The 54,309-nt window shown below is 34.1% G+C and overlaps 6 protein-coding genes and 1 pseudogene across 8 annotated transcripts; 5 read left to right on the top strand and 2 right to left on the bottom strand.

Annotated features, from left to right (window-relative positions):
- Positions 1 to 1,237: 1,237 nt before the first annotated feature.
- Positions 1,238 to 3,193, bottom strand: LOC118030306 (uncharacterized). The gene is made up of 5 exons (XM_035034369.1): positions 3,154 to 3,193; positions 2,779 to 3,037; positions 2,582 to 2,686; positions 2,290 to 2,464; positions 1,238 to 1,453 (listed from the first exon to the last, which is right to left on the bottom strand). Exons 1-5 carry the CDS (start codon positions 3,191 to 3,193, stop codon positions 1,238 to 1,240), a joined length of 795 nt encoding a protein of 264 aa, XP_034890260.1.
- Positions 3,124 to 8,726, bottom strand: LOC118030247 (uncharacterized). 3 transcript variants are annotated; one of them, XM_035034286.2, is made up of 6 exons: positions 8,552 to 8,726; positions 7,164 to 7,194; positions 6,668 to 6,793; positions 6,528 to 6,571; positions 6,075 to 6,173; positions 3,124 to 5,792 (listed from the first exon to the last, which is right to left on the bottom strand). In XM_035034286.2, exon 6 carries the CDS (start codon positions 5,677 to 5,679, stop codon positions 3,265 to 3,267), a length of 2,415 nt encoding a protein of 804 aa, XP_034890177.1. In that variant the 5' UTR covers positions 5,680 to 5,792; positions 6,075 to 6,173; positions 6,528 to 6,571; positions 6,668 to 6,793; positions 7,164 to 7,194; positions 8,552 to 8,726; the 3' UTR covers positions 3,124 to 3,264. The 3 variants fall into 3 exon arrangements, with proteins under 3 accessions (XP_034890177.1, XP_034890176.1, XP_034890178.1); XM_035034285.2 differs by lacking the exon at positions 7,164 to 7,194; XM_035034287.2 differs by lacking the exons at positions 6,075 to 6,173; positions 7,164 to 7,194.
- A 1,759-nt stretch (positions 8,727 to 10,485) lies between these two features.
- LOC118030326 (uncharacterized) lies at positions 10,486 to 11,582 on the top strand. Its single transcript, XM_035034384.2, has 2 exons — positions 10,486 to 10,879; positions 10,985 to 11,582. The coding sequence occupies exons 1-2, from the start codon at positions 10,530 to 10,532 to the stop codon at positions 11,169 to 11,171; spliced, it is 537 nt and encodes a 178-aa protein (XP_034890275.1). The 5' UTR covers positions 10,486 to 10,529; the 3' UTR covers positions 11,172 to 11,582.
- Positions 11,583 to 19,437: 7,855 nt separating this feature from the next.
- On the top strand, positions 19,438 to 21,724 carry LOC118030386 (protein NRT1/ PTR FAMILY 5.9). The gene is made up of 4 exons (XM_035034469.2): positions 19,438 to 19,597; positions 19,729 to 19,940; positions 20,242 to 20,750; positions 20,831 to 21,724. The coding sequence occupies exons 1-4, from the start codon at positions 19,543 to 19,545 to the stop codon at positions 21,672 to 21,674; spliced, it is 1,620 nt and encodes a 539-aa protein (XP_034890360.1). The 5' UTR covers positions 19,438 to 19,542; the 3' UTR covers positions 21,675 to 21,724.
- A 3,752-nt stretch (positions 21,725 to 25,476) lies between these two features.
- On the top strand, positions 25,477 to 27,921 carry LOC118030363 (uncharacterized). Its single transcript, XM_035034439.2, has 2 exons — positions 25,477 to 25,882; positions 27,500 to 27,921. Exon 1 carries the CDS (start codon positions 25,549 to 25,551, stop codon positions 25,879 to 25,881), a length of 333 nt encoding a protein of 110 aa, XP_034890330.1. The 5' UTR covers positions 25,477 to 25,548; the 3' UTR covers position 25,882; positions 27,500 to 27,921.
- Positions 27,922 to 30,994: 3,073 nt separating this feature from the next.
- On the top strand, positions 30,995 to 32,656 carry LOC118030368 (putative GEM-like protein 8). Its single transcript, XM_035034443.2, has 4 exons — positions 30,995 to 31,200; positions 31,297 to 31,356; positions 31,493 to 31,752; positions 32,090 to 32,656. The coding sequence occupies exons 1-4, from the start codon at positions 31,128 to 31,130 to the stop codon at positions 32,270 to 32,272; spliced, it is 576 nt and encodes a 191-aa protein (XP_034890334.1). The 5' UTR covers positions 30,995 to 31,127; the 3' UTR covers positions 32,273 to 32,656.
- Positions 32,657 to 51,992: 19,336 nt separating this feature from the next.
- Positions 51,993 to 52,634, top strand: LOC118030305 (kunitz trypsin inhibitor 5-like; annotated as a pseudogene).
- The last annotated feature ends 1,675 nt before the right edge of the window (positions 52,635 to 54,309 follow it).

Raw genomic sequence — 54,309 nt, 5'->3', positions numbered from 1 at the left:
ATGTGAGATGGTGCAAAATAAAAACATCACTTTTTTTAATGTTTTGTTAACAAGATCAGTGATTCATGTAATGTCGTGGGTCAGTCCAATCTTTTTTAAAGTAGAAAAGAAATGCTTATGTTATGCTAGTATTTTTAAAGAAACAAGATAAACCCAATGTTTGGGTCATTAACTTAACTAGATTCAATAAAATTAGGTAATCTAATAATTTGATTTAAATTGTAGGCAATGATAGCAGACATACCGTAAAAAAAATATTTGTCAACAATTAACTAAAACAAATGAGCCAATGATATATCATACCTAGAAAGAGAAGAAAGAATTGTTGGAGACTCACCATCACTCCACTGTAGACATTGTCCACCACCAAAAAAGTTTGTTGAGACATTTTAAACCCCACTAAATAAGACTACACGATGACATCAAAAGAAGCCGTATAGGCTATTGAAGCAACACCTTGTAAAAGAAAACCAAACAAAACAATCAAAAGTGAGCATCCACCTATATTCAATAAATCAATTTTATTTAATTCAAGAACAAATTTATTTTTAAAAAATAATTTAATCAAGAAAAACAAATAAAAAGACCCAAACAACAAATAAAAGATCTTAGATAACCCAATTAGATAAAATAAAAATGATAAAACAAAGAATATAGAAAGCAAGAAAAAAGGGGTCAATCTCTAATTAAATAAATATTAAAGAATGAAATTGAAAAAAATATTAGTTTAAAAAATGATATAAAAAATTTGGATTTATGTGTTGCCTTTCTAATGCTTTTTCATTTTCTATCTTGGAAAACATTTAGGAATGAATGACAGTTTGAAATTAGTAAGACCACAACCTGTCTTGATCATAAATCAGTGATTGCTTTCTGAAAAAGAGTCCTGACGTTTACATTGATATTCTCAAAAGGATCTGCTAATGTTATAAATCCATCCAGGACTGGGATGCGAGTCCATTCACACTGGGCAGGCACAAAACATTCAACTTTTAACTAAAACTGAAATGAATATTTGCAGCAGTTTAACAAATAACTAGATCAGTACTCATCGCTACATCATTTCCTAAAACGAAGCTGCTGTTCATGCCAAGAGGCTTATGCTAAACGGATGGAACTAGATCAGGAGCTTTATCTCATATGCTACATGGATGGAACTAGTCAGCTACTTTATCTCCCTAGATGAAATAGTTCTTATCTGACAGCCAAATATCATTGGCAAATATGAGTGACCTAGCTATAGAAGTGAATAGCCTCGCCTAGAAAGAAAGAACTCATAATCAGGATGTCTGTTTATGGATGTCTGATCTCCCTTGTTTACTACAGCTCTGGCCATAAGAGATGCCGTCTCTGCAAGTGTTCTCAGCCGCTCCTTCATGATCACAGAAGGGTCTAAGCTTGGAGTTCCTGTTGTCTGGTTTACACTGTGCCGTGGCTGGAACCAGCATTCACCCTGGTCATGTAACACAGTTCAAGGGTACAAATGGAATATGAGTACAAGAACAGCCACGACTCAAAATTGAAAAGCAAAGTTAAATGGCAGTTTCGAAATAGCTTTTCTATTATTTAAGATTATTGCAATCGATACTGAGTAGTGTTAATGAATCAAAAACAACACAAGGGCATTTTCGAAGTGCCGAAATATTCAAATCTTTCTGATATTTTGTTGCCTATAACATGGTTATTCAAAATCAGATAATAGTTGGATAAATATAGACAGCACCATGGAGATCTTTAGTTGGAAAGGTAAGAAATTTTACATGCATTTTCCACATAGAGAGACATCAAACATAGTAATGTCTAAGAAGCCTATCACTAGACCATCATAAATGAGAGGACTGAACATAAATGAGAGGAATGAACATGCAAGGAGATTCCATCTCATCAGCAGCCATTATAAATGAATCAAGACCCTCATCAGTCAGTGAGTTGCTTCTACGTCAGTGAAACATCAATCATAATTAAAGAACAAATTCTTTAAGGTTTATCATATTTAGGTAGACAACATAACAAGCATAACATCTGAAAGTTTACTCACAGAACAAATAGGGCTCCAACTCAATAAATAACAAGCTTGTCTAGGTAATAAAATATTAATTAAATTTAACGTTGATAAATTAGTCATTTTAACATTGGTGGACTAGGAAGTTGCATGTGGAGAAATAGACTAGATCCGCCAAACATCTCAACATACACACTTCCGCGATCAATTCACTGAAATTTACTTGCATTATAACACTATCACTATAATGCAATGAAGTCTGTACAAGAATAGTATTTATAAACTACCTGAGCATTGTAACTCTGAAGGCCCACAACTGGAGAAACTACGCATACATTTTTACTCGGGGAATCAAATTTTGCACTTCTATGAACCAAGTGGCCAAGTGAATGGTAAGTCAAAAATGCAGTTCGAAAGTTGCCATCTGGTATCCTATAGATAGGATACCATGCCACTGAATACCTGAAACAGATCCAATGACGAGTCTATCAGATTTCTCTTGGCATAATTCAGTTATATAACAAGCTTCAATCCTAATTAGTGCTCTGAAAGACATTCAAGCTAGTTTTTTCAACCAACCAGGATCTGGGGTGCAAGTCATGTAGATTCAGAGAGGCCAAATTAGTGGGGTCCCCATACATTTTGCAACGTGAAGATGTGTTACTTCTAACAAGCTCTTGTATCCTGTAATTAGCAGAATCAGTAATGAGATCCATCAGAAAACTGCAGTTACACATTTAATACAACTTCCAATGGGAGGTAAAAAGAGCCCTTACTTCTCATATAATGGTTGTCTTTGCTGAGGTTGTTCTGGTTCAAAGTATTCAAAGAGTAGCTCTGCATCATCAGACCATGCGATATCAACTGATTGAGCTGCAGCTGTGGTACGAGGCTTAGGAATCAGTACAGAAAATATTGGAAGGCGGCCAACTTTAGAATCCTCCGATGATTCACTAGCCTCATGTGTACCAAAAATCCCATGATCAGGAGCCTTGTTTATGGGTTGGCTTGTATGGTTTTTGAATAGTTGAACTGCTGATAAGAAGGGAACAAAATAGCCATGAAACGAAACACAATCCAAACCCAAGCTCTTAGAATTCTCAAAATCTTCTGCCCTTACTTCTAAACCATAATTCCCATGCTCTTCATACCACTTCCAGAGGCATCCCAATGGGATATATGGTATCTCATGTCTGCATAGTTGTGCACCAACAAGCTGGTCACACGGACAAGTTTGGCAGCATGATAAACCTGGCAGTTGGCTAATAACTGGAGAAGAAAAATGAAAGAAATCTTTCAAACTCTGCAACTGGACTGCCAGTGGACATCTGAATAGCTTCACATTCCATCTGTACCCTACATGCATCCTTCACTGCTTGTATTATCTTTATTGAATTATCTTCAAAAGCTGAAAATTGTTGATCAGAGGATTCACTAGTTGAACTGTCAGCTTCAACATGCTTCTTGTTGAGCTCAAACATCCAACCAGTAGAATTATTCAACTTTTTACTGTGGTCGTCTTCCTTGGGAGAACAACTTGCATTTCCAGAACCTTGGCATGTGCCCAAAAAGGGTAAAGAAACTAGGTCTTGAGAATCAAAACTGGCATTTTCTTCAACATTTCTCAAAGTGAAATATTCACGAGCTGGTCTATCAGAAGGATCTGGTAATGAATTACCAAATCTAGTAGAGGTGGCCAATTCAGAATCTCTTACCCCAATGGGTATCCATTTCTGCATAACTGACCCTGAACTATGGTTTTGCTTACAGTGCTCAGCAAGTGTAATTTCTTTTTCCATTTGGGGACCTTTATTAAAAAAAAGATGAGGAAGGCAAACTGGAGGTGGCACCTTGAGCGCATTTTGGTCCAACAAATTGCTCAGCTTTGCTGGTGAGTTACCTTGATTTTCTGTATGGTGGTGTCTTGGGCTGGAAACAGTATCATAAGTACTTTGAAGTGGCTGTAACGATTCTGGGAAAACTTGCAAGCTGTTAACTGATTCTGAATTCGCACATTCAACTCTGCTGGGCTGGAACCCAACCATCAAACAAGTATTCACAGAATGAGTTCTTGAAATAGATTTCCCTCCTTTTTGATCATCCACTTGAGCTGTGAGACCAAATGTTTCATTCTGTCGCATGCCAGTCTTTGCCCGAGTATTAAAGCTGGCCTTGTTGGAACTGCAGCCCCTACCATGACAGCTGTAATCTAATTTGGAACCTAGACTATTTTTTCTTTTCAACTTCTTAGAAACCTTGTCTTTCAGCAGTTTTTTATTCTCAGTTCTTGATAATGTATTTACCTCAGCAACAATACAGTTCCTTTTAAGTGAAGGAGTTTCTTTCAAACTCATGTCCGACTGGAAGCTTACAGGAGATATCTTAATTTCAGTATCCACATCATTCCTCTGAACCTTTTTCCAGACAGAATGGTTGATTTCCTTCCCTGCCCGGACATGCAAATTTCCAAAACCTCCATATTTGTGAGCACCAGCACTCCTGGGTAATGCTTTTATTTGCTTGCCTTTCTTGCCTGATGTAAGTAATTGAGTGTCACTGCTGCTAAAATTCTGACTGCCATGCTTTGAGCCCTCAGTGTGGTGGTAGGTATCTACAACACCATTAAATGAATTTTTATAAGATAAAGACCCCTTTCTGGAATTGCAACCTGGAGCTTCTAAAACGCTACCTCTGCTGCTAGCTTCAAGAAATGGTTTTGAACGATAACTATCATTAGGGTCATCATCACTGTTTGAACCAATAGATACATAGTCCAACACTAGGGAGGAATCATTTGCATATGAGAAGTCTTTGGATTGCATATCATCACAACAGCTGATCTGACTGGAGCCCTTTCCTTTTGTCTGTATAATGATTTCAGAATTAATCATTTGACACTCCCCAGGAAAATTATGAGCTATACAAGGTATAATGTCTTCCACTGTAGCAACTTCATCAATTTTGGATGAGCAGATCATAGATGTTTCAGAATTGCTAAATCTAGGATCTCCTTCAAAATCAATCTGGTTACTGCTACCAACTGCTGATGAAACGTCCAGTGCTTCAAAAGTTTCCACAGCAACCACTTCACCAATGTTGGATGTGCATATCACCTGTGCTTCAGAATTGCTGAATCTAATGTCACCTTCAAAGACAATCTGGTTACTGCTACCATCTGGCAATGAAACTTCTGGTGAAGTTGCAGAATATATTAGTTCATCTCCATGATCATTATAGCTACCAGCTTCAGAAGTTGAACTTTCATGAGCATACTCGGACAAAACTTCTGGTTCAGCTGATCCAGTATCACTTGAAACTCTCTTGTTCAGTTTTCCCCTCCTGGTTTTTTGTCGAGATTTTTTATTTGCAGACTTGTCTACATTAGAACTATTAGCTTCAAGTGAACTAACAGCATTACATTCTTTTGGGGTCGAAACATAGAAATCAGGGCAAGTGACAGAACTCTGGCATGAAGAATAGTCAGGGAATACATTTGATCTTGTCTCTTTATTGGGAACCTTATTTTGAGACTGATGACATGCACCAGTTTCAAGAAAATTTCTGGTGCATGACTTAGTGGCATAAGGTGGATCAGGTTGAAGCCCTCTCATTGCCTTTGGTTGATCGGCCCTGAATGCATTTCTAGGTGGCATCGAAACCAGTTGCAAACCATCCATATTCACCTGAATTACAGATCCAAACCAATTGTGTTGATCATAATGTCTCACTAGCAGTGCAACAATCCTCCACTATTCATCTGATTTGAGCGTAAGCAATGTCAAGATTGCACCTACAGTAAATAAATAGACATAAACCAGAGTCAAATTATAATTGCACTAGAAGCCTATGCCAAATTAGAACAAGATAGAAAACCCAAGACCCAAGTGATACAAGCAATCAAAGAAAAATGAGCAATTTGATCCGACAAAACCTTCCACGATTAATGTAAATTAACCATTTAAGGGAAAAAAGAATTGTCAGAACTGGCAACAAATTTTCTAGTTATTATTTATATATCCTAGGAATCTAACTCGAAATCTAGGCTAAGGAGTCAGAATTGAGGTATGTCTACCTTTAAGCTACTCGCAAACTTGAAGAACCTATTGCCCTCTTGATGGAAAGGAAGTTGGCACCACTTGTCCGCAAGACTGTTTTTGTCTCTTTGTTTTACCTGAGTTATCAGAAATCTAAAATGAGCAATAGGCATAGGGAAAGTTATTGGCTCTAGAACAAATTATATGGCACCATACTGGCAGAGAGCATCTCTTTAACAAATAAAAGCAACAGTATAACTCAATTGATGTATCAAAACAGCAAGCATCATAAACTCTAACCACAATGTCCAAATAATGAGTTGTAAAATAGCCATCAGTGGTATATGGTGAGGTACAAAGAAGAAAAACCAGAAGTGAGTAACAAATGAGCTGTTATAAACAAATCAAAAAAAATTGAATATAGTAGTTAATCAGTTTTTACCATGCAATTGTCAGACAAGCAACATGCATGTAACAACCAAAACCATTACCTTTGATGAGTGCTCCTCCAATCAACAGAAGACACTTTACAGATCTGAAAGTAGCCACGCATAAAAAGAAAGACATAAAATTTATGAAAGTTCTAAGAGAAAGAAGCATATGTTAAATGCAAATGGTGAAATGAAAATACATGTCCTGGGGGAAGTAGTTCTGATTATTTTCTTCTGTAAATGGCCTCGATGAGTAAACCTCTCCTCTGACTGCAACCTCTGATTGCTACTGTGGGTTCTTTGAAGCTCAGAATCTTTTGATGTGCCTGTCCAAGTTATAGAATAAAAGAGGGATCAATTCCTCAATAAGCATGAAATAAGTATCTCAATACAGTTTCAACAACAGAAAAGGCACACAGGTCAAATTATTACTTAAAAGTCTACATGAGAGGCCTTGCAGCATTTTCTAACTCAGAACCATGCAAAAAAACGGAACTATGCAGCATTATCCTGATTGAAATCCCCTCAGAGGTTCCTTATTAATTATGTAACTCAATTCAGATTTACTAACTCTCAACCATGCTTTGAGAATGCAATAACTAGAAGATTGCACGATATCCAAGAATGCATTAACTAGGAGCAGAATCTAATGATTGTAACTTGCCAACAAATATCCAAGGGTAAAAGTTCACCTACCAAACATGCCAAAAAATTATCACCGCAAAACCTAAAATTAAGAAGTTAATCAATTACATATGACAAACAAAAAGAAAAGAAACGATTCAATGATATACGACAAGTAGGGACTGCACGAGCTAATTTGGTTGTATAAAACAAATAGTATGTTCATGACAATAAACAAGATATTGTATACATATCAAGTTAATCAATTGCAAACACCAACATAAGAAAATTTCTCCACAGAAACAGCAACCAAATAACTCATTGTACTAGAAAGCAGTCAATTCTTAGAAACAACAGAAATACGACAATATTAATGATCGAACACAACATTAAGCTTATCCAAAACTATTTAAAACTGTGCCCATACAATGATTTCTTCGCATTGATAACAAAAGAAAGAGCCCCTTGTGACGAAATCAACATAAGATACACCATTTATATCGTCCAACTCCATTTGTCTCAATCTAGCTCCATAAAGGAAAATACAAGAGAATCCCGAAAAAAAATAAAGAGCTTGTATGTGTTTATTGAGTTCCAATCCAAACAAATTGAAAATTAATTATGAGACCAAAAAACTTCACAAACAAGACAATAATTCTTTTAACTACCAAACCTAATTTTTCTTGTCTTAAAACCAACAACATAAGATATACCGTTTATATTGTCCAAATCCATTCATTTCAATCTACCTTAAACAATAAATTTTTATTGAGTTCCAATCCAAACAAATTAAAAATTAATTATGAGACCAAAAGACCTCACAAACTATTCAATAATTCTGTTAACGACCAAACATCATTTTTCTTGTCTTAAAACAAAAATTACATATGATCATCTTACACAAAACAAAAAAAGATCATGAACATCAAAACCACCTAGAAGAACAAAGAAACCTTTGAATAACAAGAAGGAATTGAAAAGACAGTAAAGAAGATTAAAACTCACCAGAAAAAAAAAGGTTTTGAAACCCAATTCAATCAAAACAAAGCCAATGAGCAAATTTAAAGAAACCCCACCAAGAAAGATGTAAAAAAAAAAAAAAAAAAAAACAGAGAGAGTATCTGAGAATTGAAGGCTTGATACCAAATTTGACTAAAAGAGTCCCCAAAAAAATCTGTCTAAAAGTGAAAAAGAAACAAAAGGATGTTCTCCAAATATAGCAGTGAGATATAAAAAACAATGAAGATGAAGTAAGCAAGCAACCACCACAATCCAGGCCATACCAGCTATACTTGTCGAGGAAATTTACCATTTTTAGACCTTCATGTCTAAAAACAAAGCAGACCCACTAATCCATGCTCTAATGAATTAATATCTTTCCACATATTGATTATTACATGCATTCATTAATCTCTAAAAAAATCCAATCTAAAAAAAGGAATTAAAGACGGAAAACAAACCAGACAAAGTTGCTTGCTGCTACTGCTGCCACTTCTCTCTCTTCTCTCTTGCTTTCAACGGCTCTTTTTCTTTTGTTGTTTGCTTCCTTGAATTTAAAATTGCCTGTGAAAAAAAAAATGAGAGGAGCATAAAAAAAGGCAAGAATGCTTTTCGTACCTGGAATTTGTAAAGATTATTATACCATTTTTTTATTTAAAAAACTAAAATGGGTTATGGATACACTTATTCATAACACGTGGATTGGGATGTAGTGATAAATTTACCAACATCAATGACGTGGCTGTTCGGATAATATATTTTTGCAAATTTCATTAATTATTATTAGAATGACCGCAACAAATTGTTATTTTTATATTTTTAAAATATAGTAAAATTATTAAATTGAAAAAATTATTTTATGTTGTTGTCTACTTTTATAATATTATTAAATCAAATCTAGTTAATTAAATTTGATTCAAGTCTTAATTTTTTTTTTTTAGAATATTATCATGATCTAGATATTTTTGTATATTAAAAAAATTAGATCGGTTCGCGATAAAATGCTAGACACCAATCTAGTTATATTTATAAACAATGTTGAGATAATTTATAACAAAAAAAATTATAACATATTGATTTTAAAATATATTTAAATCATAAATTTTATGATGATTAAGAAGTAATTGATAATATTATATTAATTCCTGTCTTAGATCCATTTAAAAATAAATAAATTAGTCTCCATATATTAAAGTTATTTCCCTCCTCTTCTTAATATGATACTTCTAAAATGATTGCTATCTCTATGTTTTTATTTTATTTTGATATTTAAAATATTAAATGCTAAGATTGAATTTTTTTATGTCATGTTTCATTATCATAACTTCACAACTTTAAATAATCCCAAAATAAGTTATTTCAATCTTGCAAACAATATATCATAAACAATCATTTTCAAACTCAAATGAAAATACAAGAATCTTAATCCTAATAACATGATTCAAATGATTTAAGATTAGAATACTTTTATACAAATTAATATGATATTGTATAATTATATAAATGGAGAAATCCTTTTAAGAATTGGAGTATATATGCTCAACTCTATTCTTCTAAAACCTATTTATAATATTAAAATATTATATGGTGGTCATCAACATAACTTATGCTGAGTTATTGAAAGAAAAGTTTAAAGATTGTACTGAGAGTATAATTACGGTTGTATTTTAAAGTATTTTTCATATTAAAATACATTAAAATGATATTTTTTTTATTTTTAAAATTAGCACATCAAAACAATCCAAAACATGCAAAAAAAAAATTAAATTTTGGTGGAACATGGTTTGCATCGCGTTCCCACACACTCTCCCCTCATCTTTTCTCCATTTTGCGAATTCATGGCACAAATGGAAATCATAATTTATAATATTGAAATATTATATGATTGCTTCTTCTTCTTCTTCTTTTTTTTAAAATAAGTGGTGCTTGCATGCTTTCTAAATTCCAAGTGACAACATTATTTATTTCAAATAATTAATTTGTGCTTGGAGTGCAAGTGTGGGGTATCTGTCTTAGAATTTGTGGTCTAAACTTTGTTGTTCTTCCTCTTTGAAAATTTATCTGACCATTAAAATAAGAATTTTCTAAAACTATATGTATTTCTGCATCTTTTGATCTTTACGATGAAAAAGGAAAAGGTCTCCTCCCTCCTCAAGTGTTTTGAGTTTTATCTGTCTTAGAAAATTTATCTTGTAAATAATTAAAAATATAAAAAAATTGAAGAGAAAACTTAGTTCCAAATGAATATTAGAATTATTAGAAAAAAATAAAGTTCAGGGACCGAATTTTTCGTGTATTAAAAAGGATCCAGATCATTTTCAAATTTCAAACTCAATTTATCTCCATATATATATATATATTGAATAGAGAGATTGCCTAGAAAATTTAGGGCCACGACTAATGTACACGAGATAAGATTTCCTTGCAAAATTTAGAACCATGACAAATGGACACGAGACCAGGGACCGAATTGTTTTCTCTCGAGATAAGGTTGCTCAGACACTGAAGCGAAGAGCATTCTCCTGCACAAATTTGGACACCGAATTTATCACCATGAACTGCAGCATTCCATTTCGCTCTTCACCACTCCTTCCCTTACTTTCAAGCTCCATACAGAAACCTCAATGGAAGGCACAGAGACTACTTTGGTCTTCTAGCAAAGAGCCTGCTAGAATTGCTAAGCATAACCAAAAAATGACAGCAAGAACAAGGGCCATTGCTGAATCCCTCATTCTTGGAGTCGCTTCTGAACCTAGACCTCGCGATGTATCAGTTCTCCTACAAACAGGGTTAGTTATATATGCGCACACATTGCAAGATTGATTCAAGAAATTAAGTTATGTTTTATATGGTACCCTCACTCCTGTTAATTATCTTGTACGTACGTATGACAGTGCTGTGCTTCTGCTAGCGTATGGGATAGCCAATTTCATCTTTCCAGCTTTCATCTCCGATTACTATGAATTTGACAAGGTGAGTGAAGAAGACATAAAGCCTAATGATGCTGCTGATCCCTCGGATGAAGCGTCTGATCCCTCGGACGACGCGGCTGATCCCTCGGACGACGAGGCTGATCCCTAGGATGATGGTGAAGCACAGCCGCAGCAAGTATAAGCAAAACCCAGAGAACTCAAAGATCATTGTGTTTCCATCATATATTACTGGGGTACAGGCGTGGGCAATCTAGCTTCGGCTATGTTCCAATTTCCCATTATCTTTGCTCAGTTTTGACACACAAAAAAAAAAAAAATCATGCCAACATTTGTTTTGTATACCCCCAAACTATTTCTTCTGACAGAGTTCAATCCCTAACAAGAAAAAATTTCAATTGAGTTTGTATCTAATTAGTAGTAGTTGCCCAATCACTCATCCTCAGACTAAATTTTGGGGACAAAAATGGGACTGAATGGAAAAGAATATTTTGTTTGCGGACTTAATTGATAAATGATTACTAGTTGGGGAGCATATTTGTTCTTCTGTCTATTTGTTCTATTATGCATTTCTGGGCAACTCTTTCCTTTTAATTTTTTTTTAAATGCATTTTCTACAAATAGAACGAAACAAGAAATGGAGAGCTTTTTTTATGCTATTAAAACACAAATGCGCTATTTACATGATACGTTGTTTAGAAGAAGAAAAAAAAGGCAATTGAATTAAATTTATTATCTATATTATTTTTATTATCTTCATTTTATTTTTTCAAAGGTTTATAAAAAAGTTAGATATATGGGTATTTTAGAAAATAAATTTTAATATTAAATTTTTAATCTTTAAAATTATAAATTAAAAAGGTTTACCTCTTATTTAATTTTGTATAGAATTTCTTTTATTTTTTTTACTATTTGAAATTCAATTCAAGTCCCTCAAAATAATTTTATAAATATGAGGGTTTTCAAATATGCTATGAAAGATTTGATCGGGACTACAAATAGATCAAAAAGCTTGATCATGGAACTCAATATTGTCAAAAGAATGGCTTCCTTACAAATTGAACAAAACACATTTGAGTTTGAAAGGTTCAAAAAGGAAAATTCTTATATTAGCATGCATGATCTAATTAATGTGTTAATCCAAACTAAAAGTTGCAAGTAACATATAGTGTCATAAATTAACTCTTCTAAAAAAGCAGAAAATTTATAGTTAAATTCGTGTTAAATTAATTAAGGTATTGTTTGTTTTTTCATTTTAAAAATATTTTATTTTTTTTCTTCAAATTAATATTTTTTTGATGTTTTTAGATTATTTTAATATACTGATATCAAAAATAATTTTTTTAAAAATAAAAAAAATATTATTTTAATAAATTTCTGAATGAAAAATATTTTAAAATATAATCGCAATAATACTTTCAAATACGTTTTAAAAAAACAACATGTGATGAATATGAATAAGAAAAACTAGTATTTTTATTGTCATGATATGCTAATTCTATGTATTGTAAGATCTGGAGGTCTCAGAGTACAATTGATATTATATTTGTTGGGATTAGTTATCCTTTCATCACCATAAGAAATCAAACATCCTTAAATTTAAAACCATTACATGTTAGGATCTTTCATTAATGTTTTCCAGACACAACACAACACTTAAGATCTAACATGGTTCAGCGATTTGTCGACATCAATGAAATTGTTGTTTATAATTAACCAAAAGTGAAAACACACATTGTAATGAGGAGGAGAAAAACCTCTCTATTCAACTCAAACTCCTCTCACACTCACAGCACTCATACTCTTTTTGGTGTCTATCGGCTCTCATAACCCCCTCTATTTATAGCTGAAATGGAAGAGCAAACCTCCCTATTAATTCAGTCAATAATGGCAGGCAGCCACTTCTTGCCACCGTTTTCAGCATTTAGGTCACCTAATTTGTTGTCATTTTGACCTTCACCATGCAGCCATATGTTGGACGTGGCAAGCTGCTGCCATTTGTGTCCACACATAACACCACTTGCAAATTTGTGATAGCTTCAAAATAAACTCAAGCAGCAGGTATTCAAATTCAGCATATATCATTGTACATCTCTAGCCCATGTATAATATGATGTATGCATAAGGTGATAGAATTCACCGTTGAAAAAAAATATGAATTCAAATGTAAGATATTTATCGCCTGTTTGTATCTGTGTTTCAAAAATATTTTTAAAAAAATTTAAATTTTTTTATTAACTTCAAATTAATATATTTTTAATGTTTTCAAATGATTTTGATGTGATGATGTCAAAAATAATTTTTAAAAAATAAAAAAATTATTGGTATGTATTTTGACACGACAAGCTATTTGAAAAGCAACCGCAACCACACTCACTTTTGGGAACACAGTGCAAACCGCGTTCCCATAAAATTCAATTTTTTTTTACTAAAATTTAATTCGGTTTGTATATTTTGGATCGTTTTGATGTGCTGATATTAAAAATAATTTTAAAAAAATAAAAAAAAAATTATTAGTATGTATTTCAGCATGAAAAATTATTTAAAAAATAATTGTTACTACGTTATTGAATACGCCTTAAGATGATCAGAGTGGCAAATGAGTGAAAAGACAGGACCTAGGAAGCTTCAAAATATTAAGGAAGCGTTTGTTGCATAAAATATTTGATAGAGATGCTAGCCATGTTTGTTTCCCGGAAAGTAGTTTCCGGGAAACCATTTTTCAAACTTTCCTGTGTTTGTTTGTCATTAGAAAAGTTGGTCAACGGAAAACATTTTCCGGTCAACGAAAAACACTTTCTAGTCAACGGAAAACACTTTCCGGTCAATTTCAGTCAAAGAAAAATTTGACTTAGTTTTCAGGAAAGTGTTTTCCCTTTAGCTGTGTTTGTTTTCCGGAAAGTGGTTTCCAGGAAATCACTTTCCAAACTTTCTTGTGTTTGTTTGCCAGTAGGAAAATTGGTCAATGGAAAACACTTTCCAGTAAAAGGAAAATTTGGTTTGGTTTTCAGGAAAGTGTTTTCCTGAAAAATTTGGGGGGAAAACACTTTCCGGAAGTTGTGAAAAATTTAGAAATGTCATTATTTGCTGATTATATTAAATTTAATCCTCAAACTTTTGATTGGTATATATATTTTGTTTTGAATATTTATTTTTCAATTTCATCTCTTAAAATTTTATTTTTATATTAACTTTGGTCCTTATTTTTATAATTGTTATTTGCTTTTTCCTTATCATATTTTTATTAAAAAAATTATCTATCAAATTTGGTCCTCATTCTTTTGATTGTTACTTATTTTATTTGAAATAATTTATGAAATGTTGATTATTATTATTTTAATTTCTTCATCTTTCATTTTTTTTAAAATTTTTTAGATTTGATCTCTATTATTTTGATTATTATTTATTTTTATTTAAGATAATTTATAAAATTATATATTTTTTTTCAATTTCATTCTCATTCAACTTTTTAATTTGTAAGATTTGTTCCTCATTATTTTAATAAGCTATGTATGAATATAGGATATAATAAAAAAAATTCATCATTATAAATAATTTTTTATTTCATTTTTTTTATTGTAAGTGATTAAATATTTTATATATATTAGATAAACTTGAAAAAAAAAAATTAATTCATTAATAAATTATTTTCCAGTTCATTTTCCATAACACAACCAAACACTGGAAAGTGTTTTCCAGTTCATTTTCCATGACACTGTCAAACATCGAAAAATACTTTCCCGGAATTCACTTTCCCCGGAATTTACTTTCCAAAAAAAAACCACTTTCCTGCAAACAAACAGAGACAAACTTGAGGATGTCCAAGATATGGAAAGGCTGATATTCCTATCACAATAACACACCATTACGGTGTTGAACTCCAGCTCTTTCCGATCAACAAAATAATAGAATAGCTCCTCATTTTACTGTAGCTTCTCCCACAATTTACTGTGGATTCGTCCAATGTATTTACTAAATTGTCCTTGGAAGAGAAAGACATGAAGGCTAGCTTTACGGGTATTTTTGGATTTTTACATGGAATGTAATTGGTATTGTAGAATTGGTGAGGAGTTTGAATATCTTTTGCTTTGGGAGAAGGGCTTTTTTGGTTTTTTCTTTTTTATTTTGAGCATGGTGAAATTACCAAAATACAACATACGTTGATACTCATACATCAACTTCATCAGCATTCTTCACTTCAGATAAAAATAAAATAAAATTGGATAGTCATGATCGTCACTGGATTTAGCAAAGAAGCTGGCATGAAACCAAGAAATCCGGTTTTTGTTAAACCACGGTTTGGACCGAATCGTAACAAGCCTGAAATCAGCACCCTAAGAAGTTAAGTTAATGGATTAATTTGTTTTCACAAGAGAAAAAAATTCCATCTCTATAAAATATCTGGGCAAGATAGACTATGAACTGGCGCAAGGCCTTTCCGACAGGTGGAGGAACATGATAAGACGGCGAGCAAGGGCTATAACTCACAGAAGTAGAGTCTACTAGAGTTTTGTTGCCGTGCTACACAGCGAATGGATTAATTTTTTTTAATATAAAATAATATTTAAAAATAAATCTAAATTAACTTGAGTTAATCAGATAATTTAATATATATATATATATAAAATTCTTAATCATCAAAAAATTAAAAAAAAAAGGTAATTAAAACCAAATCTGTTAAACTAATAAAAAAATAATTAGGGTTTAATAAAAAAAATAAAAATAAAGAAAAAAAACAATTAAAAAAAAAAAATCAAAATTGAATAAGCCGACAAATGAAGTAAAAATCCATTAATTTTATCAAAGGCTATTTGATAATTAAATTGGACAAAAAATAAAAAAAACAAAAAAAACCCCCTCATTTATAAGCTATGTTTTTTTATTCAAGGACATGGTAGTAATTATATCATAAAATAAATTATGAAAATATTATTATAGCCCAAGTGTGTTCAATCCTTTGATTTTTGAAGAGTAAAATAGTGATTTTATCATGTGCAATTTACCCCGTACAATAATGAGTTTTACCTTTAGGTAAAAATAATAATAATATCCACATGAAGGCATCATTATAAAAAATAAAAAGATAAAACCCTAAAGACATATCATTTCTCCAATAGCAACTTTATTGAAAAGAGACAAATTCATGAACATGAAAAAAAAGCTACGTGCATTATCCAACTTCTTATGGTTTTTTAAATGGTGTGTGGTGATAAGAAACTGTAAAGCCTACGATAGCAATTAAATAATTGCAAGGATGATCTTTAGCAATTAAATATTGCAATGAAAAAGAAAAAAGAAAAAAAGAGAGGCATGGATAACAATGTTGGTATCCACTGGGGCAACTTGCAATGACATCACAATTAATTGACATTGTTTAAGTTTTAATATTATAATTTGTGTGTACATTAATAGTTTTAAAATTTATAATACTCAAATTAGTAATTTTTAAAAAACAAATTTAAAACTTTACTAATTAAATTAAACTTCTTTAGGTTATTTTAGTCCCCTCATTATTGTTTAATTAGTTGGGCAAGAAAGAGCTTTGGGAGAGCATATTTTGGTCACGTTTATAAGCTCTAATATATCTACACTCTTCAACTCTTTCTTTACACTCTTCAACTCTTTGCTTGTGTAGCATTTAAAAGAAAAGGAAAAAAAAAAGAGAGCATATAAATAGGTGTTTACTGACAATAATATTCTAAAATAAATAAACAGAAAACAATATCATATTAATTAGTAAAATTAATTGAAGTTTCGCAATCAAAAAATTAAAAAAAAGAGAAACCCTAACACGTCAAGAAGATTCAGATAAACAATTATCCTCACTAGCTAGTGCGTTCTTTCTAATACAATCCCACCTCTTCTGGCACTTTGTATGGCTTCCTCCTACGGCATGGAAACAATTTTTATGACGATTTATTTTTTTATTTTTAAATTATTCTTTTTTTTAATATTTTTAGATTATTTTGATATGCTAATATTAAAAATAATTTTTAAAAAATAAAAAATATATATAATTTTAATATATATGTCCTCTCAAGATTGGAGTGATTGTCCCGTGTATATATGATAATTTAATCATTTTAAAAACAGTATAAAATATTACAGATAATATAGAAAAGATTATAGATAACATGGTAAGAAAAGTATCATAATTAATCTGATAGAATTACTGGAATTCTACTGGTGGCTGCTGGCTGTCAATATCTAAACCTTTTCATATATATTACAATATCAATATAATTTAGAGATGAACATTGAGACGTCGAATACAAGTAGCAATTCGCCATGGCGCCTGGAACTTGACTGATCAGCAATAGTTAAAGACTGAAGAGAGATGAGCTGACAAGATTCATCACTCGTGTCATCCATCAATATATATATATATATATATATATATATATATATATATAGTCATCCGCCAGTGCATGCATTCTGCTACTACACGCATGCTTTCTTGGAAAACCACTAAAAGCCATGCACTCGCGTGTTTGTGCTCTCCAGATGATTTCTTCATCACAAGTGCCAGAAGAACAAGGGTTTTGGTCCCTTGGATAGAGCATCGATCTTGGCATCAGTAACGTCGAGAGATTCTGGAAATCATCAGTACCCTAGAAGAGATTCATACATGTAAAGAAATCACTATATATACTCAAATTATGATTGGAAGACACGAAGGGACATCGATCGTACGATCATAAAGTAATGCTGGGTCCTTCAAATTTGTTTTTGCTGTGGCCTACAGCCTTACATCTCTTGGTTTCTTTTCCTTTCTTTTCTTCTTCTTATGGAAGACTGAGAATTCCTTGTCATGCATGTTGGCCATCTAGTGGAAAACCAGCAAATGAAGTACAATCCAAATCAATAAAGGAACTAAAAATAAGGCAACAAGTCTGATAGTTAATCCACAGTTCAATAGATTAAGGCACCGATTTTCTTCCTTTTTGGAGTAAGAATGCAAAAGCATCTTCTCAACAAGTTATCATAGGAAAATAATCCTTGAAAACAACAACCCGATTCTCTTTGCACGCGTCCAGATCAGGTATTGGGGACTTCATTATGGAAGGAATCCACTTCCCGCACAGCATGCATCTCCTCAACAACTGCTTTTTTCTTTCCTATCATGTTTTGTTCTGTCCTGTTTAGGTTAGCTTTTTTATTCTGTAGGAAGTGGCAGGTCCTGTTGAGTCCAGGAGCTCCACAATATGTTCTTGTTCCCCAAACCATTTATTTTCCACCGTCAAAATCTGAAATTAAAAATATAAAAATATTCAAAGGAAACATTACGTGGCAACAGCACCCAGCATCAAGTGTCGAAACTGCCACGTATTGTGTACGGGGAACCATTGGAGTACCCGGAATGTTAAAGGCTTGGGTGGGCTATAGCCTCGATAAAGATTTTATTAATATTTTTTGACTAATTTTATTTAAAATAAATTTGCTTGATTGAGTTATCAAAAAAAATTGCCATTAAAAATAAAACAAATAAGCTTTTCCTTTCTTTTATATGTTGCTGAATGGACACAAGCAGAATAAGAAAAGAAAAAGCAAGAGAGAAAAAGAGAAAAGTAAGGGAAAAACATAAAAAAAAATCCATGAAAAAAAATAAGAAAATAATCTTATAAACTTAGAAAGTCTAACTTATAAAACACTAATATAAGGAAGAATCAAGTGGAGGAAAGAGGAATTGAGAGAAAAAATTAATTACTTTATTTTATAGTTGACATAAGATAATTATTTTATCACAGTTGAGGGGCTATTACAATATTGATTTAGATTTGATTATAGATGAATTATATTCCCATAAAACATCGAAGAATGTAACTTCAATAGTAAGTTTATTTTTACTTTCGCTTCAATTTTATGTATTTTTAAATTTATTTTTAATATTTTAGATAGTGTATTTAAATTAAAACTTTACTGTTGAATTTAAAAATTCATATATATGAGTTAATAATTGATCTTAAAAAATAATTATATATTTATTTAATAGTCTATGACAAGAAAAATTCTTAGCGCCGCACTTGCAGTAATATTCATCTCGAAACAACAGGCATCCATTATCAATGGACGCACGTCAACATTTTCCAGACATTGGTAATGCCTCTATGTCAGCATTCACGAACTGAAAGTGGATTTCAACCTTTGCTTGTTGGAAGTGATTACATTATGAGAACAGAAACGCTCGGAGTTGCTTTAGTGTTTGTCGTGTCATAAAACAAAGCCCACCTGATTTTATTTTTTTGTTGGAAAAAGGTTTTCAATAATTCTAAGAGCCTCGGAATTTTTGTCAATAGTTTGGGTTCTTTGCACCTGAAAGAATCTATTTTGTTTAGTGGAGGGTCATGCAATGCTGTTGTCCTTGATTCATTCATATTCTTTTTAAAGGATCAAAGTCTTTATGGAATCTTAGAGGGATTGATAGAATCCTAATAGGATTCCATTATCTCATATTTAATCAATTTGCATGATAGTATTAATCCTACTGATCGTACAGTTTCATCATATCCATCTTTCTCATAATGGCCAGTGGGCAGAAGCCAAAAGGACTGAACAGGTCATGTTTTCTCCTCATAGGTAGTGTATTTTTCTCTTATAGAACATCTTCTTAGGATTTTCCCAGATGAAGTATTTTGCTCAAACTTGAAGAATATGCTAGAAAGCATGTTAATTGATTTAAATTTATTATGGTTTTTCCACTTTGATAGTGATAGCTGGTATGGAGAGGTTTGCATTCAAAGGGGTGGCATCAAATCTGGTAACTTATCTCACAGATGTTGTTATGATGAGCAACTCTGCTGCAGCCAAGACAGTAAATAATTGGTGTGGGTTCACATCCATGTTACCACTTCTAGTAGCATCCTTTGCTGATTCTTGGGATCGGTATTCCACCATTCTTACCTCTTCCTTTCTATATGTGGTTAGTACTTTCTGTTTTTTTTTTTTTTTTTTTTTTTTTTCCCATTCATTTCTGCTCTTGAAATTCTGCAAAATTTACCATTAAGCTGACAACTATGGAAAACTTTTGGTGATTATGTCATAAATTCTTGACTGTGTGCTTATTTGTAAAATTAATGCTACCATTTGATGTACTTGTAAGCAAGAACTTGATTGATTTGAACAAATTTGCCTCTGCAACTGTAGAATCTTACACAGTTTTTGGTTTATGATTTTTCATGGTAAATATGCTTTTGTTAACCTTCTTGATTTCTTCTTTCAAGGGACTTGTGGCTTTGACATCAACAGCATTGGCTTGGGCAAGGCATCCCACCAACAATATAAGCTCTTCATACCTGTTTTGGTCACTCTGTTTGATTTCTCTAGGACAAGGTGGATATAACCCGTCTTTACAAGCCTTTGGAGCAGATCAAATTCCGAACGATGATGAGCTACCGTGCACAAAAGATGAGCAGAAATCAAATAAGAAGAGTTTGTTCTTCCAATGGTGGTATTTTGGGGTTTGCGGTGGCAGCCTCGCAGGTGTCACAGTCATGTCCTATATCCAAGACACGTTTGGCTGGGCACTCGGATTTGCCATTCCCACAATCGCAATGACAGCATCGATTTTACTATTTTGGTGTGGTAGCAGAATTTATACATATAAACAGGATGACAATATCTCTGAAAGGTCTTCACTGGACATATTTCGAGCCCTTAAGGAAGCTGTGTCGAAACTAATGAATAGCAGAATCTCACAGTCAAGCAACAAGCTAGACGTGGCTGAGCTAGAGTATGTTTTCTTATCGTCAATCAACCCAGCCTTGCTTTGAAATATCTTATAATAGTGCTACTCTTTTTGCTTGTTTATAGGCTTCAAGAAAAACCTCTTTGTCAGAACTCAGGCAAGGCCAAGGCATCGATGGAGAAGCCTGGCGGCGATATCAACTACCTGGTAGAAAACGGAAGAGTAGTATTAAGGCTTTTGCCGATATGGTCGATGCTCCTAATGTTCGCCGTCATCTTTCAACTGCCGACCACATTCTTTACCAAACAAGGAATGACAATGAAGAGAAATGTAGGCAGCAGCTTCAAGATCCCACCTGCTACTCTACAAAGTTCTATCACAGTTTCTATAATCCTCCTGATGCCATTTTATGATGCGTTGCTGATCCCACTCGCACGACTGATTACCCGCGACGAAAAAGGTATCAGTGTGACTGAAAGAATGGGAATCGGGATGGTCCTATCTATCATAGCAATGGCCATAGCTGCTCTTGTCGAAACAAAGAGACTCGAAATCGGACAAAGGATGGAAGTTGTTGATCCGAAAATGGAAACCGAAGTTCCATTAAGCATATTTTGGTTGCTACCTCAGTACATCCTGCTAGGCATTTCGGATATCTTCACTGTTGTAGGGATGCAAGAGTTTTTCTACAGCGAAGTTCCTGTCCGAATGAGAACAATGGGAATTGCACTGTATACTAGTGTATTTGGAGTGGGAAGCTTCTTGAGTGCCTTATTGATCTCGCTCGTTGAATATTTTACATCTTCAACAGGGGGCAAGAGCTGGTTCTCTGATGACATGAGAGAGGCCCGTCTAGACAAATACTACTGGCTTCTAGCCTTGTTAAGTGTTCTCAGCTTGATATTTTACGTCGTTTTCTGCAAATGTTATGTTAGCAGAAGCAGCGATTTGGATAATGAGAAGTCATAGGAGGTAGGGGAAGGCCTTGTCAAATATAAATAAATTGTTTTAATTTGTCATCCTTCAGCTTCTTTAATTAATTTTCCTTTCTAAACAAAACATTTTTTGGTAAGAATATTCAAAGCAACTTTTTTTTAATAAAAAAAAAAAGTTTTCAAGGAGTGTAACATAATTGTAAGATATATATATTTTTTTATTTTTTATTAAATAAGAATTTTGACTCAAATTATGTAAAAATAATTATTTTTAATAAAATATATTTATAACTTTTTTCTGAGTTAAAGTTAAAAGTATTTTAAATCATTTTGTCAAAGTTATACTGAATATAAGCTTATTCAATTGTAATAACCTTGGCATGCATGTCTCTTAATTACCATGCACTTATTTAATGCTTTGATCATCATTGATATTTTCAACTTTTACTAAACAATTCAGAAGTTGAAGGATTCAGTAGCAAATTACTAACATACACCACTGATGTTATAAAGCAAACAAATTCAGATCTAAAGACAATATATTCATTAATAAAGATATTACATACAAATTAGTTTTTTACTAGATTGATGGTTCGCATTATATTGTAAACTAGACCAAATTTTTTCTAATGTAAAAAAAAAAAAAAAAAAACTCTAGTATTAGTTGTGCTTTTTTAAAAAAAAAAAAAAAATGAGAATCAAGCAATTAACTGGGTTAGATCCAACAAACTTGATTAATTTAATAATATAATAAAAAAAATAGACAATAAAAGTAGATAAATTAAAAATAAAAATTTATTTAAATCTACCTATGTTAACCCACGACTCAATAAATAAAATTGAGATAATTTTTTTTTTATATATAAAAAATCAAACCCAATTATAACATCCCTAACATTTGGGTAGAAATTCCTTTATGTTAAATAAGAAATCAGTGTAATTTTTTTCTTAGTTGACAAGATGATTGACCAGTTTATTTAGAAATTCAATCGGTTGATTGAATATACCAAAACCTTACACTTAGGTTTTACTCAGTTTCTAGTATTACAATCTAATTAATATCTTTTTATTGAAATTATTACAATCTAATTATAAAGTTTCTTTTTATATTTTAAAAATCTCAAGAAGTGTTAACATTAATTCACGTCATAATCAAACACATTTTTTATTTATAAATTACACCAATTCATAACTACACTTTTGTTCCAGTTATCTTGGATGTTATATAATCATATTCATCAATTTAAAATATTGATGATATTTATTAATTTTAATGATGATGATGAACTAACATTCAATTATACATACAAGTCAAGTTACTTTTATGCTTTTTTAACTAAAAATACAACAACATGCATTCATGATGTTTAATTAAGACTTTAGTTTTACAAGTTTCAAGTATCATAAACAAAATAGCTATTACAAAACTAATGATGGTTAATTGATAAACTAATCCAATTACATCTTAATTACATCACAAAATGAAGATGTCTATAATTACATCCCAAATTTTAATTACATAACCTTCTAGTCCACTTATCTCTAATTCTAAACAAAAGTAGCATCTACCAATTATTAAATCAATGTCGTTTATTAAATCATAAGTTATTATTTCATTTAATATTTAAGAGAAATAATAAACTCATTTCAGTATTTAACTTACTCATCTTAATTTATAATCAATCTAACATTCATAATCAGATACTCCTAATCTGGTATTCCTTAAGAATACCTTTTTCTTTGACAAACCCACTTGATTTTGATATTTCATAATGAATATTTATTTATGCTAATTTTGATATTTTTGGCATCCTCATTCTGAAGCCAAAATTTTGATATTTCATAATGAATATTTATTTCTCTATTAACCTATCTTGATTGCCAATCAATCCACCATTCCAATTCAAAAATAAAAAATCCAATATTCCATAATGACTACGTACCCATTAATTCTAACAACTTACATATTCATCATTCCTCTTCCATGTACAATGTCAATATTTATATCTATATTTTTATTAATTAAAAATTTCACAAAGTGGCAGAAATTTAAAGAAATGTACAAAGTGCCTACCTATAGTCTAGTTATGTCTTGCTCCTCTGACACGCTGAACTCCTCCAACAATATCCTTTAAAATGACAGGTTTTCAATCAATTATTATTATATCCAAAAAAATACTCTTCATTCATCGTAATATCTATTATAATTTTACTCAATTATTTATCCAAAATTTATAAATTCATTTCTTTTTATATATCGTTTCAATTACATCTAAATAAACATGAATTTAATTCCATCTTACTTCAATCACAAATACATCTATAGGCATAAACACAATTAAAAATCATTTTAAGTTCATCAATTTCTCAAAGGTATTAAATTCCTAAAACATTAAAATTCATATTTATCATATAAAAATAGAACTATTCATCAAAACTATAATCCATGTGTTTAATCATCACAATTTTAATACAATTTATAAGAATAATACAAATACATCAAACCTCCTTTTTTGTCTCTCAATTACCGGCGTTTAGACTTCATTATCCATCCAAATTTCTTTGTTATTTCAACATGATTTTTCTCTTACAACAATCTACAAAGATTTTTAAAACCTAATTTCTAAGAAATTTACTTCTCCTCTAATTTCATCTCAAGAACTCTAATTTAGTTTTGATTAATTTTTACTCAAAATCACTACATTTTGTTCAAATTGATACAAAAGAGTTCCAAGTACCTTGCATGATTAGCCTTCTATTTTTTATGTTTAGGGGTAAATAATTTCTTTATTAAAAAAATAACAATAAAATAAATGAAAAACATCATTTTTAGTTTTATATGACACATAATCTGAACCAATAATGAGAGAGGTGCCCATAAAGTCAGGCTAGACTTTTTGGATCTAAAAAATTATTTTGCATCTATTTTTAACATAAAAACACTTAATAAACACCCTATTAAACTAAATAAATCAATTTATAACCTTAAACACTTTAAAAAAATGATTAAAAAACACAAAACTAAATCAAATTTTTTTTTTCTTAAAACACTCTATTTTTTATCGGCCATATAAAAGCTTAAAAACACTTCAATTAAAACCCTCTTTTCAAGAAAAAATCAATGATACCAAAATATGCCTTTTTATTAGCTAGAATGTGGTCTTTTTATTAGTTAGAATGTGGCCGATCAACCACTTTTTCTCTTCTATATATTCCTGTGACTTCAAGCACTAAAATGTAAAATTAATGAAGATGAGGGATAAAAAATGTGAAATCCTTAAAAAAAAATAGGACCAAACCTTAAAGACAAAAAAAATTAGGTACTGAATTGAACTTTTTTATGCCTCTTTAAGAGTAAAAAGACTAAAAAAAAGGGGTTGCCTCTTTATTTTTGTTCCAAATATAATCTTTTTTGTTTCAATTTTTTAATTTAAAAATTAAATATTATTTTATAAAACCAAGCATCAAACTAATTTAATATGGATATTCAGTTGCATAAGCAATAAGATATAACACGCGACCAGAAAATAACTAAGAGCCTTATAATTGTATAAACATAGCATGGAAAGATAATTTTTTAAAAAATAATATTTAAAAACAATAATAATAAAAAAAAAAGAATAACACAGTCCACAATGCAACTCTCTCACAGCCCACAGTAAAAATAAAAATAATAAAAAAAAAACAGTGAAATTCTGTTGTTTTCCTTTTTAGTTTATAGTGTAATAATTATAATTATAATTATAATTGTAGGGCATGGAAAACGATGTCGTTTCTCCAAAACATCACATATAATAGGGGCGAAAAAGTAAATTAGGGTTCCTCAAGATAATAAAAATAATAATAAAACTGTCTCTGCTCTTCTAGTCCCTTGGCGAAACAGAAACGATAGAGCGAGAGCGAAAACGATGTCGGATCCATACGAGAGAGTGAAAGGAGGGAGACTCACCTTCAAAGGAGGAAGCTTAGCAACACTAAGCAAAGGAATCGAAAAGAAAAGGAAGAAAAAGAAGAAGCCGGTGGGTGACACGGTGGAGGACGCCGCACCAGTGGCGGAGAATTTGGAATCTGATGCTGGTGAGATAATTTATACGATTGACGCGGCGAAGAAAATGAAGTACGAGGAATTATTTCCTGTGGAGACGAAGAAGTTTGGGTATAGCGAGAAGAAGGATTTGAAATCTGTTGAAGATGCTCTTGATGATCGGGTTAAGAAGAAAGCTGATCGTTACTGTAAATGAGGTAATTTTGATTTGATTTGATTTTTATGTTAAGAATTATTAAGAGGTTGATGGAGGAACAAGCTGTTAGAGTCATGATTAGGGTTTGTCTAGGAATATAATTTAGTGACGTTTTGAGATTTGTTTGAAGTAATCAAAATTTAGGGTTTTTAGGTGGCAATAGAATTATCAGTGATGTTTTGATTTGTTTTTAGGGATAAAGGGTGTCCCCATGAAACAAGCATAAAGAACCAAATCAATTTTAGGGTCTTACCCACTAGATGTGGAAGGTTTTGGAAACATATAATAGAATTTTCTAGACAAGAATTATTAGGATAAATACTGTGGTATAGATCTACAATTTATATCAACTAAGAATTTGGGGCTGGCTAGTTTCTACTTGTTTATCTATTAAAGCACAGACATTTACTTGGGGGTATTGAAGAATTAAAAACAGTTCTCAGGTTGTGTTTTAGTTTAGAGAGCTGCATATGAATGCCATGAGTTTCCCAAAGCGTTGCAAGTGGGTTTTACCATTACCAAATCTAATGGCTGATCAAATCTGTGTGGCAAGGGTTCTGATTTTGACTTTACTTAGGTTTTGTTGTCTTGTGGAATTATTTCTCTTTTCTGTATTTTCTATTCATTTTTCAATTCTATATTTATTTATTTATCAAGAATTTTGGCTGGTTGGTTGGTTTAGTTCAACATGAAAATAGTGATTAGTTTTTTTTTTAAAAAAAAACGAAAATTGGATAGATTAGCTTATTTTAGGAATAAAGTTAGACTCCATGAACGAGATTGAACCAAAATCTACTTTAGGACTCCTAGTTTTAACAAAGATAATGAGTCATGTTCATTGAGAAATCAATGGATGGATGTAAAAGGGTTTTTGGAAACATAAAGTAAGTGAAAGAAGGATTAGGATAGATCCAATACTTGAATCTGCATGATATTCTATGACCTAGCAGAAGGCAAGCTCCAATTTTTTCCATCAGTTTTTGTGAAGACCTTGGATTGGAGGGCGAAGAAGAATCATGTGCTAGGGTGTAGTTTTTGGAGTCCTAAATGGATGCTGAAAGGCCCCTCAAAGGGTTACCAAATATAATGGCTGCTTACCAAAGAATCATATGCAAGGGTTCTGATTTAGTGGGTCTTCCTCTAACCTCCATGCAGAGTCAATGGAAATCTTTTAGCATCTTAGGCTCCTGCATTTCCAATACTATTTGTAATATTGTTTAATTTATTGTTATTGTTAGTGTTGGTTTTTTGGATTCTATTTTCCTCAAACCCATTATGTATCCTAGGCTAAAATGATGGATGTGAAAGAATCTGTTCATGATGATCATGCTTTCAGAGTTTTCTAGCTTTTGACTTTCTAGATTTAGGTTTTATAGGCGAGGCTGGGAATTTTTCTGTTATGCTTTTGAATTCTTTGTTCTAACTGTTCCCTGACTTGGTTTCTCAGTGCCTATAGGCTTCTGTTAAAGTTAATTACGTACTGGCATAAAGTTTTGGGGTCTCCATACTACCCTTTTTCTGATGTTGTTGAGCTTAATTGATTGGTTTTGAGCAGTTTGAATTAAAGCTATAGAATTTGCTGCAATCCATATTAATGTGTGTATCCAATACTTGGCAGGTTATAGAGACAGAAGATGAATTATTCCCTGATCTTGAGACGAAGCTGTGATAAAGCTGCAAAACCACCTAATTCACTCATTGATGTTGAGCGGATTAAGCTAGGAAGTCTTTTAGCAGGCTAAAACAACCACCTCATTCACTGTAGTAGAATTTCGCTTTTTGTCTTTAAGGTGTGATTGATCTTAATATTTTGAAGATAACAAGCATTATGATTGAAGAGTTAAAATTGCTTATCTACAAAAAGAAAACGGAGTGTCTGCCCTGCTAACTACAGAAAGGTAGACAGTGTAGAGAAACTTCTCCATGGAGCTTGTTAATTTTCAGGCACTAGTAAGATGTATGGCAATTAATGTCTTCATATCCCATAGTTTTCTGTTGTAGTAACAAATTAAATGTCAGAAGTGAACTTTTGATGATTTATCCTCGGCACCATACACGTGGTCTCAGTCCTTGTCTGTAGAATATTGCTGAATTTTTAAGACTTTGTGTGAGGTTTTTGAATAAGCGGTTTTAATTGATAGGATCACCGGTTGCAAATCTTTCCTAGGTTGCTGCAGTTTTCAGTAATGGAGGCTGTGGTGGTAACCATTTATTTTATTTAGGCTTAGGTCTAAACTTAGTTTATTGCCCGTGCCTTTGCTATAGGGTGCTTTCGCAATAGGGTGTCATGTAAAAAAAATTAATATTTATACCGGTATATCTTGACATTGTTATTAAATTATAACAGTTTAAACTTAAATTCTAACCTAACTATTCAATTAGCTTGGGTTTTAAATTAATTTGTGTAGAATTTTTCTTGACAAATTTTGTTGACCAAGTAGATTAAAAAGAATAAAAGAAAAAGGGTAAATTTATCATAGTTAACTTGTAAAAATGATTCTTACAGGGTAGAATTATATTTTTAATAAAAAAAATGAAAAATTCAATTTATAATTCAGTATACTGAATGATGAAATTTAATAAAAAAAATTAACATGAATTAATTGAATTGGAATTACTCAAATATTACTAAAATAATCTTTAATCTTATTTAGAAACTATGGAACAATTGAATCATTTTTTAAAATATTATTTTAATAATTTAAAAGAAAATTAAAACTAAACATAAAAGATGAAGGGGCTAGACGAACTTAAAAGGATGAGCCGCGTGGCTAGACCAATGGAAGAAGGCCTCACACCTTTTTTGTAACAATTTCTGATCATGATCGACATTTAAAAATCAAGGTCTAGGATATTTTTATCCAAAAAAACTCAATATTCTATCCATTTCACCAAAAACACACATCGAATAAACATAAAAACCTTAGTAATCCTATTTATAATGCTAAAATGCCCAAAAATAGGTGTGTGTGCGTGTGTGTCTATATATATATATATATATATATATATATATATAAACCTTCCCTAGTCCAAAAATGAGTTGGTGAACCTAGGATATCTAGATTTTTCACATAACAGGTTGCCTTTCCCAGCTTCGTCTAGTTTCAGAAGTGGAAGAATGATCAGAAATGTAGCAGAAAGGTTTCAACCAAAAACATGTTGGGATCTGCATAAATGCTGATAGATAGAAGGGCTTGAAAACTCCAGGATATGATGGTTTCTTTCTCCCACCACATTCTTCTCAAACTCTAGTCAAACGACCTAATTCTTTCTTTCGCGTTGAATATATATCGCATACTTTCTTTCTTTTTTATTGGTTTCTTAAAGAAAGTTCACAGCAGAGACATAGAAACACCACCTGATTCTGTTCTAAATCATCTCTTTTAATTTTTTTACTATTTGATTCTACCAAAATAAAACTTTACATTGAAGGATTGAAATTCATACGACTTAAAAAAAAAAAAATCAGAGATGTACTTTGATTGCCTAATATCACTTGTACTTTTCTAGATGATCATAATTACTGAAAGCACTTTTCTACAACCTTGACAGGAATCGATGAGGAAAATAAGAGGAACTGCATGGGATAAAAGTATGTTTCTGTTAATTGACTTCTTCATATTAATTTGCGTTGTCGGTCTTGTACACAAAAGAATCAAGGCAGTTTTGACACCGCGTTGAAAAATATTTTTTAAAATAAAAAACATTTTTTTAAAAAAAAACCTCCAATGTCAAGGTGATTTCGTGGTGGTTCTGCGATGTGAGGTGGCCAGAGGTGGGAGATGTATGGCGATCTGGTACACCTATTGCTTATGGACCAGTGACCACTTTTATTTTATCAGACGGCTGTGATTGGCTTCATCCGAAACATGATCTAATGGCCCTGATTGTTGGTTGATGCACAATTCATTTTATTCTAACTTAAAGCAGATGTGGGCATCCCTTTCTCTAACATGCCACACATATTCTATCTTATTAATTGAATGAAACTCTAGCATTTATGGGTATTTGGAGAATAAAATTAAAATGGTAAAATCCAAACTTAAAGCAATTAAAAAGAATGGTTATTTTATTGGAGAGGTTATAGTTTTTAAACCCAACCTGGTCTAAAGTTCAGGTTCTGGGGTTGTGACTGAATCATTTTTTTTTAATCAAAATAATGTTATTTTAGTTAAAAAAAAAATCATACTTATTTTCTTCTGCATTGATATCATATTTATCTATCTATATTATCTTAACCAAAAAAGAAAAAGAAAAAAAAGAAGCATCAATCATCCTGTACGAGCATTGGTTGAAAGCTTCTTCGATCCTAGCAGCTATCTTAAAGCCTTCAATGCATTAGTTGCCTTGTCAAGTCATTAGACATGTCCTTGTCTGCACAACTAGGCATTTAGGATATATTTGTTATTTAAAAAAAAATTATTTTTTTTAATTTTAAATCAATATTTTTTTATATTTTTAAATTATTTTAATATACTAATATTAAAATTGATTTAAAAAAAAAATATTATTTTGATATATTTTTTTTTAAAAAAAATTTTAAAAAACAATACAATCAGACTCTCAAATACCATTTTAGCTATTAGCTATCGATTAGATCCTTGAAAACTCATCAACAGGCATACCTGAACTCTATTTTGCACTTATCATAACTCAGGAACGGGTCAATATTCACAAATCAATTATTAATTATCTAAACTAGTTTGCAAATTAATAACGCGTTTAGTAATCATATAACACAATATATTATTGATTTCCATTCTCTCATAAAATTAAGAAAAACATATTTTTTTACTTTGCATTTTCTTACAATTGAACAAGACCTAAATATGGTCACAATATATATATATAATTTGTTATATAAACAATTTCCTCCATCTCAAGGACTCCTATATTATGTTCTTCAAATTTTTGATGGATCAAGAAGTAAATCTAAGTATAAAAATTAAAGAAAGCTAAATGCGTCTTTATCAGTACTGTTCGCCCAGAAACAGTGTAATAATTATCTTTGAATTTTTCAAAGTTTTGTGTGTGAAATCGTGACTCGTTGAACAAGCAATGAAACTGCTTGGAAATTATTTAGTCATTATATATAAAGGTGAACTGCTGGAAGCAAATGAAAATCATTAAAGTCGCCCTCTTTCATCAAGACTAAAGAAAAGTAAAAGTTTAGCCAAATCCTCTCAGCTTCTTCTGATCTGAGCACTTGAAGAAGTGGATCCAACTGTTTTGTGCTGCTTGACAAAATGAATCTTTCCAAGTTCATTTCACATCCATGTTTTGAGTCCTCAGGAACACCCTCTTCCACTGATCATCATGGTTCTTCTCCAACTTCTTCACAGATCATAAACTGGTATTTCTAAGTCCAAATTAGTTCTATGTTGACAGCTTTAATTCCTTGACGTGCTGGTGCAGGTGATGAAGTGGATACAACTGGGGGGAGCAGGACCTTTGCAAGTATAATTCGTGACCGTGGTAATTAACAATCGTTCCTTCTAATCATCATAAGCAGCACTCTGTTCTCCTCTTTTCTTTCATTATGAGTGAATAAATCAATGATCATGAGCTTCTTCTTCAGAGAAAAATATGATTGATCATATGTTGATTGCAGTGAGGTCGGTTGGTCTCTCAGACTCAATAAAATTTGAGGCAAAGAAGATTAAAGAAGGTGGGAAGAAGAATATTTTCAAGCAGAAATTTGAGGTCGGTGAAGGGGAGAAGCTATTAAAGGCATCGCATTGTTGTTTATCAACTGAAGCTGGTCCTGTTGCCGGACTTCTCTTTATTTCCACTGAGAAGGTTGCATTCTGCAGTCAGAGATCAGTTACCTTCAAATCTCCGAATGAGCTGCTCGAAGAAACAGATCGAAAGGTGAATAAATACCTCCTCTTCATTATATTTTCCTTGTCTCAATTACGTGAATTAACTCTAAGCTGTGGTTTTAAAAAGAATTAATTAACACACTAAAATATTGGAGGATAAACAGGGTTGGTGATCACTCTTCAATTTCTTCCTTTTTTATATAAAAAAATAAAATGATTTCTGCAGGATCATAATTTCTCAAAGTACTGGCTACAATCTTGACATCAACGCATAAAGAAAATAAAGGGATTCCTCGTGTTTCTGTTAATTGAATTGTATTAATTTGCGTTGTTGTTCTTGTACACAAAAGAGGCCTGACTCTTTGAAATTGGATTCACATGAGCAGATTGAGATACCAATAAGGAACATTAGAGGGGTCGACCTGAACGAGTCACAACAGAAGAAAATGACCATAATCACAGAAGATAGCTCTGAATTCCTGTTTATGGACTTTTTGCGTTACGACAAAGCTCGTCAGAACTTAGAGGAAGCAATTCTATGGCAAAGTTGCCAAGCAAAACGAAGCTGATCTCGAAATTAGACAGGTATTGTGATGATTGAGCTGAGGCCAAAAGAAAAGGCTCGGTTGTTCGACAAAATTATTATGCTCTGACTGTGTGGAGTCCACTTTTTATGCACTAGCTTGTATAGTCTAGATCAAATAAAGCGAAAGTTCTCTTTCAATGTATGATTAAAAAAATGTAAAAAATGAACTATTATTAAGGGATTTCGAGCCCCTTTCCCTTTTCTAAGGAAGATTGAAAGGGGATAGCAGAAATTAAGAATAATTTTACAGGGATTATCGATCATGGCTTTTGCCAAAGCTTGCATCGTGTGTTTACCAGAAGAAATAGTAAGCAGGCATGCTGTACTCCCGTGTTATGTTTTACTATGATATACTTTCTTGAAGAAACTGTGTTTCAAGATTGCAAGATACTAAATATTGCAAGATAATAAAGGATTCTGTCATTTTCAAAGGGAAAGAATGGTTGACAACATGTTGTATATCAATAGAGCTTACAACAGGGCATAGCAGCCTATAAAATTGTAGAAAAATTCCACGAAAAAGCGTGTTGAACTTTCGAAGTAGGAAAAAGTCATGAAACATTGTAATTTGTTTTCCATCCTTGTAGGTCAACTGAACAGGACCATAATGTCTTAATTCTATGTGCATATTCAATTAGATAGAAACGTGTTTTTATTGTAGAGATAAGGAAAAAAGACATGACAATAAATATGTTTTCAAATCATTTTTATAGTTAATTTTTGCACTTTCAAAATAAAATATATAAAGATAACATGCTTTTTTATCCCATTATTTTCGTTTCTTTTTGTCATGAGACCTTAATCAATTATCATTTTTCTTACATTATCAAGTGGTTCTGTTTTCTCATCATAAATACTCCAATATCACGCCTTTCTAGGAAGAAATCACTGTAAAAACAAAAACAAAGGGACGAACACACAAGGAAAACCAGAAAAATAAAAGAGAAGACTTTTGCATTCCTTCATAATGCCCTCAGCTTTGCCTTTACTAAGAGACTCTTAATGCATGTTTATTTTTACATTTTAAAATAAAAATTTTCACTTCAAATTAATAATTTTTTTATATTTTTAAATTATTTTAATACGCTGATTTAAAAACTAATTTTTTAAAAATAAAAAATATATTTTTAATGCATTTTCAAGTAAAAAGTACTTTAAAAAACAACCACAAATACATCTAAATCATCCTTCTTCCCAGCTTGTAATTTTAATTACTCTATCACTATTATGCTTGCGGCTATGGCTAGCTTGGTTATTAGTTTGTACTAATAACCTGAGTTGGCTAGATCAAGCCCAAAAAAAAAAAAAAAAGAAGATAGGAACTCTTGAGGCTGGGCTGGTCTCAGGCCCATCCGGCCCCAATTCTCTTAGCCACCTGAGCCCACCTCCGGGGGTCTTGAAGTTTGACCTTTGAACCTGAGCCCCAATTCTCTTATCACATACACGGGCGTGCTAATACTGCCCGGTTGCAGACAAAATTATTCTGACATGTAAATCTGCAGTTCACTTTTCGTGCATATGCTATATTGTTTATTGGAAGTTAATTTGCTTGACTGTGACTTTTTGAATTTTTCTCTCCTTTGCAATGGGCTTAGTTACAGATTTTGTGGGCTTATGCTTCTTTATGGGCCCTGTTATTTACAGGCTTAGAGCCCTTGCACTATGTAATCGGCCTTTTTATTGATGAAATTCTCATGGTGACGGAAATTGCAAGCAAGAACAAGAACAGAAGAGGGAGGATTGGAGAAGTTTATAATGGTGTTTCTTATTACTCTATAAAAGTTATAATTCCTGAAAATTAACTAATTTATTCTCGCGTCAACTCAGAACTCAAAATTCCTTGAATCAGAACTTAGAATTCTGCGGGTTTCTGCTAGACTTTAATGATGTTTCTGCCGCATCTAAGCCTTCTTATTTGTGTACCTTCCTCCTCCTTTTCCTTGTAGGATACTTCCTTCTTCAGCCTCTCCTCCGGCCACAAGGATCCTGCCTCTTCAAAATCAAGGAATTAAATTCATCATTAAATTAATTGTTTTTAATTTCAAAGTCAACAATAATGCATCGATGGTTCTGCTCTTAATAAATTCCTTTTGCCTTACTATTATGAAAATCAATAGTCAATACCATTCAGTTAATTAAATATAGTCTCTGTTTTTTTTTTTTTTAAGTATATGGGGAGTTGATATTCTTTGAAAATACTGCTCTATTCACAACTTTTTTTTTTTTTTTGAAATGCTGGAATCTCCTGTCTAGGAAAAAATAAAAAATAAAATAGTTGATTATATGAAATCCGTTTATACTAGTCAAGATTATGCGTAACGTAAAAATCCAAGGTCAGAGACCTGAGGCTTCAGAGCCGCCTATTTGTGCTGTCTATGACTTGGGGGTCGGCTTGCCGGACTGACCGACTAGTAGTGAGAACACCTCCCCTCCGCATCCTCCGCCTGCTGCTCAGGGGTTGCTGGTTGTCGCACCCCAAAAAAAAATCAGCGCGCGCGGCATCGGCTGGCGATTTAAATCTTTCTCGTTGTTGTTTGCTTGAATTTGGTTTGTTGGAGTCGCCACCTAGTAATTAATTTCGGGCTACTAGGAAACCGGATGTACTGGTCTTGTCAGAGATCGCGGGTAAGGAACTGGTTGTGGTTAGGGAAGGTATTAGCACCCCTAACGCACCCTACCTGAGGTAAGCTGCTTCGCGAATTTGATGTGTTAAAGAAGTTTTAATAATTGTCTTTTCATCGGAAATTAGAAATATCACTTACGTATAAGTTAATAATTCTTAACCGTGATCCAATCAAAATATTAAATTCTTCTTTAATATCTGCAATTTTATCATTAAAAAATAAAAATATATATAAAAAAAAAATAAAACACATACAAACACACACATTCACTTTCACTATTTTTATTTCTTTTCTTTTCTTTTCTTTTCTTTTTTGTCTTTTCTTTTACATCCATATTTACAAAATACAAATAAAAATTCAATACTAAATAAATATTACATTAAACAATTCGGAAATTACAAAAATGACCCCAAAACACCCCTGAACAGTGGCAGGACGACTTCTGGAGCTGCTGGAACAGCGGTGGCGCGTCGTTCCACGCGCCACCGTCACTGGCGGCGCGTGGATTCACGCGCCGCCGTGAGGAAAAAGCAGGGGATCAGCCACGGCTTCCTCTCTTCTTCTCCTCCTCACCGGCGATGATGCTGTGACCTGAAAAATAACAAAAAACGCACACAACAGGCAGTTGATTTTTATTTTGTGTTCTTGGTTTTAAAATCTGCTTCGGTTTTTTCTTCTTTCCGACAGATCTGCATGTGCTTCTTCTTCTTCTCCGGTGGCAGATCGGTCGTGGAGGAGGAGCTGTCGGTGGTCGATTGAAGCAGGAGTCCGGTGGCGGTGCTGAGGAGATCGGATCTGTCCACGGTGGCTGAGAGAGAGAAGCCGGTCTGAGCTGAGGAGCTATGGGCTTCGGTGGGTGCTGGGTTTCGTCTTCTCTTCCTCTGCTTCAGGTGGCAGATCGGGCGGTTGCTCCGCGGCTGTTGAAGCTGTTGTTCGGTGGCCGGTGGTGGAGAGATGAAGAAGACCGTGGGTCTGTCGCCGGTTGAAGATGGAAGATCGCCTGCTGCCGTTGTCCGTGGGTCTTGCTACTGTCGTCTGTTAGGCTCGCCGGTCGCGGTGCTGGGAGAAGGAAGGATAGATCGGTGGCAGAAGCTGGAAGGAGAAAAGTGGTTGTCTATGGAAAATCAGAGGAGGTCTTGGCCGGGTAAGGGAGAAGAAGTAGGGGCCGGCGTGCAGGGGAGGTTGGTGTCGGCTGGGAGAAGAAAAAAAAAAATAAACCGGTGGGTTTGGGGGCTGTTTGGCTGGGTGTGGGGAGCTGTGGCTGGGGAAGGAAGAAGAGAAAAATAAAAAAATCCAAAGGGTGGGGGGCTCCGACGGCTCCCTTTGGTTAGAGAGGGATTTTAGGGTTTTTTGTGGTTTAGGGTTTTTTGTTGTATTTTCTGGTGTTTCCCAAAATTAGCCCCCCTCCCTTTTGTTTGAGTTAAAGACCAGTATTTATAGGCAAAAATGTTGCTAGGTTTTTCAACTTGGTCCCTCAACTTCTTTCTTTTTGTAAATTTTGATTTTTCTTATTTTTTTGTATTTTTTGAAACGAGCAATATCAACGTCGACTCAAATGCGGAAAATCAATGATTTAAAAATGATGCGTGAAAAGTCGAACACGTTTGAAAATCTTTTAACAATTTAAATTCTTTTTTAGACGACGTTAAAAATGCTAAAATGATGAAAATATATTAAAAAAACATATTTTTTGGATTTTCATTGTTTTTCTCTATTTTTGGATTTTTTGAAAATATATCAAAAACATGGGTCAAAAATTAGGTAGCAACAGATGCCCCCTCTTTACAATGCTTACGAAGCAAAACTCCTCAAAATTTTGCATAGTAAGCTTTGTAAAGAAAACAAAAGGAAAATGATTTCATTATCTTGGGCGACCTGCCCACACACTCACACTGATCTATTTTCACGGGCGACCTGCCCACACATACTCACCCTAGTCTATTTTCACGGGCGACCGACCCACACTCTCCCAATAGTCTATTTTCACGGGCGACCTGCCCACACATTGGGTTTACCTGAGATCCCATCTGGCGACCTCATTCAACTGGAACGAAAATATTGCGTAACTCGGTTAACCTGAAATCCCATATGGCGATTCCCTTTAACCAAAGCTACATGAGATCCCATCTGGCGACCTCATTCAACTGGAACTAAACTGTGTAACTCGGTTAACCTGAAATCCCATCTGGCGATTCCCTTTAACCAAAGCTACATGAGATCCCATCTGGCGACCTCATTCAACTGGAACGAAAATATGTGTAACTCGGTCAACCTGAAATCCCATCTGGCGATTCCCCTTAACCAAAGCTACATGAGATCCCATCTGGCGACCTCATTCTGGTCTCATTGTACGGGTGACGAACCCTGGTGCTGCTGGTCTCATTGTACGGGTGACAAACCCTAGAAAAAAACTGGTTTCATTGTACGGGTGACGAACCCTATGGTGGTCTCATTGTACGGGTGACGAACCCTATGTTGGTCTCATTGTACGGGTGACGAACCCTATGTTGGTCTCATTGTACGGGTGACGAACCCTAGAAAAATGCTGGTCTCATTGTACGGGTGACTAACCCTGTGTTGGTCTCATTGTACGGGTGACGAACCCTATGATGGTCTCATTGTACGGGTGACGAACCCTATGTTGGTCTCATTGTACGGGTGACGAACCCTATGTTGGTCTCATTGTACGGGTGACGAACCCTAGAAAAATGCTGGTCTCATTGTACGGGTGACTAACCCTGGAAAAATGCTGGTCTCATTGTATGGGTGACCGACCCAAAAATGGAAAAAATGTGAAGAAGTGTGGTCTCATTGTAATGGGTGACCTACCCACGTGGAAAGAATATGAAAAGGTGGTCTCGTTGTGATGGGCGACCTACCCAAATAGAAAGAATATGAAGTGCGGTCTCATTGTAATGGGTGACCTACCCAAAAAATGGAAAAAATATGAAGTGTGGTCTCATTGTAATGGGTGACCAACCCAGATGGAAAAAATATGAAGAACGCGGTCTCATTGTCATGGGTGACCAACCCAGGTGGAAAGAATGTGAAAAAAAATGGTCTCATTATGATGGGTGACCTACCCAGATGGAAAGAATATGAAGTGTGGTCTCATTGTAATGGGTGACCTACCCAAGAAAAATGTTGGCGAGGGCTCAAAGGCGCACTCGAAATGAGGTAGGGTTAGAAAACGCGCTACCTGAGAAGTGAGGGCTCAACGGCGCACTCGAAATGAGGTAGGGTTAGAAAAACGCACTACCCGAGATGATAGCTCAAAGGCGCTCACAAAAAGAGGTGAGAGCTCAAAGGCGCACTCAAAATGAAGTAGGGTTAGAAAACACACTACCCAAAAGATGATGATGAAACACCGACCTGACAATGTTAAAAGCAATGCATTATGATCAATATGCATGTATACTTACCTGAGAAAAAATATAGGTCCCCCCCCCCCTCCTTGATGCTCCATCTTCATAGGGTTCCCTTGTTTGCATCCCAAAGCTTTCTTTGTTCTTCCGAGGCATTGACTCATTCATGTACTGGCCATCCACTCAGCTGTAAACGCAGTGCCCATCCCGGGCTGTCTTTGACAATTACTGCTTGCATCGTTCATCAAGCTTGACCCTGCCCCCAAGTGTGGTACTGCTTGATTCATCATGAAGGATTTTCTCCTGGCTTCTTCTGAGAATTATCCTCTGATTGATTGTGTGCATCATGCCAATACCCATCAAAATTGTTAATCAGTCATGAACTTGCCTCTATTTGAAACAGTACTCTTCAAGTACATGTTATCATCAGCCTTCTTGGAACTCATTCAGTCATCCAATCATGCATCTCATAGCTTGCAGTACAAAGGCTCATGGTTGTATGCTCAGTGCTCTTCTCATGGACTCCTTTCAACTCTTCTAATCAGATTGTGAAAAGAAATGCCTCGGCCTCATCAATGATGCTACTTCTATCACCCATACTCATGCGGTGAAGTGCTCATCTGGCTTAAAACAAATTGTCCCACACAGTCAGTCTTCGGGGTGGGTGCCTTTCTGACATTCATTCAATGCAGTTGCGTGGTAACGTCTGTCGATAACCATGTTTCAAAGGATGACAATATGAGATTGTCCTTCAGTGCAGCATTGTTCCACAGTCAGTCTTGGTGGTGTGCATATGTTCGATGTTCATTCAAATGCACTCACCCGATAACATCTGTCAGGAGTCATAGCCATGTTTCAGAGGGTTACCCAAGATGAAGATATGAAAATATCCTTCAAGTGCAGTGTTGCTCATCAATTGTTGCTGAAGTTCACTAAATCATGGATTGTCTTTGAACAACATTGCCCCTAGTTGATCTGAACATGCTCATTCTTCTGTTTACAACCAAATGGCTTTTGTGAATGCCAGGAATGACTTTGATGGATTTTGATGACTCATCATGTGATTCTTTCTTTGCCCCCAGTTGATCTGGATACTGTTTGTTTTCCTTCTTAAGGTCCACTGTATTGCCCCCAGCTGCTCAACTTTTCAAGGAGTGTCGAGGACTTCAATGTCATTTCTATCAACGATTTTTGCATACTCAATCAATGTTCTTTTGTGTTTGATAATCTTCCTTGTTCTGGAATCAACTCTCATATTTCAAAGATCATGTCTATTCAAAGTCTAGTTTGTTGAAATGAAATCAGAGATGTCCTTTTTTTGGAAATCTTTTTGAAAATCAAGCTTTTTGATCAAAGACCCAACACACGTTATTCGAAATACACAGTCCTTTGATTGTCTTGTATTTTGAAAACAGAAATCGACCCGTTGTAGGATTAAAATGGCTTTTTCCATGGTTCTTTGTATCAATTTGAATCCTTGATATTGGGTATATCATTTGATGGTCTGTGATGAGGTGACATTTTCATGAATTTCAAAAACAAGATGCTGAGGCTTTATCAAGAAAAGTTGTTTCTTTTCTTAGCATTTATTTTATCAGCATGCATAATAACCAGTAGCTTAATTCATGAAGTCACGAACCTTATGGAAAAGCTCTTTAAGTTTTGAGAGCTCCATTTATCGGTTCAAATTTCTTGCTTGATTAAAAAGGGCTTTTAAAAGCACGTAATGCAGGCTATGGTTCATGGCTATGAAAGAAAGGAATTTCACAGGCTCAAAAGGTGTTTGAGGGTTTCAAAGACCTAGGATCAACATCAACTATTCATCAACTCTTTTCTATTGTTGTCTTTGTAGAGGAAACGACATATAACCTTGTTAACCTCAAAGTTTAGACTTTTCTTAACATAAGTCATAATGCAAATCCACATTTCCTTGATGAATAACCAACCTTAATCATCTGATAACATCAAAAGCTTTATAATGGACACCAAAAGTCACGTTTATAGCTTAGTCTTTTCTGGTATTGACTTTTGTTGTGCATTTCCTTGATTGAAATTTCTTTTGCTCTTCATAGACTTGATAGGCGTTCTCCTTCCTTTATCTTTGACTTGTATTTAAGTGAGGGCAATTTCAACTTCCTTTTTTTCATTCTTTTTTTTCATAGCCTTCCTCAAAATTTTCTTATATGCCCCCAGTCTATATGTTTTCTTTTAGCTCTCTCTCAATCATTGGACCTTTGTTCTAAGCCTTCCCCTTTATCCATTAATTATATCAATGTCTCCAAAATATCTCTCATTTGCCCCCAGTGTGCGGTGTGATCCTAGTCAGGGTTTCTTTTTTGAAAGAAAATATTTTACTAGGCTCAAAATGGGACTGCAAGGGATATAATCTTTAGAAAGTGAAGGGATATCAAAGATGGCCTTTTCTCATTTCAAGCAAGGTCGGTTAGAACCGATAAATTTTGACCTCATCCAGTGTAATGATTGGGACTTGTAAGAATCATGATTCACGAGTCCATAACTACCGAATCCACTACATGTCATTATGCATACTGTTAAAACATAGCTATATGATGTGTGGTTCAGTTTCAGGAGGTATGAGTTCAAAATTGTTTAGTCACCTCATGTCATTTCAACAAGCATCAAGTCATTTCTGTAATCAAAACACTTTTAATCTTCCGGATTGATTAACCTTTATCGCATGTTGGAGTTTGATCAAAATATTTTGTCAGAATAAAATGCTAAACATCTGTTGATTTCAAAACAACAAAGAGACAAAAGCAAAGCATGTTTCGTTGAAGGATGAGATGTGATCCCAAAACAAAATGCAGAATTCCATAACAATATGATTGACTGTTCATCACCATTCTCGAATAAGCTTTTCTGGCAATATCTGTGTTTTGCAAAACATTCTCGATCACATGTCATTCTTAGGATGTTCGGGGGACAATATAGCCAATGACACCCTCCTTCACCGACTCCACTTGTCTCTTGCTCACCAACTTTCAAACTCAATTCTTGCAATTCTTGAAATTGCTCAATTGAAATGGTTGAGGACCCCATCATGACATCACATCTCTTGTCTGGATTAAACCACCCAGAAAATGGTGATTGCATAAGATTTGTCAAAGTCAAGCAAAATTCTGGAATCTGGCAGATGCTGGTCGACAAACTTAAGTGGCAAAGGAATGTCAATCTTGGTAAAGACATTTGAGCAATTGATGCTACCGTGAGACCTGGCTAGACCATATAATTAAGGTTTTCCGCCGTCAGAGTCTTCTTTTGATTTATCTCATTGTTTCTCTGGAATCCTTGGCAGAACCTTCAATCTTTCTCATCTTGATAGCTTGTTCAATTTTTCGGCAAATCCTCACAACAAAACAAATACCTATAGAGGAAGTCCTGCTCTGTTGAAGTTTCAGTCTTCTTCATGTTTTTCAGTCTAGGCATGTCTCTTCTCTCTACTCTTGCATTTTAATACTGACACTGTTGGAGGAAAATCATAGCTGATCTGAAACTACTGTATTCCTTCTTGGATTTCCCATTTGCGGATCTACAAACAGATTCCTGCCGAAAGAGCTCTGCTACGTTGAAGTTTGATGTCTGCTCATATTTTCCAGACCAGGTCTGGCTCTTCAACCTACTAAGAGGTCTTCGTGCTGAAACTGATGAGAGAAATATTTGTAGCATATGCAACTTATAAATTCCCTCTTGCATTCCCAATTTGCAAAGCCATAAATGGATTTTTATAGAGGGAGCTCTGCCACATTGAAGTTCAGTGTTTAATCATGGTTTTTCAGACCAGCATCTTGTGCTGCTGAAATGAAATTGAGCTCATAATCAGGGCAGCTTCCAAGCAGACTAATGCACCATGAACATGAGGCTAGTGGTCGTTTGATTATATTAGATGAGGTGGATGCGATGAACACTTAACAGTGCAACTGGACAGGAATCAGAATTGTCATTAGTTGATGATTGAAGGCATTGTTGATATTGTTCATGACGGAAAAGGAGAGATACAACTTCAATGGGATAGGAACAAGCAGTGTTCCCACAGAAAACTATGCAGACACTCTCTTTCCATTTGATGCTCAACACTTGTTCGAGCAGATCTGAGTCCCGCTACTTCACCCTTGATGCTCTCAACCTTAATCTGATACTTGAACCTATATCTGACTCCTTTGTTCACTTCCATTATCTTTCTTCAATCTCGTGCAGCACAACTTGTACAGGGGTCCTACGTTTCGACCTGGTTCATGCATGATAAATGTATGAACATGTAATCTATATGATGAACGCACCCTTCGAGAGGTGACAATATGGTCGTAACTCTTGTATGATGGACAAGAATCGTGATTTTTGCCCAAACTCTACAATGAAAATTTTCGGAGCAACGGCCAATGTGTCACCCACAAGTCTTGAGTTCAAGATGCTTCAAGAAGGGTTTGCCCTTATGCAAAAAACGATAGCACATACAACCTAAGGACAGGTTCTATTCATTATGTGAACATGGGTAGGTTTTCTATCTGGTCTTAAAAGGGTCTCATATCTGCCCAGTGACGTTCTTTGTAAAGACAGTATGGGGGCGTTGCAAGGAATGGTTAAGGCACGTATACCCACCATTACCAAGCAGGCACTCAGATATGAGTTGGGTGTTTCACGCATCTGAACCCTGACCAATAGTTTTAGGGCAGATCGTTAGTTCCCCACCTAACCTACAAGCTTGTGTGTGCTTTTCAAAATAAATACAGGTGATGCATGAAACAATTCTAAAAAATGCATGGAAAAAATATTAACAAGATAAAACTGCAAAAAACTTAAACACATCAAATACACAAAGCTTAGTCCAATAATGTTAGAAACAGTACCTTCCCCAGCGGAGTCGCCATTCTGTCGCACCCCAAAAAAAATCAGCGCGCGCGGCATCGGCTGGCGATTTAAATCTTTCTCGTTGTTGTTTGCTTGAATTTGGTTTGTTGGAGTCGCCACCTAGTAATTAATTTCGGGCTACTAGGAAACCGGATGTACTGGTCTTGTCAGAGATCGCGGGTAAGGAACTGGTTGTGGTTAGGGAAGGTATTAGCACCCCTAACGCACCCTACCTGAGGTAAGCTGCTTCGCGAATTTGATGTGTTAAAGAAGTTTTAATAATTGTCTTTTCATCGGAAATTAGAAATATCACTTACGTATAAGTTAATAATTCTTAACCGTGATCCAATCAAAATATTAAATTCTTCTTTAATATCTGCAATTTTATCATTAAAAATAAAATATATATAAAAAAAAATAAAACACATACAAACACACACATTTCACTTTCACTATTTTTATTTCTTTTCTTTTCTTTTCTTTCTTTTTTGTCTTTTCTTTTACATCCATATTTACAAAATACAAATAAAAATTCATACTAAATAAATATTACATTAAACAATTCGGAAATTTACAAAAATGACCCCCAAAACACCCCTGAACAGTGGCAGGACGACTTCTGGAGCTGCTGGAACAGCGGTGGCGCGCTCGTTCCCACGCGCCACGTCACTGGCGGCGCGTGGATTCACGCGCCGCCGTGAGGAAAAAGCAGGGGATCAGCCACGGCTTCCTCTCCTTCTTCTCCTCCTCACCGGCGATGATGCTGTGACCTGAAAAATAACAAAAAAACGCACACAACAGGCAGTTGATTTTTATTTTTGTTCTTGCGTTTTAAAAATCTGCTTCGGTTTTTTCTTCTTTCCGACAGATCTGCATGTGCTTCTTCTTCTTCTCCGGTGGCAGATCGGTCGTGGAGGAGGAGCTGTCGGTGCGTCGATTGAAGCAGGAGTCCGGTGGCGGTGCTGAGGAGATCGGATCTGTCCACGGTGGCTGAGAGAGAGAAGCCGGCTGAGCTGAGAGCTATGGGCTTCGGTGGGTGCTGGGTTTTCGTCTTCTCTTCCTCTGCTTCGGGTTGGCAACGATCGGCGCGGTTGCTCCGCGGCTGTTGAAGCTGTTGTTCGGTGGCCGGTGGTGGAGAGATGAAGAGAAGACCGTGGGGTCTGTCGCGGTTGAAGATGGAAGATCGCCTGCTGCCGTTGATCCGTGGGTCTTGCTACTGTCGTTCTATCTGAAATAGGCTCGCCGGTCGGCGGATGCTGGAGAAGGAAGGATAGTCGGTAGAGCAGAAGCTGGAAGGAGAAAAGTGGTTGTCTAGGAAAATCAGGAGGTCTTGGCCGGGTAAGGGAGAAGAAGTAGGGGCCGGCGTGCCAGGGGAGGTTGGTGTCTGGCTGGGAGAAGAAAAAAAAAAAATAAAACCGGTGGTTTCGGGGGCTGTTTGGCTGAGGTGTGGGGAGCTGTGGCTGGGGACAGGAAGAAGAGAAAAATAAAAAAATCCAAAGGGTGGGGGGCTCCGGCGGCTCCCTTTGGTTAGAGAGGATTTTAGGGTTTTTTGTGGTTTAGGGTTTTTTGTTGTATTTTCAGGTGTTTCCAAAAATTAGCCCCCCCCTCCCTTTTGTTTGAGTTAAAGACCAGTAATTTATAGCAAAAAATGTTGCTAGGTTTTCAAACTTGTCCTTCATTCTTATCTTTTTGGTAAATTTTGATTTTTTCTTTTTTTTGTTATTTTTGAAACGAGCAATAATCAACCGTCCATGCTCAAAATGCCGGAAATCAAATGATTTAAACAATGTATGCGTGAATCGAACGACGTTGAAAATTCTTTTTGAATATTAAGATTCCTTTTTTAGATCACGTTTAAAGAATTGCTTAAAATGGAAAATATATTAAAAAAAACCATATTTGTTAGGATATTCATTGTTTTTCTCTTATTGGAGATTTTTGAAATATTATCAAAACATTGAATTCATATAAATTGCTAAACACTTGGTGGACTGGTGCACATTCTCAGAATCTCTATCCCATATTCGGCTGCGGCGTTCAGCTCGTATTGGGGCTGGCCTTCGCCTCGTCTGCTTCATTAGTTTGGCATTGTATTGACTGATCCTTTGGGTAGATTATGACTACGAATGAAGGACTTTTTGGAATCATTTGGGCTTAAATTCCCTTGTTCGATTGCTCTTATATATAATAAAAAATTTCCATCTCACTACTTCCATACCAATTAATTCGTATTTCATTATAAAAAATTCTAGTTAATTTATATTCAAACTTTGCCAATATTTGCGGATTGGCCACTTTATTGACCTAGAATTGCTTTGGCCTATCTTTCCAGGATAAAAGAATATAATATTATATTCTCAACATTCTTCAGGCACATGGATAGATTGCCTGGAAATCGCAACATCATTTTTCTTCTAGATAGTGCTTCCCTTCCCATTTCAATTTTGAACACATGACACACGAAAATCTTGGAATACATTCAATCTCTTCGATACTCTGTTTCTTGTGGAAAATAATATTAGAGTATATTACTGATTTAAAATAGGCAATTCCGCCTCCTTTAATCTCTCATCAGGCCAAGTTTCTATAGTGCTAAGCTACCCAGGTTTTCTTTGAGGACTTACTTCTCTGCTGCGTGTTAGAATCTCAAATGTATGAAGCAGTAAGGGTCAGTTCTTGGCAAGAGCACGTTCAGTGAAGTCCATTGATGATCATTATTAAAACTCCTTGAGACAAACCCAGAAGAATCATCTTACTTATCTGAGCCGAGTCAGGCGGTGCTTGCAAAAGCCATATTCCTGCGGCAGGGTCCTCCAATGCTCTCCAAAAACTAGTAGTAGTACAGTTGTTATTCCTGTCTTCCTCTGCCTCTAAATAAGTGAACCTAGCATATACTGGGATTGATCAGGCTTATTACATCAGTAACTGCCAGGTAATAATTTAATTACAGCCAGGGAAAACAAAAAATAGGAAGGGAAAAGCAGTACTTATTTCTTTACACTGGATTCAAGCGCCACGCGTAACAGTTCTGTACCATCAACTCTATGAAAAATATTGAAGTAAATTCATTTATGCTACGCTTTTTTTTTTATAATACTGTGAGATAATGTAATTTGCCAGTGAGGTGGGCATACCTTCCTGAAAGCAGTGAAGGCAAGCTTAGATGGGGGCAAAGATAATTCAGGAAGAGGGAGGGAGAATTATTTTTTCAAAGGCGGTTTGGGTCAGAGAAGGAGAAGGCTTGTAAAGCATCACAGTGCCTATTTATCAACATCCACCAGCTGCTTCCTCTGGCAGAGCTTTTTATCTCCATCTGAAAGGGTGTGCCGTTCTGGCAGGTGAGGATCAGATTTACGTTCCTTCCTCCTAATAATCGGACCACGTTGTCAAGAAAGCGCCTACAACAGCGTGAGTTCATATAATTGGGTTCTTGATTGATTATGTCAGCGTAAACAGGATTCGATAGATTTTGTTTCCGTTTTTTTTAAAATAACCCTTTATCTCAGACAGCGATCCATGAATTTAAAGATCATCTTTAATTTTCTGTTTCGTTTAAAAGAAGAAGAAATATGCATGTCTTTGTTAATTTTGCAACGACAAGATCCTTTGTTCACTACCTGTTACGAAAATAATAAGTCAATCTCAGCTTAAACAAATTATGAGATAATTTGAAATGAGAAAAGGAAGGGACAAAAAATGTAAGGTAGATCATCCTACGCATCTTTAAAAACTATTAGAGGAAGCTACAAATATCTAAAGAGTTAAATAATTTGTTGATTTTGCCTTTCTATTTTTGGAAACTTCAAAATCATAATCCAAACAATTGAACTGGTCTTGTACAGATGATTTTGACCAATATTTTGTGGATGCCACTGCAGCAGTGTGAGACAGTGAAGGAAGATGAAGAGCCAGCAGGAGTGAGAACATGGACTAAGGCCCGAACGAGTACATGAAAATTAGTCCACACAGAACAATTTGAGTTCTTGGTTTAGGGATTTCTAGGTTACGAAAAAAGCTTTCAAGAAATCTAACAGAGCTATTTCTGGCGAATTCTGGCTCTAATATTATAGAGGACTGTTGGTAAGATGGACACATACGTAAGTAGATAGATAAAGAAAGTTATCTTTAGAATACAATCTATAATCCTGGAGAAAAGCCTTGCTTTTCAGTTTCGTTTGGAAACAGGGTTGTGCAGACATGTATTTTCCTAAGATAAAATATTATTTTGAGTTAATGTTTTCCAACCAGTACGCGAGGCTTTAATGTCTCAATTTAGTATTAAGGCCCAAATCAAGGTAGAAGTTTTTGTTTGTCTCAAAAACTATGGATTTTTCTCCCGCTTTTACTTGGTTGAGAATCTGCAAGTTCATTTCTGGTCCATTACTAAACCATCACGAAAGAAATGAAGAAGCAAAAATAGCCGAGATTAAGCTTCCCAATTCAAGGTGTCACGCCAGTAGAGTGTTATGGAACTCTTTCCCTTTGTGGATTGAAACCGATGGGCCCTGTTAGGCCTCCTGGTCCACATTTTTTAAGGAAAAAAGAAGAGGGCCGGAAAGCTTGGCATTGACGCCTATAGCTTCCTGATTCTTGACTGTCTGTCTCTATCAGAGGAAACCCAGGATAATGGACCTTGCTGGTACCCAATTGCGAGATGTTCCAATATTGCTGTTTCTCAATTAACAAGAACATTAACACAAAGGCACAGTTTATTGCTTTTGATAGGCCATTGGCTTATGAAGCATCACAGGAGCAAAGCCATGAGTCCGTGCCGAAAGAGAGAGATATCATACATGAGAGCCTCAGACGCTACTGAAAGAAATATGATAAACAAAAGCCAAGCAACCAAAGACTCGGCATATTAGGGCAGCCTAGCAGTCCAGAAAACGCAAGAACAAAAGGGTCCCTTGTGTTCTGTTTTTTAGGCTTCTCAAATGTTTTGACTTCCTTCACGAGGTTCTTCTTAAGCTCCTTGAACGGAACTTGGAAGCAACATATGCTTATGATATATCCAAATTGGCAGCCATGATAGTCATGTTCTGGGCAGCTTTGTCAGTCTAGAAGGTCCATTCTGAGATCTTTGCAGAATTTCATTTTACATTCTTCCTTTTAGTCCCAAAACAAAGCAATGATTGTAATGCTTTTTGATAATGTTCACCGTGAATGTTAAATAAAGTGAAAATTAATATATATTTTTTAAAATAAAAAAAATAGCTTTAAAAAATAGTTCCTTATGTTCGATGTCCAGAAACCTCAGCATTACATAGATAGCATTCGATTTCAATAATTCACAGGACGATGTGTCTCCCTCGCCATCATTTTCTGGGTGTTTTTCATTAATTCTCTTGAAGCTTTGAATGCATCCTTTACAAATCTTTACTTTTTATCCAATGTCTTGGGCCCTTTGCATGTCGCTACGAAATCAAGAAAGGGTTGTGGAGCACACAGCCTCATCAATAGTGCTGGCCGCATATGCAAACACCCTCCATCCAATCTTTTAGAGATTTTTTATTTCTATTAGAACACGAGGCTCATCAAATTACATTGGAGCAAAATGACCTTAAAACAACTTAATGAGCTATGATTAATTTAAAAAAATATATTTTAGGAAAATTACTGTTTCATCAGGACTCAGAACACATTTCATTTCATTGTAATAATATAATGATAAATTGTCTTTAAGGAATACAACTTAGGATTTGTCCACGCATCATGAATACCAGATTGTTTTTAACAGATATTGATTGAGATTGTAGATCTAGTTATTATTTATCCAAGTAGAATTAGTATTAAAAATGAAATATAAAAATGAATATATGCTCTTTCCACATCCAAGGTGAGTGACCTGGTTTGTTCTAATTTTTTTTCAAATGTGTATTAACTACACTTGTTACCTTTAAAGATAAAAGAAAACATAATTCTCATCTATAAGGTTTTATCTTTGTATTGTCATATTATACGTGGTTTTTTATTGTTTTATTCCTGTATTGTTAGAGCTTACTCAGGGCATTACTGCAGTTACATATAAATAGAGTAATTATTAAGACAAAAACCGTGTTCGGCTACACGGACCGCGTGCAAGACAACCCAATATAATTCGAGCGATGACCACCTTAAAGTCGTCCTGCCCGCGAAACAACCACTTGCTACGGACTACTGTTATGCGGGTCCTTAATTGCCGCCATAATTGATGGAGATGAATGGTCGACAGATGCCTTTTTTGGTTTGGTGGCCGACATAATTTTTTTTTTCTTCTCATCTCCATACTTCAAATACGTTGACAAGCCTTTAAAATTTCAAGAATCAAACGGCACTTCAATTTTTTCGCTTTATCATTGGTATTATGTCCTTTAATTTACTATTCTTATCTAATCTTTGAAATGAACTTACAAAATTACAACAAAAAAAATATTTCATGCTCTCTTTTTATTTTCTTCTACATCTTCAATTTGATTCTTATTCCGTTCTTTCTATTTAGCTATTCTTCTCTTTTTTGGGTCATTTTTAAAAATGCTTTTCTTTAACAATTTCATCCTCCATAGGTTTTTTTCCATTAAACTTTGATGCTCGTTCTTCTTTTTTTTTTTTACTATCTTTTTTATTCTTTAGAAAGTTTTTAAATTCATTTTTTTTTCATGATTTTATTCCTTTAAAATTAAATTGGTTGGGACTTAATTTTTTTTTTATTGAACCCCTAGGTCCAGAATTTTCACAAGTTACAAGCTTTTAGATATTAAGACCGACTTTAGGAGGTTTGCTCGAATATGTTTTTTTTTTTTTTTTACCTTTTTTTAGAGTTTTGCTTTATTACTTTTTTATGATTTGCCTTCTATAGAATTAGTCTCAAGTTTATGACCAGAGTCACCGGTTTCAAAAATTAATGCAACTTGAACTTTTTTTGTAAATTTTTCTTGACCAGAGTCACCGGGTTTGATTAACAAATATTATTCTTGTAATTGTTTTTTACTCCTCATTTCATTTTATTTTAAAAAAATTAGTTTGTACATATAATATCCACCACAAAAATTTCTCATAATTGATTCAATGTCCAAATACCAACATATGGTTACATTATTTCAATCTCACATCATTCACTCTACAATCAAAATAGACTCAAAACTAAACTTTACATTTTGCATGATTTCCCTTCCGAAAATAAAAAATCATTCTAAAGTCAAATCTTAACCAAATTCTCACAATGTTCCACACAAACCCAATTACAACCTTAAATATTGGTGGTGGTGGTATATTACATATTAATAATAATAGTACTAATGATTTTAATTTTTTATTATTTAAATTGTTATTTAAAAAAAAATGTATGATTGATATTATTTTTTTTCCTTTAATATTTAATTTATTAGGAATGCACTTCATGATTTTTCTAGATTGGATGTTCAGTTTAAATAACTCAGGTCATGGATTTAAAAAATTAACATAGTTTTTTCTTAATAAAAAAAACTTTTATAATTCTCTTTATTTTTTTAATTAGATTATTTCAATTATATAATCTAAGCTGCAAATTTGATGAGATATTTTATCTTCGTTTAGTTTCTAATTAGTGTTATTGTACATTTATCCAATGAATGAATTTTTATATAGTTTTTTTAATTTCATTGTGATATCTAATTTTTATTTTTTTTGGTTAAAAAACTAGTCTAGCACTGCAGCAAAGTGGAGGCACGTACACTAATATTATTCTAATTATCAGGTTATGGGCCAAAATACATGCATGATATATAGCAACATGACACCCAAATCTTGCTACCACGGTGGTCCTCATATTAGTGGTCCTCAAATTATTAAATAAAGTTAGATGCCAAAGGATATGCCAAAGTGCACATGTTCTATGTACTAGTTTTCCATTTCATAATAAATCACGGTGGGTTGAACTGCAAATTAATAACGTAAAAATGCTAAATCAATAATATTTTCTTGGTAGGGTAATAGAGATTATTTTTTAAAATATTTTTTTATTTAAAAATATATTAAAATAATATTTTATTATTATTATTATTTAAAAATTTCTTTTTTATTTCTTTATAATTAAAAAAAATTTAAAATATTAAAAAATATTAAATTAAAACTTTAGTACAAAAATTACTAGAGGCACATAAATACAATTAGGGGTGAGTTAAAAAATAAAAAATTGATTAAACTGAAGAAAATAAAAAAATAATTGAAAAAACAAACTGTGAAAAAAAATCAATTAAACAGATTTGAAAAAACTAATTAGTTCAAATTCGGTTTCGGTTTTATAAATCTGAAACTGAAAAAACTGAACCGAACTAAACCAAAAACAAAGGCAAATAAAAAAAAAAAGCTAAACTGAAAAACCAAGCAAAACTAATTTGAATTGATTTTTTTAAAAAATAATCAAATTAAATTGAAATTAGTCGGTTTGAACGGTTCAATTTCTCACGTTTTTTGTTTTCTTTCAAAGAAAATAATATTTATTTTTTATTTTAATTATTTATATTTTATTATTGATTTTAATAAAACCCAACTAAATAAAAAGATTTCTCTGGAAGCAATGAATGATGCTCTTCCTGTATTATTAATGTTGCAGACAAGTAGCATCAGACAAGAAATGTATTTTACTAGTAGTAGGTAGGCTGAATATACTTCATAAAATCATTCACGCTAGAAACATCAGCAGCAAACAGTATATTGTTATTAAATTAAATAGAAAAAAGAAGAATAATTGAGGAAAATTCATTCACGGTTTCTTTCTTTATTGTTGAGCATTCCAATTCAGCTCCATAAATCCAAGCTTCTCTCCATTCAGTTTTTTTGCATCAAATTTTAGAATGCCACAAAGAAAATCTCATCAATAAGAATAGTAACAATGAGCTCTCCATTGTTAGTGCTGTCCTCCTTCCTTGTCTTGCCCTAGCCTCAACAAGACCATCAATAGCGGTGACTTAGATGCAACGAGGCATGTGCTTGACACCGACGCGAGAATGAAGCAGGCACTGATATTACATCTTGCCGGTATTCGTGGAAGAGGAGGTGGGCTTACAATGGCCAGCACAAGAGAGAAACCTGCCCGCTTGACGTTGTCCAAGACCCTCTTGAGGTATCGGAGGGTCCTTCCTAACGTTCCACCGTGAATCCAAGAAAAGGAGTTACCATCCTGTCTCGACTGATCTGAACATCAAGTTTTTCTGCTTCATCAATCTGTGCTCATCAACAGTGTGGAAGATTCAGAAGTCTGTGAACTCGGAAATACAATGGTTCGTGACAACTGGTGGGGTTGAAGGGAATCTGGCATTGAAACAATAACCAATGGTTCAAGATTGAGAAGGCAAGGATGAATGATTACAAGCTAGGCCTTCTGTCCTACAGTTTGTGATTGCGGAGCCTTATGTAGAGAGGTAGGAATATATATTCATGTAAATGGAGTTAGGACTCTGTCCTCTCAAGTGATGCACTGCAACCTTTCTTGTTAGATTTCAAGAAGTTGGCTCTCAAGTTCATCCTTATGTAGTCCTGAAAATACTCGGGCAGCGATGGGAGCAGGCTGGCTAGCTGCTGATGTCTCTTGTCCTGGCTGTTGGCCTCGCCTTTCTTTGTCCGTGATCATTTGGGTCTCCTGATCTGGTGATGTATGTTCAATGAATCCTGTATGCTTCATCAAATAATAATAATAATAATAACAATAAATAATGTGGCCCTTTTTATTTTGTTTGCCAGCACTTCAAATACCGTAATGGATGTTTACTGCTACAATCTAATTTTATAAATAATAATAATATTGGGATGTTTTTTTCTCATATCGGAACAATTATCCAAAGCTATAATGGATGTGGATCCAAAAACATCTCCATCATCTTATCTTGTGGCATGCAAGCTCCCTTATTATTTGTACTCTCTCCCTCTCTCTTATCATTTTTCTTCTTTTTCCTGTTGGTGCCTAGGCACTTCTATTATTCTTGCTTTTTCTTTTAGGCAGATTAGTCAAACACTCTCCCGAACTTTAGTCGATAGAAAATGAGTAGTCCTTAATCTTTTTTTAATCTGAGTTTGCTCCCTTGACTCTTTTTTAATGCTCATTGTCTCCTCTCCACCAAGGTTTTTGATCACTTATCAACAACAACGAAAATTGATCAAAATAATGATAAAAAAACAAAAAAAAAACACAAAATATGAAAAATTAATGCGTGCTTTATTTCAGCTCCTTAATTAAAAAAAAAGAAAGAATACATTGTTAATAAAACCCAAAAAAAAAAAAACAATATATCTGAGGATGAGAAGAGAATGCTTAAATCTTTGGTTAGAAGGATAGAGAAAAGAGAAAGAGAAAGAAAGAGAAACAAGTGTGTGAGAGAAGAAATGAAGCCTCATTTATCTGTCATGATTTAGATCTTTTATTTTAGTTTTTTATTGACGAGATTACTGATAAATAATTAATGCTAATATTTTTAATATTTTCATCGTCGATTCTGTTTATAAAGTCAAGTGAGAGTTTCTTCAACTTGCGCAAAAATTTTCAGAAAGCCCCTCCAATTTTTTTTAAATATTATTAAATTATTTATTTATTAAGTAGGTTTCTGGACCCGACCCAACCATTTGGGTCAGAACTGATCAGGTCGGGTTGCGTCAACTAACGGCCCAACAAACTTTTCTCTCTTTTTAAACCATCTAGGCTAAGCCAAAACGAGTCCAACCCACATCTTGTTATTTACATTTCTGCCATTTGCATCTAGAATTCTATATGCAAATGGATATGGGGGGTTTTTAAGAAGAAGGAAAAAACAAAAGGGAGGCTTGCCTAGCCAAAAGGGAAAAGGGTGTACGTGGCATTCCTGGTGGTGCTAGGGAGTCCGATGTGTGGCTGATGACATCAACGATGGCCAAGGTGTGGCAAAAAAAGAGAGCAGAAAACTAGTGGAGAGAAAGAAAAACAATGACCAGGGGAGAAACTAATTTCTTTTTTTCAAACTTTGGCTTTCAATTTCTTGATACTCAATACTTGAAATCCATCCTTATTTATAGGCAGTGAAAGAGGGACACTTTGTCTTTTTTGGGAACCTATCTTGGCCATATTAATTTTCAAACCGGAAAGATATCAAACTATTGGTTCAAATTGTTATTATAGACCTGAAAAGGTTGGCAACTAAAGCTGTCTAAGTTGGCCATTTTTAAGGCGGCGCCACGATGGA

The sequence above is a fragment of the Populus alba genome, chromosome 4 (genome assembly GCF_005239225.2).
Source record: "Populus alba chromosome 4, ASM523922v2, whole genome shotgun sequence".
Lineage (NCBI taxonomy): Eukaryota > Viridiplantae > Streptophyta > Magnoliopsida > Malpighiales > Salicaceae > Populus > Populus alba.
Note: the sequence above shows the minus strand (reverse complement) of the source record. Positions and strands in the feature narration are given on the sequence as shown.

Coding starts and splice junctions, on each gene's coding strand:
- LOC118030363 (XM_035034439.2), top strand. CDS start 25,549: ATGTCGGATCCATACGAGAGAGTGAAAGGAGGGAGACTCACCTTCAAA.
- LOC118030386 (XM_035034469.2), top strand. CDS start 19,543: ATGGCCAGTGGGCAGAAGCCAAAAGGACTGAACAGGTCATGTTTTCTC. Junction 19,941..20,241: donor CCTCTTCCTTTCTATATGTG/GTTAGTACTTTC, acceptor TCTTCTTTCAAG/GGACTTGTGGCTTTGACATC. Junction 20,751..20,830: donor CTAGACGTGGCTGAGCTAGA/GTATGTTTTCTT, acceptor GCTTGTTTATAG/GCTTCAAGAAAAACCTCTTT.
- LOC118030326 (XM_035034384.2), top strand. CDS start 10,530: ATGACAAATGGACACGAGACCAGGGACCGAATTGTTTTCTCTCGAGAT. Junction 10,880..10,984: donor TCAGTTCTCCTACAAACAGG/GTTAGTTATATA, acceptor TACGTATGACAG/TGCTGTGCTTCTGCTAGCGT.
- LOC118030368 (XM_035034443.2), top strand. CDS start 31,128: ATGAATCTTTCCAAGTTCATTTCACATCCATGTTTTGAGTCCTCAGGA. Junction 31,357..31,492: donor AAGTATAATTCGTGACCGTG/GTAATTAACAAT, acceptor TGTTGATTGCAG/TGAGGTCGGTTGGTCTCTCA. Junction 31,753..32,089: donor TCGAAGAAACAGATCGAAAG/GTGAATAAATAC, acceptor TCACATGAGCAG/ATTGAGATACCAATAAGGAA.
- LOC118030247 (XM_035034286.2), bottom strand. CDS start 5,679: ATGGATGGTTTGCAACTGGTTTCGATGCCACCTAGAAATGCATTCAGG.
- LOC118030306 (XM_035034369.1), bottom strand. CDS start 3,193: ATGAGATACCATATATCCCATTGGGATGCCTCTGGAAGTG. Junction 2,687..2,778: donor AGACAACCATTATATGAGAA/GTAAGGGCTCTT, acceptor TGCTAATTACAG/GATACAAGAGCTTGTTAGAA. Junction 1,454..2,289: donor TTCAGAGTTACAATGCTCAG/GTAGTTTATAAA, acceptor TTACATGACCAG/GGTGAATGCTGGTTCCAGCC.